Here is a 60,238-nt window from a genome sequence, read left to right as displayed (position 1 = left end):
ATTTTCCCTTTTTTTTTTTTCCCCTATTATTTTTTCCCAATTTTCCCCCATTTTCCCCCAGGTGCCGTCCCCCGTTCCCGGCCCGGCTGCTCCGGTGTCACCTGCGGCCCCAGTGGCACCTGCCAGGTGACAAACGAGGGACCCAGGTGTGTCCCCGATGTCCCCTCGTGTGACAACGTCCGGTGTGGGGAGGGCACACGGTGCCAGGTGACCGATGTGGGGCCCAGGTGTGTCCCCCGATGTCCCCTCGTGTGACAACGTCCGGTGCCACCAGGGCACACGGTGCCAGGTGACCGATGTGGGGCCCAGGTGTGTCCCCAACCCCTCGTGTGACAACGTCCGGTGTGGGGAGGGCACACGGTGCCAGGTGACCGATGTGGGGCCCAGGTGTGTCCCCGATGTCCCCTCGTGTGACAACGTCCGGTGCCACCAGGGCACACGGTGTGAGATGGCCCAGGGGTGGCCCAGGTGTGTCCCCGACGTCCCCTCGTGTGACAACGTCCGGTGTGGACAAGGGACACGGTGCCAGGTGACCGATGTGGGGCCCAGGTGTGTCCCCAACCCCTCGTGTGACAACGTCCGGTGCCACCAGGGCACACTGTGCGAGATGACCCAGGGGTGGCCCAGGTGTGTCCCCGATGTCCCCTCATGTGACAACGTCCGGTGTGGGGAGGGCACACTGTGCGAGATGACCCAGGGGTGGCCCAGGTGTGTCCCCGACGTCCCCTCGTGTCCCCTGCCCGGCTGTCCCCACTGCCGGATGGCCGACGGGCGGCCGCTGTGCGTCCGGCGTCGCGGCCGGAGCGTCGCGTGTCCCCGATGTCCCCGAGGAACCGCGTGTGACCTCACCCAGGGGTGGCCCCGCTGCGTCCCCGCCGAGGTGTCCCCGAGGCCGCCGGGCTGCGGTGACCTCCGGTGTCCCCGGGGCACCTCGTGCCGGGCGCTGGACGGCGACCCCAGGTGCGTCCACGAGCCACCGGCGTGTGACGATGGCCGGTGCCACAAGGACACCACGTGTCAGATGATCGACGGGCGGCCGCGCTGCGTCCAGAACAAGGTGGCACCAAGGCCACCGTCCTGCCAGGATGTCCACTGTCCCCAAGGAACCCAATGCCACATGGCCAGTGGTCACCCCAGGTGTGTCCAGACCAAGACGTCCATCAGGAGACCTTCCTGCCATGACGTCCGCTGTCCACAAGGAACCCAGTGCCAGATGACCGATGGGTGGCCGCAGTGTGTCCATCAGCTGCCATCTTGTCACGATGTCCAGTGTCCCAAGGACTCCACGTGTCACATGGTCGGGGGGTGGCCAAGGTGCGTCCCCAGCAAGATGACCCCGAGGAGACCTTCCTGCAGCGACCTCCACTGTCCCAAGGACACCTCGTGCCAGATGGTCAGTGGTCAACCCAGGTGTGTCCACACCAAGATGTCCATCAGGAGACCTTCCTGCAGTGACCTCCAGTGTCCCCATGGAACCTCGTGCCAGATGGTCAATGGTCATCCCCAGTGTGTCCACACCAAGGAGGCACCAAGGCCACCGTCCTGCCGTGATGTCCAGTGTCCCAAGGACACCTCGTGCCACATGGTCAGTGGTCATCCCCAGTGTGTCCTCACCAAAGTGTCCATCAAGAGTCCATCTTGTGCTGACCTCCAGTGTCCCAAGGACACCTCATGCCAGATGACCAATGGTCAACCCCGCTGTGTCCATCACTCACCCACCTGCCGTGATCTCCAGTGTCCCAAGGACACCTCATGTCACATGGTCAGTGGTCACCCTCAGTGTGTCCACACCAAGACGTCCATCAAGAGTCCATCCTGCAGTGACCTTCACTGTCCCCATGGAACCTCGTGCCAGATGACCAACGGTCACCCTCGGTGTGTCCACACGCGGCCATCGTGTGACAATGTCCAGTGCCAGAAGGACACCACGTGTCAGATGGTCAATGGGTGGCCACGGTGTGTCCAGAACAAGGTGGCACCAAGGCCACCGTCCTGCAGTGACCTTCACTGTCCCCATGGAACCTCGTGCCAGATGACCAACGGTCACCCTCAGTGTGTCCACACCAAGACGTTCATCAGGAGACCTTCCTGCCATGATGTCCACTGTCGCAAGGACACCTCATGCCAGATAATCGATGGATGGCCACGCTGTGTCCACACCAAGGTGTCCATCAGGAGACCTTCCTGCAGTGACCTCCAGTGTCCCAAGGACACCTCATGTCGCATGGTCAGTGGTCATCCCCAGTGTGTCCTCACCAAGGTGTCCATCAAGAGTTCATCTTGTGCTGACCTCCAGTGTCCCAAGGACACCTCGTGCCACATGGTCAGTGGTCAACCCAGATGTGTCCAGACCAAGGTGGCACCAAGGCCACCGTCCTGCAGTGACCTCCAGTGTCCCCATGGAACCTCGTGCCAGATGACCGATGGTCACCCTCGGTGTGTCCATCAGCCACCATCGTGTGACGATGTCCAGTGCCACAAGGACACCACGTGTCAGATGATCGATGGGTGGCCACGGTGTGTCCAGAACAAGGTGTCCATCAAGAGACCTTCCTGCAGTGACCTCCAGTGTCCCAAGGACACCTCGTGCCACATGGTCAGTGGTCATCCCCAGTGTGTCCACACCAAGGTGGCACCAAGGCCACCGTCCTGCAGTGACCTCCACTGTCCAAAGGACACCTCATGTCACATGGTCAGTGGTCACCCTCAGTGCGTCCACACCAAGGTGGCACCAAGGCCACCGTCCTGCCAGGATGTCCAGTGTCCCCAAGGAACCTCGTGCCAGATGACCAATGGTCACCCTCGGTGTGTCCAGACCAAGGTGGCACCAAGGCCACCGTCCTGCAGTGACCTCCAGTGTCCCAAGGACTTCTCTTGCCACATGGTCAGTGGTCATCCAAAATGCGTCCATCAGCGTCCATCCTGCCATGATGTCCAGTGCCAGAAGGACAGCACGTGCCAGATGGTCAGCGGTCATCCCCAGTGTGTCCAGACCAAGATGTCCATCAGGAGACCTTCCTGCAGTGGCCTCCAGTGTCCACAAGGAACCCAATGCCAGATGACCAATGGTCAGCCCAGGTGTGTCCACAGCCGGCCATCCTGTCATGATGTCCACTGCCAGAAGGACACCACGTGTCAGATGATCGATGGGTGGCCACGGTGTGTCCAGAACAAGGTGGCACCAAGGCCACCGTCCTGCCGTGATGTTCACTGTCCCAAGGACACCTCGTGCCAGATGGCCAATGGTCACCCTCGGTGTGTCCACAAGCGGCCATCATGTGACAACGTCCAGTGCCAGAAGGACACCACGTGTCAGATGATCGATGGGTGGCCAAGGTGTGTCCACACCAAGGTGTCCATCAAGAGTCCATCCTGCAGTGACCTCCAGTGTCCCAAGGACACCTCGTGCCACATGGTCAGTGGTCATCCCCAGTGTGTCCAGACCAGGACGTCCATCAGGAGACCTTCCTGCCAGGATGTCCAGTGTCCACAAGGAGCCCAGTGCCAGATGACCGATGGGTGGCCGCAGTGTGTCCACACCAAGATGTCCATCAGGAGACCTTCATGCAGTGACCTCCAGTGTCCCCATGGAACCTCGTGCCAGATGGCCAATGGTCACCCTCAGTGTGTCCACAGCCGGCCATCCTGTCATGATGTCCACTGCCAGAAGGACACCACGTGCCAGATGGTCAGTGGATGGCCGCGGTGTGTCCAGACCAAGACGTCCATCAGGAGACCTTCATGCCACAATGTCCAGTGTCCACAAGGAACGCAATGCCAGATGACCGATGGGTGGCCGCAGTGTGTCCATCACCGCCCATCGTGTCAGGATGTCCAGTGCCAAAAAGGGTCCATGTGCCAGATGGTCAGTGGGTGGCCACAGTGTGTCCCCACCAAGGTGAGCCCAAGGAGACCTTCCTGCCGTGATGTCCACTGCCCCAAGGACACGTCCTGCAAGATGGTCAGTGGTTGGCCTCAGTGTGTCCATGACCAACCATCCTGTAGTGGTGTCCAGTGCTCCAAGGACACGTCCTGTAAGATGGTCAGTGGGTGGCCGCAGTGTGTCCCCACCAAGGTGACCCCAAGGAGACCTTCCTGTGCTGACCTCCAGTGTCCCCAAGGAACCAAATGTAAAATGACCGATGGGTGGCCGCAGTGTGTCCATCACCGACCATCTTGTAGTGATGTCGAGTGCCAGAAGGACACCACGTGTCACATGGTCAGTGGGTGGCCGCGGTGTGTCCCCACCGAGACGTCCATCAGGAGACCTTCCTGCAGTGATGTCCAGTGCCAGAAGGGGACAATGTGCCAGATGGTCAGTGGGTGGCCAAAGTGTGTCCCCACCAAGGTGACCCCAAGGAGACCTTCCTGCAGTGACCTCCAGTGTCCCCAAGGAACCAAATGTAAAATGACCGATGGGTGGCCGCAGTGTGTCCATCACCGACCATCCTGCAGTGATGTCCAGTGCCAAAAGGACTCCACGTGCCAGATGGTCAGTGGATGGCCGCGGTGTGTCCAGACCAAGACGTCCATCAGGAGACCTTCCTGCAGTGACCTCCACTGTCCCCAGGGCACCCAGTGTAAGATGACCGCAGGGTGGCCGCAGTGTGTCCATCAGCGACCATCCTGCCATGATGTCCAGTGCCAGAAGGGGACAATGTGCCAGATGGTCAGTGGGTGGCCGCAGTGTGTCCCCACCATGACAGCCATCAGGAGACCTTCCTGCAGTGACCTCCATTGTCCAAAGGACACCACGTGTAAGATGACCGATGGGTGGCCACAGTGTGTCCATCAACGACCATCTTGTAGTGATGTCCAGTGCCAGAAGGGGACAATGTGCCAGATGGTCAGTGGGTGGCCGCAGTGTGTCCAGACCAAGACGTCCATCAGGAGACCTTCCTGCCGTGATGTCCACTGCCCCAAGGACACCTTGTGCCAGATGGTCAATGGGTGGCCGCAGTGCGTCCATCAGCAACCGTCCTGCCAGGATGTCCAGTGCCAAAAAGGGTCCACGTGTCACATGGTCAGTGGGTGGCCACAGTGTGTCCCCACCAAGATGTCCATCAGGAGACCTTCCTGTCGTGATGTCCAGTGCTCCAAGGACACCTCCTGCAGGATGACCGATGGGTGGCCGCAGTGTGTCCATCAGCCGCCGTCCTGCTGGGATGTCCACTGTCCCCTGGGCACCGTGTGCCACATGGACAGTGGTCATCCCCAGTGTGTCCAGACCAAGACGTCCATCAGGAGACCTTCATGCCATGACCTGCAGTGTCCACAAGGAACCCAATGCCAGATGACCGATGGGTGGCCGCAGTGTGTCCATCAGCTGCCATCTTGTCACAATGTCCAGTGTCCCAAGGACACCACGTGTCACATGGTCAAGGGGTGGCCAAAGTGTGTCCCTATCAAGCTGACCCCAAGGAGACCTTCCTGTGCTGACCTCCAGTGTCCCAAGGACACCACCTGTAAGATGACCGATGGGTGGCCGCAGTGTGTCCATCACCGGCCATCCTGCCTGGATGTCCACTGCTCCAAAGGCTCCATGTGCCACATGGTCAGTGGGTGGCCAAGGTGTGTCCCCACCGAGACGTCCATCAGGAGACCTTCCTGCAGCGATGTCCACTGTCCCAAGGACACCACATGTCAGATGACCGATGGGTGGCCGCAGTGTGTCCATCAACGACCATCATGCCAGGATGTCCAGTGCTCCAAGGACACCACGTGCCAGATGGTCAGTGGTCATCCCCAGTGTGTCCCAACCAAGCTGACCCCAAGGAGACCTTCCTGCAGTGACCTCCAGTGTCCCCAAGGAACCAAATGTAAAATGACCGATGGGTGGCCGCAGTGTGTCCATCACCGACCATCCTGCCTGGATGTCCAGTGTCCCAAGAATACCATGTGCCACATGGTCAGTGGTCATCCCCAGTGTGTCCAGTCCAAGACGTCCATCGGGAGACCTTCCTGCCGTGATGTCCAGTGCTCCAAGGACACCACATGTCAGATGACCGATGGGTGGCCGCAGTGTGTCCATCAACGACCATCATGTCAGGATGTGCAGTGCTCCAAGGACACCACGTGTCACATGGTCAAGGGATGGCCGCAATGTGTCCCCACCAAGCTGACCCCAAGGAGACCTTCCTGCAGTGACCTCCAGTGTCCCAAGGACACCTCTTGTCACATGGTCAGTGGTCATCCCCAGTGTGTCCACACCAAGACGTCCATCCGGAGACCTTCCTGCCGTGACCTCCACTGTCCCCAGGACACCTCCTGCAGGATGGTCAATGGGTGGCCACGGTGTGTCCAGACCAAGCTGACCCCAAGGAGACCTTCCTGTGCTGACCTCCAGTGTCCCAAGGACACCAGCTGTAAGATGACCGATGGGTGGCCACAGTGTGTCCACCACTCTCCATCCTGCCAGGATGTCCACTGCTCCAAAGGCTCCACGTGCAAGATGACCAATGGGTGGCCACGGTGTGTCCAGACCAAGGTGTCCCCAAGGAGACCTTCCTGCCATGATCTCCAGTGTCCCCAGGGCACCACGTGCCACATGGCCAGTGGTCATCCCCAGTGTGTCCAAACCAAGACGTCCATCAGGAGACCTTCCTGCCGTGATGTCCAGTGCCCCAAGGACACCTCCTGCAAAATGACCGATGGGTGGCCGCAGTGTGTCCATCGTGCTCCGTCATGTGTGGATGTCCAGTGTCCCAAGGACACCGCGTGCCAGATGGTCAGTGGTCATCCCCAGTGTGTCCCAACCAAGCTGACCCCAAGGAGACCTTCCTGCAGTGACCTCCAGTGTCCACAAGGAACCCAATGCCGGATGACCGATGGGTGGCCGCTGTGCGTCCATCACCGACCATCCTGCCTGGATGTCCAGTGTCCCCAGGGCACCACGTGTCGCATGGTCAGTGGTCATCCCCAGTGTGTCCAGACCAAGACGTCCATCAGGAGACCTTCCTGCCGTGATGTCCAGTGCTCCAAGGACACCTTGTGCCAGATGGTCAATGGGTGGCCGCAGTGCGTCCCCACAAAGATGTCTCTAAGGAGACCTTCCTGCAGTGACCTCCACTGTCCGCAGGGCACCAGGTGCCAGGTGACCGATGGGTGGCCGCAGTGTGTCCGTCATCAACCATCATGTCATGGTGTCCAGTGCTCCAAAGGGACAATGTGCCAGATGGTCAGTGGGTGGCCGCAGTGTGTCCAGACCAAGGTGTCCCCAAGGAGACCTTCCTGCAGTGACCTCCAGTGTCCCCAGGGCACCGTGTGCCACATGGTCAGTGGTCATCCCCAGTGTGTCCAGACCAAGACGTCCATCAGGAGAGCTTCCTGCGGTGATGTCCAGTGCTCCAAGGACACCTTGTGCCAGATGGTCAGTGGGTGGCCGCAGTGCGTCCCAACCAAGCTGACCCCAAGGAGACCTTCCTGCAGTGACCTCCAGTGTCCACAAGGAACCCAATGCCGGATGACCGATGGGTGGCCGCAGTGTGTCCATCACCGACCATCCTGCCGTGATGTCCAGTGCTCCAAGGACACCACATGCCAGATGGTCAGTGGTCATCCCCAGTGTGTCCCCACCAAGACGTCCATCAGGAGACCTTCCTGCCGTGATGTCCACTGTCCCCAGGCCACCAGGTGCCAGCTGGCCGCAGGGTGGCCGCAGTGTGTCCCTGTCCGGCGCCGTGTCCGAGCCGTCCCCGCCCTGACCTGCTCTGACGTCACCTGCGAGCCAGGTGCCACCTGCCAGGTGCTGCAGGGCTGGCCCAGGTGCGTCCCTAAGGTGGCACCGACCTGCCAGGACCTCACCTGCCCACCCGGCTCCACCTGTCACATGGACGGAACCACGCCCAGGTGTGTCCCCAAAGCTCCAACCTGCCAGGACCTCACCTGCCCACCTGGATCCACCTGTCACATGGATGGAACCACGCCCAGATGTGTCCCCAAGGTGTCACTCACCTGCCAGGACCTCACCTGCCCACCTGGATCCACCTGTAGAATGGAGAAGATGACACCCAGGTGTGTCCCTGCCAAACTCACCTGCCAGGACCTCACCTGCCCACCCGGCTCCACCTGTCACATGGATGGAACCACGCCCAGGTGTGTCCCCAAAGCTCCAACCTGCCAGGACCTCACCTGCGCACCTGGATCCACCTGTCACATGGATGGAACCACGCCCAGGTGTGTCCCCAAGGTGTCACTCACCTGCCAGGACCTCACCTGCCCGCCTGGATCCACCTGTTGGATGGAGAAATCAATGCCCAGGTGCGTCCCCAAGGTGCCATTGACCTGCCAGGACCTCACCTGCCCACCTGGATCCACCTGTCACATGGATGGAACCACGCCCAGGTGTGTCCCCAAGGTGTCACTCACCTGCCAGGACCTCACCTGCCCACCTGGCTCCACCTGTAGAATGGAGAAGATGACACCCAGGTGTGTCCCTGCCAAACTCACCTGCCAGGACCTCACCTGCCCACCCGGCTCCACCTGTCACATGGATGGAACCACGCCCAGGTGTGTCCCCAAAGCTCCAACCTGCCAGGACCTCACCTGCCCACCTGGATCCACCTGTTGGATGGATGGAACCACGCCCAGGTGTGTCCCTGTCACTGTGACCTGCCAGGACCTCACCTGTGCACCTGGCTCCACCTGTCACATGGATGGAACCACGCCCAGGTGTGTCCCCAAGGTGTCACCGACCTGCCAGGACCTCACCTGTGCACCTGGATCCACCTGTCAGATGGACAGAACCACACCCAGGTGCGTTCCTGTCAAACTCACCTGCCAGGACCTCACCTGCCCACCTGGTTCCACCTGTCGGATGGAGAAGATGACACCCAGGTGTGTCCCCAAGGCACCATTGACCTGCCAGGACCTCACCTGTGCACCTGGCTCCACCTGTCAGATGGACAGAACCACGCCCAGGTGTGTCCCCAAGGTGGCACTCACCTGCCAGGACCTCACCTGCCCACCTGGCCTCACCTGTCGGATGGACAGAACCACGCCCAGGTGTGTCCCCAAGGTGGCACTCACCTGCCAGGACCTCACCTGCGCACCTGGATCCACCTGTCGGATGGATGGAACCACGCCCAGGTGTGTCCCTGTCACTGGGACCTGCCAGGACCTCACCTGCCCACCTGGATCCACCTGTCACATGGATGGAACCACGCCCAGGTGTGTCCCCAAGGTGGCACTCACCTGCCAGGACCTCACCTGCCCACCTGGATCCACCTGTAGAATGGAGAAGATGACACCCAGGTGTGTCCCCAAGGTGGCACTCACCTGCCAGGACCTCACCTGCCCACCTGGCTCCACCTGTCGGATGGAGAAGATGACACCCATGTGTGTCCCCATCATCTCAACCTGCCAGGACCTCACCTGCCCACCTGGCTCCACCTGTCACATGGACAGAACCACGCCCAGGTGTGTCCCTGTCACTGGGACCTGCCAGGACCTCACCTGCCCACCCGGCTCCACCTGTACAATGGACAAGATGACACCCAGGTGCGTCCCCAAGGCGCCATTGACCTGCCAGGACCTCACCTGCCCACCTGGCTCCACCTGTACAATGGAGAAGATGACACCCAGGTGTGTCCCCAAGGCGCCATCGACCTGCCAGGACCTCACCTGCCCGCCCGGCTCTGCCTGCCAGGCCCCGCCCTGCCCACCCGGCCTCACCTGCGCGCCCACCTGCGCGCCGGCCCCGCCCCTCGTGTGCCACGTGCCGAGCCGGCGCCGCTTCCGCGCCTTCGACGGCCGCACCTGGCGGCTGCCGCTCACCTGCCCGCTGGTGGCCGCCTGCGGGGGCGCACCTGGGCTCCAGGTGTGGCTCTGGCGCCGGGCGGGCCCCGCGCAGGTGAGCGTGGCCGCAGCCGGGCTGCAGGTGGAGCTGAGGCACGGAGAGGGGAGAACGGCCTGGGTGAGTGACGCACCTGCACAGGTGTGCCGTGTCCCCAGGTGTGTTCCTGTCCCAGGTGTGTCCTTGTCCCTGTCCCAGGTGTGTTTCACCTGTCCCAGGTGTGTTTCACCTGTCCCAGGTGTGCCCCAGGTGTGTCCTTGTCCCTGTCCCAGGTGTGTTTCACCTGTCCCAGGTGTGTCCCACCTGTCCCAGGTGTGTCCCTATCCCAGGTGTGTCCTTGTCTCTGTCCCAGGTGTGTCCCAGCTGTGTCGCTGTCCCAGGTGTGTCCCTATCCCAGGTGTGTTCCACCTGTCCCAGGTGTGCCCCAGGTGTGTCCTTGTTCCTGTCCCAGGTGTGTCCTTGTCTCTGTCCCAGGTGTGTCCCACCTGTCCCAGGTGTGCCCCTATCCCAGGTGTGTTCCACCTGTCCCAGGTGTGTTCTGGTCTAGGTGTGTTCCTGTTCCTGTCCCAGGTGTGTCCCAGCTGTGTCCCTGTCCCAGGTGTGTCTCTGTCCCAGGTGTGTCCTTGTTCCTGTCCCAGGTGTGTCCCACCTGTCCCAGGTGTGTCCCAGGTGTCTCCTTGTCTCTGTCCCAGGTGTGTCCCTATCCCAGGTGTGTTCCACCTGTCCCGGGTGTGTCCCAGGTATGTTCCACCTGTCCCAGGTGTGTCCTTGTCCCCATCCCAGGTGTGTCCTTGTCTGTCCCAGGTGTGTCCCTATCCCAGGTGTGTCCCACCTGTCCCAGGTGTGTCCCAACTGTCCCAAATGTGTGTCTCAGCTGTCCCAGGTGTGTCCTTGTCCCAGGTGTGCTCTGTCCCAGGTGTATCCCTGTTCCGGTCCCAGGTGTGTTCCTATCCCAGGTGTGTCCCACCTGTCCCAGGTGTGTCCCAATTGTCCCAAATGTGTGTCTCAGCTGTCCCAGGTGTGTCCTTGTCCCAGGTGTGCTCTGTCCCAGGTGTATCCCTGTTCCGGTCCCAGGTGTGTTCCTATCCCAGGTGTGTCCCTGTCTCTGTCCCAGGTGTGACACCTGGCCACAGGTGTGTCCCAGGTGTGTTCCTGTCCCAGGTGTGTCCCAAGTTTGTCCCGTGTGTGTCCCAGGTGCGTCTCACCTGTCCCAGGTGTGCCTCACCTGTCTCATCAGGTGTGTCTCACCAGTCCCTGGTGTGTGTCCCACCTGTCCCATGTGTATCTCAGGTGTGTCTCACCTGTCCCAGGTGTGTGTCCCTCACCCTGTCTGTCTCACCTGTCCCAGGTGTACCCCAGGTGTGTCCCACCTGTCTCACCTGTCCCAAGTATATCTCACCTGTCTCACCCTGTGTGTCTCACCTGTCCCAGGTGTGTCCCCACCTCTCTCACCCTGTCTCACCTGTCCCAAATGTGTCTCACCTCTCTCACCTCTCTCACCTGTCCCAGGTGTGTCTCACGTGTCTCACCTGTCCCAGGTGTGTCCCATCTCTCTCACCTGTCTCACCCTGTGTGTCTCACCTGTCGCAGGTGCGCGGCCGCCCGGTGTCGCTGCCGGTGTCCCTGGCCGGGGGGCGTGTCCAGGTGCGGCGCCGGGCGGGGCAGCGCCAGGTGCTGCTCCCCTGGGCGGGGCTGCAGGTGAGCCTGGCAGGCGACGGCGCCGTCACCGTCACGGCGACAGCGACGGCCAATGGGGGGCTCTGCGGGGCCTGCGCCCAACCGCGCACCTGCCGGACAGGTGAGGGCACACCTGGGACAGGTGAGGGGGTGGGGGACAGGTGAGGGGCTGGGGGGCAGCTGGGGGACAGGTGAAGGGATGGGGGACAGGTGAGGGCACACCTGGGACAGGTGAGGGAGTGGGGGGCAGCTGGGGGACAGGTGAGGGGATGGGGGACAGGTGAGGGGCTCTGTGGGGCCTGTGCCGAACCGCGCACCTGCCGGACAGGTGAGGGCACACCTGGGACAGGTGAGGGGGTGGGGCACACCTGTGCCACAGGTGAGGGGCTGGAGGGAATTTGGGGGGCAGGTGAGGGACAGGTGAGGAGCCGGGGGGTACCTGTGGGGACAGGTGAGGGCACCTGGGGGGTCACCTGGGGGGCAGGTGAGGGGCTGGGGGGTACCTGGGTGGGGGGACAGGTGAGGGGCTGCAGGGAATTTGGGGGACAGGTGAGGGGCTGGGGGGCACCTGGGGGGCACCTGGGGGGCAGGTGAGAGGGGGGAGGGGCACCTGGGAGGGCTCAGGTGTGCCCCAGGTGTGGGTGGGAAGTCCCAGGTGTGCCCAGGTGTGTCCCTAGATGTCCCCAGCTGTCCCCAGGTACATCCCAGTTGTATCCTAGGTGTGCCCAGGTGTCCCCAGGTATGCCCACATCCATCTAGGTGTATCTCAGGTGTCCCCAGATCGCCCCCAGGTGTCCCCAGGTGTATCTCAGGTGTGCCCAGGTGAGGTCTCATGTGTCCCAGATGTCCCCGGGTCCCCCCACGTGTGTCCCCAGGTAGCCCCAGGTGCCCCCAGGTGTATCTCAGGTGTGTCCCAGATGTCCCCAGCTGTCCCCAGGTACCCTCAGGGTTCCCCAGGTGTGCCCCAGGTGTGTCCCCAAGTTTCCCCAAATGTCCCCAGGTGCATCCCAGGTGCATCCCAGGTGTATCCCAGGTGTATCTCAGGTGTATCCCAGGTGTATCCCAGGCGTATCTCACCTGTCCCAGGTGTATCCCAGGTGTATCCCAGGTGTATCTCAGGTGCCCCCAGGTGTCCCCAGGTGTATCCCAGGTCCCCCCAGGTGTATCTCACCTGTCCCAGGTGTATCCCAGGTGTATCCCAGGTGTATCTCACCTGTCCCAGGTGTATCTCAGGTGTATCCCAGGTGTATCTCACCTGTCCCAGGTGTATCCCAGGTGTATCTCAGGTGTGCCCCCCCCTCACCTGTCGGGGGAGGTTCCCGGACATTCCCCTCCCCCCCATCCATGTCCGGGCCCCTCCCCCCTCTAACCCCTCCCCCCTCTTTTCTCTCTCTCCAGCCCCTCCCCCACCCCAAGCCGCTCCCCCTCCCAGCCCCTCCCCCCGCAGCCCCTCCCCCCCCACCTGCCAGGTGAGCTCGCGGCACTTCCGGAAGGGGCGTGGCCGCCGCCCCTCCCCCCCCTCCCCGGTGGTTCTGCTGCGCACCTGCGCCCCTCCCCCACCCCGGGGAGGCCACGCCCCTCCCCTGGCCCCGCCCCCCGCGCTGGAGGTGGCGCTGGAGGGGGGAGGGGCCAAGGGGGCGGGGCCGGCGACGGTGACGGTGACGGACAAGGAGAGGAGGTGGAGCCTCAGCGGGGGCGGGGCTCAGGTGAGACAGAAAAGGGGGCGGGGCCAAGGGGGAAGGAGCAAAGGGGGGCCCAATGGGGGAGGGGCAATTGGGAACGGGCGGGGCCGGTGACAGTGACGGACAGGGAGAGGAGGTGGAGCCTGAGCAGGGGCGGGGCTCAGGTGAGAGAAAAAAGGGGGCGGGGCCAAGGGGGGAGGGGCAATGGGGAAGGGGCGGGGCCGGTGACGGTGACGGACAAGGAGAGGAGGTGGAGCCTCAGCGGGGGCGGGGCTCAGGTGAGACAGAAAAGGGGCGGGGCCAAGGGGGAGGGGCAATGGAGGAGGGGCAATGGGGAGGGGCAAAGGGGGGAGGGGCAAAGGGAGGAAGAAGATGATGGATGAAAGGCGGATGGAGAAGGATGAAGGATGAAGGATGATGATGAAGATGATGAAGATGATGATGATGATGAATGAATGGAGATGAAGAACATTGGATGATGGATGATGATGATGATGATGATGATGAATGGAGATGAAGAACATTGGATGATGGATGATGATGAATGAATGGAGACGATGATGATGAAGATGATGATGAATGAATGGAGATGAAGAACATTGGATGGAGGATGATGGGTGATGGTGAGGATGATGATGATGATGACGATGATGGAGGATGGAGATGAAGAAGGTTGGATGAAGGACAATGATGGATGATGGAGTGGATGATGATGCTGATGAAGATGATGATGATGGATGAAGGTAGATTACAGAAGGCTGGATGATGATGATGATGGAATGGATGAAGATGATGATGATGATGAATGATGGAGATGAAGAAGGTTGGATGAAGGACAATGATGGATGATGGAGTGGATGATGATGCTGATGAAGATGATGATGATGGATGAAGGATGAATACAGAAGGCTGGATGAAGGATGATGGTGATGATGGAATGGATGAAGATGATGACGATGACAATGATGACAGTGATGAATGATGGAGATGAAGAAGGTTGGATGAAGCGTGACGATGACGATGGAGTTGATGACGACAATGATGATGATGGATGAAGGATGGATGGAGCAGGTTGACTGAAGGATGATGACGATGATGATGAAGGAGTTGATGATGATGAATGATGGAGATGAAGAAGGTTGGATGAAGCGTGATGATGACGATGATGGAGTTCATGGTGATGATGATGACGATGATGACAAAATGATGACGATGACGATGACGATGATGATGATGACAATGATGTATGATGGAGATGAAGAAGGTTGGATGAAGGATGATGACAAAATGATGCAATGATGATGATGATGATGATGACGATGATGAATGATGGAGATGAAGAAGGTTGGATGAAGCGTGATGATGACGATGATGGAGTTCATGATGATGATGATGATGACGATGATGACAATATGATGACGATGATGATGATGATGATGACGATGATGACAAAATGATGATGATGATGATGATGATGACGACAATGATGTATGATGGAGATGAAGAAGGTTGGATGAAGGATGATGATGACGATGGCACTGATGGTGATGATGGAGTGGATGATGATGATGATGGCAATGACAATGACGATGATGACGACGATGATGAGGATGATGTTGGAGTTGATTATGATGATGATGATGAATGAATGATGATGATGACGGAGTGGATGATGATGATGATGATGATGGAGTTGATGACCATTATGATCATAATGATGATGATGATGATGACAACGATGACCATGATGACGATGATGCTGATGGATGAAGGTTGAATGGAGAAGGTTGGATGAAGGATGACGATGATGACGATGATGATGATGATGATGGAGTTGATGATGATGACGATGATGATGGTGATGACGATGATGATGACCATGATGATGATGATGATGATGATGATAATGATGATGGTGATGATAATGATGATGATGATGGTGATGACGATGATGATGACCATGATGATGACCATGATGATGACCATGATGATGATGACAATGACGATGATGATGATGATGAATTAATGATCATGATGATCATGATGATCACGATGACCATGATGACCATGATGACCATGATGATGACCATGATGACAATGACGATGATGATGACGATGACAATGATGACGATGATCACGATGACAATGACGATGATGACGATGATGATGATGAAGCCCCTCCCTCCCTCCCCAGCTGGACGGATCCCCCCTCCCGCTGCCCTTCTGCCTCCCGGACGGCTCCGCCTGCGTTGGCCCCGCCCCCGGCCCCGCCCCCGGCCACGCCCTGCTGCTGGTGACCCCTGACCTGCGCGTGGCCACCGGCCCCGGGGACGGCGTGGAGGTGACCGTGTCCCCAAGGCTGCGCCACGCCACCTGCGGCCCCTGCGGACGCTTCCGGAGTGACCGCTGGAGTGACCGCGGGAGTGACCACGGGAGTGACCACGGGAGTGACCGCGGGGACAGCAGGAGTGACCGCAGTGACCACAGGGACAGCAGGGACACCAGGAGTGACCACGGGAGTGACCACGGGGACAGCAGGAGTGACCACAGGGACAGCAGGGACACCAGGAGTGACCACGGGAGTGACCACGGGGACAGCAGGGACACCAGGAGAGACTACGGGGACAGCAGGGACAGCAAGGACAGCAGGAGTGACCACGGGAGTGACCACGGGGACAGCAGGAGTGACCACAGGGACAGCAGGGACACCAAGGACAGCAGGAGTGACCGCAGGGACATCAGGAGTGACCACAGTGACCGCAGGGACATGGGGAGTGACCATGGGAGTGACCGCAGGGACACCAGCAACGACCTCGGCACTGACCACAGGAGTGACCACAGTGACCGCACGGACACCAGGGACACCGGGAGTGACCACAGTGACCGCGAGGACACTGAGAGTGACCATGGGGACATGAAGAGTGACCATGGGGACACCAGGAGTGACCATAGAGAGACAAAGAGTGACCGCAGGGACACCAGGAGTGACCGCAGGAGTGACCATGGGAGTGACCGCAGGGACATCAGGAGCGACCACGGGGAGACCAGGAGTGACCGCGGGGACAATGGGAATGACCGTGGCAGTGACCGTGGGGACAACGGCAGTGACCACAGGGACACCAGGGACACCGGGAGTGACCACAGGGACATCAAGAGTGACCATGGCAACACTGGGAGTGACCACAGCGACCACGGGGAGACCAGGAGTGACCACAGGGGCACCAAGAGTGACCGCAGTGACCACAGGGACACTGAGAGTGACCACAGGGACACCGGGAGTGACCGTGGGGACAATGGGAGTGACCACAGGGACACCGGGGACACCGGGAGTGACCATGGCAACACTGGGAGTGACCACAGGGACATCAAGAGTGACCATGGGGACACCAGGAGTGACCGCAGCGACACCAGAAGTGACCATGGGGACACCAAGAGTGACCACGAGAACACCAGGAGTGACCCCAGGAGTGACCACGAGGAGCCCGGGCCGTGTCCCCGGGGTCGCTGCCGTGAGTGGACACGGGACAGGGACAGGGACACGGGGGGGGGGGGGTGGTGGGGACCTCACGGGTCTTCGCGACCTTCTCGTGTCCGTCCATGACCTCTGTGTCCATTTGTGACCTTCTCATGTCCACCCATCACCTTTGTGTCCATCCTTGACCTCTGTGTCCATCCCTGACCTCTGTGTCCACCCCAGTGTCCATCCATGACCTCCCTGTGTCCATTTGTGACCTTCTCATGTCCACCCATCACCTTTGTGTCCATCCTTGACCTCTGTGTCCATCCTTGACCTCTGTGTCCACCCCAGTGTCCATCCATGACCTCTGTGTCCATTTGTGACCTTCTCATGTCCACCCATCACCTTTGTGTCCATCCTTGACCTCTGTGTCCATCCATGACCTCTGTGTCCATCCCAGTGTCCATCCATGACCTCTGTGTCCATTTGTGACCTTCTCATGTCCACCCATCACCTTTGTGTCCATCCTTGACCTCTGTGTCCGTCCATGACCTCTGTGTCCACCCCCGTGTCCATCCATGACCTCTGTGTCCATTTGTGACCTTCTCATGTCCACCCATCACCTTTGTGTCCATCCTTGACCTCTGTGTCCATCCTTGACCTCTGTGTCCACCCCAGTGTCCATCCATGACCTCTGTGTCCATTTGTGACCTTCTCATGTCCACCCATCACCTTTGTGTCCATCCTTGACCTCTGTGTCCATCCTTGACCTCTGTGTCCACCCCAGTGTCCATCCATGACCTCTGTGTCCATTTGTGACCTTCTCATGTCCACCCATCACCTTTGTGTCCATCCTTGACCTCTGTGTCCATCCATGACCTCTGTGTCCATCCCAGTGTCCATCCATGACCTCCCCGTGTCCATCCCTGACCTCTGTGTCCATTTGTGACCTTCTCATGTCCATGATCTTTGTGTCCATCCCAGTGTCCATCCACGACCTTTTGGTTCCATCCTTGACCTCTGTGTCCATCCCCATGTCCATCCCTGTGTCCATCCCTGTCCTCCCCATGTCCATCCTTGCCCTTTGTGTTTGTGACCTTCTCGTGTCCATCCTTGACTTCTCATGTCCATCCATGACCTCTGTGTCCATCCCCGTGTCCACTCTTGACCTTCTCATGTCCACCCCTGACCTCCAAGTGTCCACCCATGACCTCTGTGTCCATCCCAGTGTCCATCCCTGACCTCCCCATGTCCACCCATGACCTCCAAGTGTCCATCCATGATCTCCTGGTGACCCCGTGGTGACCCTGGTGGTGACCCTGGTGGTGACCCCACGGTGACCCCGCGGTGACCCCTTTGTGTCCCCCCCCCCGCAGCCCCCCGGCCCCCCCGGGACCTGAACACAGGTGAGGAGGAGGAGGAGGAGGAGGAGGAGGAAGGTGACGATGAGGATGGTGGTGGTGGTGGTGGTGGTGGGATGAAGATGATGATGGTGGTGGTGGGATGGTGATGATGGTGATGGTGATGGTGGTGGTGGTGGTGGGATGATGATTGTGGGATGAAGATGACGATGGTGATGATGGGATGATGGTGGGATGATGATTGTGGGATGAAGATGACGATGGTGATGATGGGATGATGGTGGGATGATGATGGTGGTGCTGGGATGAAGATGAGGGTGGCGGTGGGATGATGGTGGTGGTGGGATGGTGATGGTGATGATGATGATGGTAGTGGCGGTGGTGGGATGATGATGGTGCTGGGATGAAGATGAGGGTGGTGGTGGGATAAAGATGATGATGATGATGGTAGTGGTGGTGGTGGGATGATGATTGTGGGATGAAGATGACGATGGTGATGATGATGGGATGATGGTGGGATGATGATGGTGGTGCTGGGATGAAGATGAGGGTGGCGGTGGGATGATGGTGGTGGTGGGATGGTGATGGTGATGATGATGATGGTAGTGGTGGTGGTGGGATGATGATGGTGCTGGGATGAAGATGAGGGTGGTGGTAGGATAAAGATGATGATGATGATGGTAGTGGTGGTGGTGGGATGATGATTGTGGGATGAAGATGACGATGGTGATGATGGGATGATGGTGGGATGATGATGGTGGTGCTGGGATGAAGATGAGGGTGGCGGTGGGATGATGGTGGTGGTGGGATGGTGATGGTGATGATGATGATGGTAGTGGTGGTGGTGGGATGATGGTGGTGGTGGTGGGATGAAGATGAGGGTGGCGGTGGGATGAAGGTGGTGGTGGTGAGATGAAGACGATGATGGTGGTGGTGAGATGATGATGGTGGTGATGATGATGATGGTGGTGGTGGGATAAAGATGATGATGGTAGTGGTGGTGGTGGGATGATGATGATGGTGATGGTGATGGTGGTGGTGGTGGTGGGATGATGATTGTGGGATGAAGATGACGATGGTGATGATGGGATGATGGTGGGATGATGATTGTGGGATGAAGATGACGATGGTGGTGATGGGATGATGGTGGGATGATGATTGTGGGATGAAGATGACGATGGTGGTGATGGGATGATGGTGGGATGATGATGGTGGTGCTGGGATGAAGATGAGGGTGGCGGTGGGATGATGGTGGTGGTGGGATGGTGATGGTGATGATGATGATGGTAGTGGTGGTGGTGGGATGATGATGGTGCTGGGATGAAGATGAGGGTGGTGGTAGGATAAAGATGATGATGATGATGGTAGTGGTGGTGGTGGGATGATGATGGTGGGATGAAGATGACGATGGTGATGATGATGGGATGATGGTGGGATGATGATGGTGGTGGTGGTGGGATGAAGATGAGGGTGGCGGTGGGATGATGGTGGTGGTGGGATGGTGATGGTGATGATGATGATGGTAGTGGTGGTGGTGGGATGATGATGGTGGTGGTGGGATGAAGATGAGGGTGGCGGTGGTGGGATGATGATGGTGCTGGGATGAAGATGAGGGTGGTGGTGGGATAAAGATGATGATGATGATGGTAGTGGTGGTGGTGGGATGATGATGGTGGGATGAAGATGACGATGGTGATGATGATGGGATGATGGTGGGATGATGGTGGTGGTGGTGGGATGAAGATGAGGGTGGCGGTGGGATGAAGGTGGTGGTGGTGAGATGAAGATGATGATGGTGGTGGTGAGATGATGATGGTGGTGATGATGATGATGGTGGTGGTGGGATAAAGATGATGATGGTAGTGGTGGTGGTGGGATGATGATGATGGTGGGATGAAGATGATGGTGGTGGTGGGATGATGATGGTGGTGATGATGATGGGGTGGTGGGACGAAGATGGTGAAGATGGTGATGTGGGATGAAGATGATGATGACAATGATGGTGTTGGTGGTGGGATGATGGTGGGGTGGTGGGATGAAGATGACGATGATGATGGTGCTGGTGCAATGGTGGTGGGATGATAACGGTGGTGTTGGTGGGATGATGGGGTGGTGGGATGAAGATGATGGTGGTGGTGGGATGAAGATGGTGGGATGAAGATGACGATGGTGGTGGTGGGATTATGATGTTGGGATAATGGAGATGACAACGACGATGGTGGTGGTGGTAGTGGGATGATGATGGTGGTGGTGGGATGGTGACGATGATAATGGTGGTGAGATGATGATGATGGGGTGATGAAGACGACGATGATGATGGTGTGGTGGGATGAAGATGATGATCATGATGATGGTGGTGGTGGGATGAAGATGACAATGATGACAGTGGTGTGATGATGATGATGATGAGGTGGTGGGATGAAATTTATTCAGATGGTAATGGCGGTGGTGGGATGATGATGGCGGGATGATGATGATGATGACAATGATGATGATGGGGTGGTGGGATGAAGATGACAATGATGACAGTGGTGTGATGATGATGATGATGGGGTGGTGGGATGAAATTGATTCAGATGGTAATGGCGGTGGTGGGATGATGATGGCGGGATGACGATGATGATGGGATGAAGATGGTGGGATGATGATGATGATGACAATGATGATGATGGGGTGGTGGGATGAAGATGACAATGATGACAGTGGCGTGATGATGATGATGATGAGGTGGTGGGATGAAATTGATTCAGATGGTAATGGCGGTGGTGGGATGATGATGGCGGGATGATGATGGGATGATGATGGCGGGACGACGATGATGATGGGATGATGATGGCGGGATGATGATGATGATGACAATAATGATGATGGGGTGGTGGGATGAAGATGACGATGATGACGATGATGATGATGACGATGATGATGAGGTGGTGGGATGAAATTGATTCAGATGGTAATGGCGGTGGTGGGATGATGATGGCGGCATGGCGATGATGATGAGGTGAAGAAGATGATGGTGGTGGTGGGATGACAATTGCGGGATGAAGATGATGATGGGGTGATGAAGATGATGATGGGAGGCTGGGATTAAGATGATGGTGGTGGTGGGATGATGATGATGATGGGGTTAGGATGGTGATGGGGTGATGAAGATGACAACGGTGGTAGTGATGGTGGGATGATGATGGTGGTGATGTGATGGTGACAATGATGACATGACAATGATGATGATGATGATAATGGGATGAAGATGATGATGATGATGATGATGATGATGATGATGGGATTAGGATGACGATGGGGTGATGAAGATGACAACGGTGGTGGTGATGGTGGGAGGATGATGATGATGATGATGATGATGATGGGGTTAGGATGGTGATGGGGTGATGAAGATGACAATGGTGGTGGTGGGATGACGATGGTGGTGATGTGATGGTGACAATGATGACATGACAATGACGATGACAATAATGGGATGAAGATGATGATGATGATGATGATGATGATGATGATGACGGGATTAGGATGACGATGGGGTGATGAAGATGACAACGGTGGTGGTGACGGTGGGAGGAGGACGGTGGTGACGTGATGGTGACAATGATGACAATGACGATGACAATAATGGGATGAAGACGATGACAATGACGATGATGACGATGATGATGGTGTGATGAAGACGACCACGAGGACCATAACGAGTGACCCCACCCCATGTCCCCCCCCCAGGTCGCCTGCTGGAACCACTGGGAGCCCCACTGGGAGCACTGGGAGCACTGGGAGCCCCACTGGGGGGACTGGGAGCCCCACTGGGAGCACTGGGAGCCCCACTGGGAGCACTGGGGGGACTGGGAGCCCCACTGGGGGGACTGGGAGCCCCACTGGGAGCACTGGGGGGACTGGGAGGATTGGGGGGACTGGGGGGACTGGGGGGACTGGGAGGGGCACTGGGAGCCCCACTGGGAGCACTGGGAGCACTGGGAGCCCCACTGGGAGCTCTGGGGCCGCTCCCGAGGGTCCCCCTGGGGCCGTGAACTGGGGGGGCACTGGGGACAATAAAGGCACTGGTGTGAACTGGGGGGCACTGGGAGGGACTGGGAGGGGATTGGGAGGGAACTGGGACAAACTGGGACAAACTGGGAGGGGATTGGGGGGCACTGGGAGGGACTGGGAGCCCCACTGGGAGCACTGGGAGCACTGGGAGCCCCACTGGGAGCTCTGGGGCCGCTCCCGGGGGTCCCCCTGGGGCCGTGAACTGGGGGGGCACTGGGGACAATAAAGGCACTGGTGTGAACTGGGGGGCACTGGTGTGAACTGGGGGGCACTGGGAGGGACTGGGATGTACTGGGATGGACTGGGATGAACTGGGAGCACTGGGAGGGACCGGGAGGGACTGGGAGGGAACTGGGATGCACTGCAAGGCAACTCGGAGGGACTGGGACAAACTGGGAGGGACTGGGAGGGACTGGGGGACTCTGGGGACGATAAAGGCACTGGTGTCACCTGGCGGTCACTGGTGTGAACTGGGGGGCACTGGGAGGGACTGGGAGGGAACTGGGAGGGACTGGGACAAACTGGGAGCACTGGGGCCGCTCCCGGGGGTCCCCCTGGGGCCGTGAACTGGGGGACACTGGGGACAATAAAGGCACTGGCGTGAACTGGGGGGCACTGGTGTGAACTGGGGGGCACTGGGAGGAACTGGGGGGCACTGGGAGGAACTGGGGGGCACTGGGAGGAACTGGGAGGGAACTGGGAGGGACTGGGATGAACTGGGAGGGACTGGGAGGGACCGGGAGGGACTGGGAGGGAACTGGGATGCACTGCAAGGCAACTCGGAGGGACTGGGACAAACTGGGAGGGACTGGGAGGGACTGGGGGACTCTGGGGACGATAAAGGCACTGGTGTCACCTGGCGGTCACTGGTGTGAACTGGGGGGCACTGGGAGGGACTGGGAGGCACTGGGAGGGACTGGGACAAACTGGGAGCACTGGGGCCGCTCCCGGGGGTCCCCCTGGGGCCGTGAACTGGGGGGGCACTGGGGACAATAAAGGCACTGGCGTGAACTGGGGGGCACTGGTGTGAACTGGGGGGCACTGGGAGGGACTGGGAGGGGATTGGGGGGCACTGGGAGGGAACTGGGAGGGACTGGGATGGACTGGGATAAACTGGGAGGGGACTGGGAAGGACTGGGATAAACTGGGAGGGGACTGGGAAGGACTGGGGTGAACTGGGATGGACTGGAAGGGAACTGGGAGGGGACTGGGATGGACTGGGAGAGACTGGGAGGGACTGGGATCAAACTGGGAGGGACTGGGAGGGACTGGGAGGGACTGGGAGGGACTGGGATAAACTGGGAGGGGACTGGGAGGGACTGGGGTGAACTGGGATGGACTGGAAGGGAACTGGGAGGGGACTGGGATGGACTGGGAGGGACTGGGATCAAACTGGGAGGGACTGGGAGGGACTGGGAGGGGACTGGAACTGGAACAAACTCCCCCCAAATATCCCAGAATGACCCTAAATTGTCCCCAACCCCCCCAAATTGTCCCCAAACGCCCCCAAATTGTCCCCAAACGCCCCTAATTGTCCCCAGACCCTCCCAAATGTCCCCGAATCGTCCCTAGACGACCCCAAAAGTCCCCAGATTGTCCCCAACCTCCCCACATGTCCCCAAAGTGTCCCCAAATGTCCCCGCAATGAAGGGCCCAACCCCAGTTTTTAACCCTTTATTGCCGGCGTCCTCTCCCCGGCGCGGGGGGGGGTGGCATTGTCACGGTTTGGGGACAATGTCACAACGTCACAACGCGGGGAGCCGCGTCCCCCCCCTCCCCCCGCGGTGTCACCTCCCCCCGGCCGTGTCCCCTCGGTGTCACCGGGGCTCGGGGACAGCTCAGATCTTGCCGGGGAAGGTCCCCTCCTCACGGGCCTCGTCCCACGCCGTCACCTGGGGACAGACAGGGGACATTTGGGGACACTGTGGGGGTTTGGGGACACTGGGGACATTTGGGGACATTGGGGATGTTTGGGACATTGGGGACATTTGGGGGTTGGGGACGGAGAAGAGATTGGGGACATTGAGGATGTTGGGAGGGTTGGGGATATTGGGGACAAAGAGGACATTGGGGACATTGGGGGGGTTGGGGACATTGGGGACATTTGGGACATTGGGGGTTGGGGACATTAATGGGGACATTGGGGACAGTGAGGGGACATTGGGAACATTAATGGGGACAGTGGGGACATTTGGGGGGGTTGGGGACATTGGGGGGGTGGGGACATGTTTGGGACATTGGGGACATTGGGGGGGTTGGGGACATTGGGGGTTGGGGACATTAATGGGGACATTGGGGACAGTGAGGGGACATTGGGGACATTAATGGGGACAGTGGGGACATTTGGGGGGGTTGGGGACATTGGGGGGGTGGGGACAGTAGGGAGGATTGGGGACATTTGAGGGGTTGGGGACATTGGGGACATTGGGGGGATTGGGGACATGTTTGGGACATTGGGGACATTGGGGGGGTTGGGGACATTGGGGGGCATTGGGGACATTGGGGGTTGGGGACATTAATGGGGACATTGGGAGGATTGGGGACATTGGGGACATTAATGGGGACAGTGGGGACATTTGGGGGGGTTGGGGACATTAGGGGGGGGCCAGTAGGGAGGATTGGGGACATCTGAGGGGTTGGGGACATTGGGGACATTGGGGGGTTGGGGACATTGGGGGGATTGGGGACATGTTTGGGACATTGGGGACATTGGGGGGGTTGAGGACATTGGGGACATTTGGGACATTGGGGGTTGGGGACATTAATGGGGACATTGGGGACAGTGAGGGGACATTGGGGACATTAATGGGGACAGTGGGGACATTTGGGGGGGTTGGGGACATTAGGAGGAGGGACAGTAGGGAGGATTGGGGACATTTGAGGGGTTGGGGACATTGGGGACATTGGGGGGTTGGGGACATTGGGGGGATTGGGGACATGTTTGGGACATTGGGGACATTGGGGGGGTTGGGGACATTGGGGACATTTGGGACATTGGGGGTTGGGGACATTAATGGGGACAGTGGGGACAGTGAGGGGACATTGGGGACATTAATGGGGACAGTGGGGACATTTGGGGGGGTTGGGGACATTAGGGGGGGGACAGTAGGGAGGATTGGGGACATCTGAGGGGTTGGGGACATTGGGGACATTGGGGGGTTGGGGACATTGGGGGGATTGGGGACATGTTTGGGACATTGGGGACATTGGGGGGGTTGGGGACATTGGGGACATTTGGGACATTGGGGGTTGGGGACATTAATGGGGACAGTGGGGACAGTGAGGGGACATTGGGGACATTAATGGGGACAGTGGGGACATTTGGGGGGGTTGGGGACATTAGGGGGGGGACAGTAGGGAGGATTGGGGACATCTGAGGGGTTGGGGACATTGGGGACATTGGGGGGTTGGGGACATTGGGGGGATTGGGGACATGTTTGGGACATTGGGGACATTGGGGGGGTTGGGGACATTGGGGGGCATTGGGGACAGTGAGGGGACATTGGGGGTTGGGGACATTAATGGGGACATTGGGGACAGTGAGGGGACATTGGGGACATTAATGGGGACAGTGGGGACATTGGGGGGGTTGGGGACATTGGGGGGGTGGGGACAGTAGGGAGGATTGGGGACATTTGAGGGGTTGGGGACATTGGGGACATTGAGGGGATTGGGGACATGTTTGGGACGTTGGGGACATTGGGAGGTTGGGACATTGGGGACATTGGGGGGACATTTGGGGACATTGGGGATTGGGGACATTAATGGGGACAGCGGCAGGTTGGGGACATTGGGGGTTTGGGGACATTGGGGGGATTGGGGACATTGGGGACATTAACGGGGGCATTGGGGACATTGGGGACATTGGGGGGTTGGGGACAGTAGGCAGGACTGGGGACATTTGAGGGGTTGGGGACATCGGGGACATTGGGGGGATTGGGGACATTAATGGGGACAGTGGGAGGTTGGGGACATTGGGGACACTGGCAACAGTGAGGGGACATTGGGGACATTTGGGGATTGGGGACTTTGGGGACATGGGAGGGACTGGAGACATTTGGGGACAGAGAAGAAATTGGGGACACCTGGGGACATTTGGGGACATCAGAGGGGTTGGGGACATTGGGGACATTAATGGGGACATTGGGGACAGCGGGGACATTGGGGACCTTGGGGACACTTTGGGGACATTTGGGGATGGGGCTTGGAGAGATTGGGGGACATTTGGGGACAGCACTCACCCAGGAGGCGGGACACCCTTGGGGACACTCTGGGGACATTAAGGCCCCTTGGGGACATTTGGGGACACTGGGGGTTGGGGACATTGGAGCCATTGGTGACATTTGGTGACATTGGTGACATCTGGGGACATCGCTCACCCACGAGGTGGGGCACAGGGGACATTGGTGACATTTGGTGCCATCACTCACCCCTGAGCTGGGGCACCCTTGGAGACCCTTGGGGACATTTGGGGACACCTTGGGGACATTGGAGGGAATGGGGACTATTGGGGCCCTTTGAGGACACTTTGGGGACATTTGGGGACATTGGGGGTTGGTGACATTGGGGACATTGGAGGGACTGGGGACATTGGTGACCCTTGGGGACATTTGGGGACATTGGTGACGTTTGGGGGCATCACTCACCCACGAGGTGGGGCACAGGGGGACATTTGGGGACATTGGTGACACTTGGGGACATTTGGGGACATTTGGTGACACTCACCCACGAGGTCGGGCACAGGGACTTGTAGACGCGGAAGTACCACTGGCACGGGGTGGCATCGGCGCCGCGGGCGTCCATGGCGCGCTGGCACCGCTGGAAATCTGGGGACAAACGGGGACATTGGGGACATTGGGGACATTGGGGACATTGGGGACATTGGGGACACTGAGGGGACAATGGTGGCATCGGCGCCGCGGGCGTCCATGGCGCGCTGGCACCGCTGGAAATCTGAGGACACAATGGGGACAGTGGGGACATTGGGGACAATGGGGACATTGGGGACAATGGGGGATCAGGGACATTGGGGACATTGGGGACAATGAGGGATCAGGGACATTGGGGACACTGAGAGGACATTGGGGACACTGAGGGGACACTGGGGACACTGAGGGGACATTGGGGACATTGGGGACATTGGGGACACTGAAGGGACATTGGGGACATTGAGGACACTGAGGGGACAATGGTGGCATCGGCGCCGCGGGCGTCCATGGCGCGCTGGCACCGCTGGAAATCTGGGGACAACAATGGGGACATTGGGGACATTGGGGACATTGGGGACAATGGGGACATTGGGGGATCAGAGACATTGGGGACATTGGGGACAATGAGGGATCAGGGACATTGGGGACACTGAGAGGACATTGGGGACACTGGGGGGACACTGGGGACACTGAGGGGACATTGGGGACATTGGGGACATTGGGGACAATGGGGACACTGAGGGGACATTGGAGACATTGGGGACACTGAGGTGACAATGGTGGCATCAGCGCCGCGGGCGTCCATGGCGCGCTGGCACCGCTGGAAATCTGGGGACAAACGGGGACATTGGGGACATTGGGGACACTGGGGACATTGGGGACATTGGGGACACTGAGGTGACAATGGTGGCATCGGCGCCGCGGGCGTCCATGGCGCGCTGGCACCGCTGGAAATCTGGGGACAAACGGGGACATTGGGGACACTGAGGGGACATTGGGGACAATGGGGGATCAGGGACATTGGGGACATTGGGGACACTGAGGGGACATTGGGGACAATGGGGACACTGAGGTGACAATGGTGGCATCGGCGCCGCGGGCGTCCATGGCGCGCTGGCACCGCTGGAAATCTGGGGACAACAATGGGGACACATTGGGGACATTGGGGACAATGGAGACATTGGGGACATGGGGGACAATGGGGACATTGGGGACATTGGGGACACTGAGGAGACAATGGGAACATTGGAGACATTGAGGGGATTGGGGACATTGGGGACAGTGAGAGGACATTGAGGACACTGGGGACATTGGGGACATTTTGGGGACATTGGGGACAGTGAGGGGACATTGGGGGATTGGGGACATTGAGGACATTGGGGACATTGGGGGACATTTTACGGACATCGGGGACATTGGAGACAATGGGGACATTTTGGGGACACTGAGGGGACATTGGGGACAATGGCGACATTGAGGTGACACTGGGGACATGGAGGACATTGAGAGAACAATGGGGACAGCGAGAGGATTGAGAACATGGGGGACATTGGGGACAATAAGGGGACATTGGGGACAATAAGGGGACATTTGGGGACATTGGGGACATTTGGGGACAATAAGGGGACATTTGGGGACATTTGGGGACATCGAGTGGCTGGAGCAGGGAGGAAAAACCCCAAATTTGGGCATTTTTGGGGCATTTTTTGTGGGATTTTTGTGGGAATTTTTGCATTTTGGGGATTTTGGGGTTCCCCAGGAGGATTTTGGGGTGAATTTGGGGCATTTTGGGAGTTTTGGGGGAAGATTTTGGGGATAAAACCCACAAATTTGGGCATTTTTGGGGCATCTTTGGGAGCATTTTTGAGGCAATTTTGGGGCATTTTTGGGGCATTTTTTGGGGTTTTTGGGGCGTTTTTAGTGGGATATTTGTGGGAATTTTTGAATTTTTGGGATTTTGGGGTTCCCCAGGAGGATTTTGGGGTGAATTTGGGACATTTTGGGAGTTTTGGGGGAAGATTTTGGGGATAAAACCCACAAATTTGGGCATTTTTGGGGCATCTTTGGGAGCATTTTTGAGGCAATTTTGGGGCATTTTTTGGGGTTTTTGGGGCGTTTTTAGTGGGATATTTGTGGGAATTTTTGAATTTTTGGGATTTTGGGGTTCCCCAGGAGGATTTTGGGGTGAATTTGGGACATTTTGGGAGTTTTGGGGGAAGATTTTGGGGATAAAACCCCCAAATTAGGGCATTTTTGGGGCATCTTTGGAGCATTTTTTGGGGCATTTTTATGGGAATTTTTGTGGGATTTTTGTGGGGATTTTTGCATTTTCGATATTTTGGGGTTCCCCAGGAGGATTTTGGGGTGAGTTGGGGAATTTTGAGAGTTTTTGGGGAAGATTTTGGGGATAAAAACCCCAAATTTGATCACTTTGGGGGCATTTTTGGGCCATTTTTTGTAGGACTTTTATGGAACTTTTTAGATTTATGGGATTTTGGGGTTCCCCAGGAGGATTTTGGGCTGAATTTTGGGGTGAATTTGGGGGATTTTGGGAGTTTATGGCAAACATTTTGGGGATGAAAAACCCCAAATTTGGGCATTTTTGGGGCATTTTTATGGCACTTTTTGTGGGATTTTTGTGGGATTTTTTGCGTTTTTTGGATTTTGGGGTTCCCCGTGTGGATTTTGGGGTGAATTTGAGGCATTTGGGGAGTTTTTGGGGAAGATTTTGGGGATAAAAATGCCCCAAATTTGAGCATTTTGGGGCAATTTCGGGGCAATTTTTGAGGTTTTTGGGGTTTTTTGGGGCATTTTCATGGGAATTTTTGTGGGATTTTTGCGGGAATTTTTGCGTTTTTGGGATTTTGGGGTTCCCCGTGTGGATTTTGGGGTGAATTTGGGGCATTTTGGGGTTTGTACCCAGGTAGTTCTGCCAGCAGTTCCTGGTCTGGTTCTGATTGGGGAAGCGGCAACAAAAACCCAAATTTGGGCATTTTTGGGGCATTTTTGGAGCATCTTTTGGGGCATTTTTATGGGAATTTTGGTGGGATTTTTGTGGGAATTCTTGTATTTTCCATATTTTGGGGTTCCCCAGGAGGATTTTGGGGTGAATTTGGAGGATTTTGGGAGTTTTGGGGGAAGATTTTGGGGATAAAACCCACAAACTTGGGCATTTTTGAGGCATCTTTGGGAGCATTTTTGGGGCAATTTTGGACCTTTTTTTGTGGTTTTTGGGGCCATTTTTTGTGGGATTTTTGCGGGAATTTTTGCGGTTTTGGGATTTTGGGGTTCCCCGTGTGGATTTTGGGGTGAATTTGGGGCATTTTGGGCTTCGTCCCCAGGTAGTTCTGCCAGCAGTTGCGGGTCTGGTTCTGGTTGGGGAAGCGGCAACAAAAACCCCAAATTTGGGCATTTTTGGGGCAATTTTTGTAGAATTTTTGTGGGAATTTTTGCATTTTTTGGATTTTGGGGCTCCCCAGGAGGATTTTGGGGTGAATTTGAGGCATTTGGGGAGTTTTTGGGGAAGATTTTGGGGATAAAAATGCCCCAAATTTGAGCATTTTGGGGCAATTTTGGACCTTTTTTTGTGGTTTTTGGGGCCATTTTTTGTGGGATTTTTGCGGGAATTTTTGCGATTTTGGATTTTGGGGTTCCCCGTGTGGATTTTGGGGTGAATTTGGGGCATTTTGGGGTTCGTACCCAGGTAGTTCTGCCAGCAGTTGCGGGTCTGGTTCTGGTTGGGGAAGCGGCTGTCGAACGGCGCCGTCTTGTAGCGGCAAAGCTTCAGCTTCATGTCCTCGGCCATGGCTAATCTGCATAATTAAAGGCGTTAATTAACACCTTCGTTCATTAATCACCCTCTAGAGAGCGTTAATTAGCAGCCTCAGAGGGTTAATTGCTGAAAAAGTTGGGAAAAAAGTTCATTTTCCCATCTTTTAATGAGAGTTTAAAAGACGAAAATGTCGCTTCGGCTCAGTCTAGGCTGTTAATTAGTTCGTTAGCTGTTAATTAGTTCGTTAATTATTAATTAATGTCAACTAATTATGGAAAATAAAGGAATTAAGTAGAAGTAGGAGCACATTGTGAAAACGTTCACTATTTCAATTAACAGCTGATTAATGTTCTAAACAAGAGATTAGAACCTAACTAATTAATTAATGATTATGTTACCCTGTTAATTAGCTCATTAATTATTAAACAATAGATTAAAGCCTAATTAATTAATTAATGGCTAAGCTCCCCTGGTAATTAGCTCTTTAATTATTAATTAATATCGCTCACTAATTAAAAATAAACAAATTAAGTAAGAATAGAATCACATTAAGAAATCATTAACTATTGTAATTAACAGATAATTAATTGGCTAAACAACTGGTTAGACCCTAATTAATTAATTACTAGGCCAGCCTGTTAACTAGCTCATTAGTTATTAATTAATGTCACCTAACAATGCAAATAAAAGAATTACGTAAAAACAGAAACACATTACATCTTCATTAGTGATTCTAATTAGCAGCTAGTTAATTAGTTAAATCGCTGGTTAGTTAGTTATCTGCCTAGCTTGTTAATTAGCTCATTAAACTGTTAATTAACCCACCCTGCAATGACAAAACGAAATAAAACAGAAGCAGAAATAGCAAAGACCGAAACATCATTAATTATGCTAATTAGCAGCTAATTATTTAGTTAGCAAGCTGATCAGTACAGAGTTAATGAAAGACCAATCTAGTCTATTAATTATTCATTAATTATGCATTAATCCTGCCCCGCAATACCAAACAAGGGAATAAGGCCGATATGAAATTAGTGGAGAGACTGAAACCTCATTAGTGATGCTAATTAGCAGCAATTAATTAGTTGGAAAATTGATTAACTCCTAACTAATGAGCTAAAAAATCCAACTACTTAATTAGCTCATTAATTAATATTAATTAACCCCACCCAGCATTACCAAGTAAGGGAATAAACTGCGAGCGGAAGCAGCAAAGCTCATTAATTATGCAAATGAGCAATATGCAAATTACTGCCCTCCCAGTTCAAACCAGTTCATCCCAGTCACCCCCCAGTTCACCCCAGTGCCCTCCCAGTTCAAACCAGTTCAAACCAGTTCAAACCAGTAACCCCTCCTGATGCTCCCAGTAACCCCCAGTGCCCTCCCAGTTCAAACCAGTAACCCCCAGACCTGTCCCAGTTCATCCTGATTCCCTCCCAGTTCAAACCAGCATCCCCCCAGACCCCTCCCAGTACATCCCAGTTCAAACCAGTAACCTCTGCCAGTGCTCCCAGTTCATCCCAGTAACCCCCAGACCTGTCCCAGTTCATCCTAGCTCCCTCCCAGTTCAAACCAGTAACCTCATAGACCCCTCCCAGTTCAAACCAGTAACCCCCACAGACCCCTCCCAGTGCTCCCAGTTCGCCCCAGACCCCTCCCAGTTCACCCCAGTTCATCCCAGTAACCCCCCAGACCCCTCCCAATTCCCCTCAGACCCCTCCCAGTTCATCCAGTAACCCCCCAGACCCCTCCCAGTTCCCCTCAGACCCCTCCCAGTTCATCCCAGTAACCCCCAGTCCGGCCCTCACCGCCCTCAGCGCTCCCCTCACGACCCTCGCACCCCCCCCAGTCCCTCCCAGTTTGTCCCAGTTTATCCCAGTCCATCCCAGTACCCCCCCCAGCGCTCCCAGTAGCCCCCAGTCCCCCCCAGTCCCTCCCAGTCCGTCCCAGTCCGTCCCAGTACGTCCCAGCTCTCAAAGTCACTTTCACCCCCGCTCTCCGCTCGCCGGAACCAACGAGACGCGACGGAAGCGACGGAGAGCCGCCGGAAATGACGTCACTAAAGACCACAGAGCGCCGGCTTCGGGCCGGAGCGTCTCCTCCGGGAGGAAAAATGGCGGCAGCCCCCGCCCGCGAGGTCCGCCGAACTGCCCAGAAACGGCGCCAAAACGCCGCGAGCGGCCAAAAAACCCCATTAGAGCCCCAAAATCCCCATTTTTTACCCAAAAATTTCCATTTTTGACCTAAAATCCCCATTTTTTACCCCAAAATCGCCTTTTCCACCCCTAATCTCCCATTTTTTGTCCCAAAATCGCCATTTTTTTACCTCAAAATCCCCTCAGAAGCCTCCTTGAGGCGCTCTGAGGGCACTTCCGCCAAAAGGTGGGCGGGGTCAGAGCGTCGGGAGCAGGGAGTGCGCATGCGCGGAGCTGGGAAGGGAGACTGATTGTGGCGTCATTTCGGTTCCGGCACAGACGCGCGGGCCACGCGTGGAGAGAGCGGCGCGATGAGGCCGGGTGGGAACTGGGACAAACTGGGACAAACTGGGATAAACTGGGAGGGACTGGGGGGGACTGGGATGGACTGGGAGGGACTGGGACGGGATTGGGAGAGCATTCAGGGGCAACTGGGATGGACTGGGGCAAACTGGGAGAGACTGGGAGAGGATTTGGGGGAACTGGGGATAAACTGGGAGGGAACTTGGGGAGGATTTGGGGGTAACTGGGACGGACTGGGGGGACTGGGAGCGACTGGGAGGGGACTGGAAGGGACTGGGATAAACTGGGATGGACTGGGAGGGGATTTGGGGGTATTTGGGATAAACTGGGAGGGACTGGGAGCGACTGGGATGGGAATGGGGGGAACTGGGAGAGAATTTGGGGGTAACTGGGATAAACTGGGATGGACTGGGGGGAAACTGGGATAGATTGGGACAAACTGGGATGAACTGGGAGGGACTGGGAGAGGATTTGGCGGGAACTGGGACAGACTGGGAGGGAACTGGGGGAACTGGGATAAACTGGGGGGAAGTGAGCGGGGGAGAGTCGACGAACTGGTTTGAACTGGGAGGGAACTGGGAGAGGGAACACTGGGGTTACTGGGATATACTGGGAGAGGACTGGGATGGGATTGGGAGGGACTGGGATGGACTGGGAGAGGATCAGAGGGTAACTGGGATGGACTGGGAGGGGAACTGGGCCTTACTGGGATGGAGGCAGGGCTGAACTGGGGACACTGGGAGAGGATTTGGGGGTAACTGGGATATACTGGGAGGCACTGGGAGGAACTGGAAGGGACTGGGAACAAACTGGGATGGACTGGGAGGGGATTGGGATGGACTGGGAACAAACTGGGATGGACTGGGAGCAACTGGGAAGGGGCTTGGGGGCTTGGAAGTGAACTGGGAGCACTGGGAGGGAACTGGGTTATACTGGGAGGGAACTGGGATGAACTGGGATGAACTGGAAAGGAACTGGGTTATACTGGGATATAATGGGAGGGACTGGGGGGAACTGGGAGAGGATTTGGGGGTAACTGGGATATACTGGGAGGACTGGGACAGGATTTGGGGTAACTGGGACAGACTGGGAGGGAACTGGGATAAACTGGGATGGACTGGGAGAGGATTTGGGGGTAACTGGGATAAACTGGGGGACTGGGATAAACTGGGAGGGAACTGGGAAGGGATTTGGGGGTAACTGGAATAAACTGGGAGGGACTGGAAGAGGATTTGGTGGGAACTGGAACAGACTGGGATGGACTGGGAGGGACTGGGATGGACTGGGAGAGGATTTGGGGGGACTGGGTTATACTGGGAGGGACTGGGATAAACTGGGAGGAACTGGGGGGGACTGGGAAGGGATTTGGGGGGAACTGGGATAAACTGGGCCAAACTGGGAGAGACTGGAGGGGACTGGCAGGGACTGGGAGAGGATTTGGGGGGAACTGGGATGGACTGGATAAACTGGGATGGACTGGGAGAGGATTTGGGGGGAACTGGGATGGACTGGGATAAACTGGGATGGACTGGGAGAGGATTTGGGGGAACTGGGACAAACTGGGGGGGACTGGGACAAACAGGGAGGGGTCTGGGATGGACTGGGAGGGAACTGGGTTACTGGGATGGACTGGGAGGGAACTGGGCCATACTGGGATGGACTGGGAGGGAACTGGGCCATACTGGGATGGAGCCAGAGGTGAACTGGGGACACTGGGAGGGAACTGGGGTGAACTGGGGACACTGGGAGGGAACTGGGATGGACTGGGAGGGAACTGGGAGCGTTTTGGGGGTAACTGGTTTGTACTGGGTTATACTGGGAAGGACTGGGGGGGGGGGGGGGGGCGTTGGAGCCAAACTGGAGCACTGGGAGGCTCCAGAGCCGCTCCCAGTATAACCCAGTACATCCAGTATAACCCAGTCCATCCCAGTTCCCTCCCAGTCCATCCCAGTTTGTCCCAGTCCCCTCCCAGTCCTTCCCAGTTTGATCCCAGTATATCCCAGTCCCTCCCAGTATATCCAGTCCATCCCAGTCTGACCAGTTTCCCCACAGGTTTCAGCCCCGGGGTGGACGCGGTGGATTCCGAGGCAGAGGTGAGTCCCAGTATAAACCAGTATGGACCAGTAACGCTCCCAGTATAGCCCAGTATCCCCAGTTCCTCTCCCAGTATATCCCAGTATAACCCAGTTCCCTTCCCGGTCCCTCCCAGTATAAACCAGTACAACCCAGTTCCCTTCCTAGTATATCCCAGTCCCTCCCAGTACAATCCCAGTATCCCCAGTTCCCCTCCCAGTACATCCCAGTATCCCCAGTTTCCTCCCAGTACAAACCAGTATGTCCCAGTATAACCCAGTTCCTCTCCCAGTTCCTCCCAGTATAAACCAGTATACCCCAGTTCCTCTTCCAGTACCCCCAGTTCCTCTCCCAGTCCCTCCCAGTATATCCCAGTTCTCCTCCCAGTATATCCCAGTATAACCCAGTCCCCTCCCAGTCTCTCCCAGTATAACCCAGTTTCCCCCCGCAGGTTCCGGTTTCACGCCCGCGGAGGGGGGCGGAGCCAGAGGAGGGGGCGTGGCCCGCGGAGGGGGCGGAGCCAGAGGCGGCCCCCGGGGGGCGTGGCCGAGGCCGAGGGGGCGGGGCCAGGGGCGGGGCCCGCGGCGGCTTCAAAGGCGGCAAAAAAGTGACGGTGGAGCCGCACAGGCATGAGGGTAACTGGGGATACTGGGTTATACTGGTTTATACTGGGAGGGACTGGAGGGACTGGGAGGGTGGAGCCGCACAGGCATGAGGGTAACTGGGATACTGGGTTATACTGGTTTATACTGGGAGGGACTGGGAGGGACTGGGAGGGTGGAGCCGCACCGGCATGAGGGTAACTGGGGATACTGGGTTATACTGGTTTATACTGGGAGGGACTGGGAGGGACTGGGAGGGTGGAGCCGCACCGGCATGAGGGTAACTGGGGATGCTGGGTTATACTGGTTTATACTGGGAGGGACTGGGAGGGTGGAGCCGCACCGGCATGAGGGTAACTGGGGATACTGGGTTATACTGGTTTATACTGGGAGGGACTGGGAGGGTGGAGCCACACCGGCATGAGGGTAACTGGGGATACTGGGTTATACTGGTTTATACTGGGAGGGACTGGGAGGGACTGGGAGGGACTGGGAGGGTGGAGCCGCACCGGCATGAGGGTAACTGGGGATACTGGGTTATACTGGTTTATACTGGGAGGGACTGGGAGGGTGGAGCCGCACCGGCATGAGGGTAACTGGGGATACTGGGTTATACTGGTTTATACTGGGAGGGACTGGGAGGGTGGAGCCGCACCGGCATGAGGGTAACTGGGGATACTGGGTTATACTGGTTTATACTGGGAGGGACTGGGAGGGTGGAGCCGCACCGGCATGAGGGTAACTGGGGATGCTGGGTTATACTGGTTTATACTGGGAGGGACTGGGAGGGACTGGGAGGGTGGAGCCGCACCGGCATGAGGGTAACTGGGGATACTGGGTTATACTGGTTTATACTGGGAGGGACTGGGAGGGTGGAGCCACACCGGCATGAGGGTAACTGGGGATACTGGGTTATACTGGTTTATACTGGGAGGGACTGGGAGGGACTGGGAGGGTGGAGCCGCACCGGCATGAGGGTAACTGGGGATACTGGTTTGTACTGGGAGGGACTGGGAGAGAGTGTAAGGGTAACTGGGATGGACTGGTTTATACTGGGAGGGACTGGGGATGGGGCTGTGGAGCAGCTGAGGGTCCCAGGTGTATCCCAGGAGTAACCCAGGAGTAACCCAGGTGTATCCCAGGTGTATCCCAGGAGTAACCCAGGTGTATCTCAGGTGTATCCCAGGAGTAACCCAGGTGTATCTCACCCATATCTCACCTGTCCCAGGTGTATCCCAGGTGTAACCCAGGTGTATCCCAGGTGTATCTCAGGTGTATCCCAGGTGTAACCCAGATGTATCCCAGATGTATCCCAGGTGTAACCCAGGTGTATCTCAGGTGTATCCCAGGTGTAACCCAGATGTATCCCAGGTGTAACCCAGGTGTATCCCAGATGTATCCCAGGTGTATCCCAGGTGTATCCCAGGTGTAACCCAGATGTATCTCACCCATATCTCACCTGTCCCAGGTGTGTTCATCTGCCAGGGCCGTGAGGTGTAGTTGCCTGTCCCAGGTGTAACTGAGGTGTAACTCACCTGTCCCTCACCTGTCCCAGGTGTATCCCAGGTGTATTTACCTGTCCCAGGTGTACAATAGGGATATCAGGGTGTATCCCAGGTGTAACCCAGGTGTATCCCAGGTGTATCCCAGGTGTAACTCACCTGTCCCTCACCTGTCCCAGGTGTATCCCAGATGTATCCCAGGTGTAACCCAGGTGTAACCCAGGTGTAACTCACCTGTCCCAGGTGTAACCCAGGTGTAACTCACCTGTCCCTCACCTGTCCAGGTGTATCCCAGATGTAACCCAGGTGTAACTCACCTGTCCCTCACCCTGTCCCAGGTGTATCCCAGGTGTATCCCAGGTGTAACCCAGGTGTAACCCAGGTGTAACTCACCTGTCCCTCACCTGTCCCAGGTGTATCCCAGGTGTATCCCAGGTGTAACCCAGGTGTATCCAGGTGTATCCCAGGTGTAACCCAGGTGTATCCCAGGTGTATCTCACCTGTCCCTCACCTGTCCCAGGTGTATCCCAGATGTATTTACCTGTCCCAGGTGTACAATAGGGATATCAGGTGTATCCCAGGTGTATCCCAGGTGTATCCCAGGTGTATCTCACCTGTCCCTCACCTGTCCCAGGTGTATCCCAGGTGTATCCCAGGTGTAACTCACCTGTCCCAGGTGTATCCAGGTGTATTTACCTGTCCCAGGTGTATCCCAGGTGTAACCCAGGTGTATCCCAGGTGTATCCAGGTGTAACTCACCTGTCCCTCACCTGTCCCAGGTGTATCCCAGGTGTATCCCAGGTGTATTTACCTGTCCCAGGTGTATCCCAGGTGTATCCCAGGTGTATCCAGGTGTATCCCAGGTGTATCCCAGGTGTATTTACCTGTCCCAGGTGTATCCCAGGTGTATCCCAGGTGTATCCCAGGTGTATTTACCTGTCCCAGGTGTATCCCAGTGTAACCCAGGTGTATCCCAGGTGTAACCCAGGTGTATCCAGGTGTATCCCAGGTGTATTTACCTGTCCCAGGTGTATCCCAGTGTATTCCAGGTGTATTTACCTGTCCCAGGTGTAACCCAGGTGTATCCAGGTGTATCCCAGGTGTATCCAGGTGTATCCCAGGTGTATCCCAGGTGTATCCCAGGTGTATTTACCTGTCCCAGGTGTATCCCAGGTGTATCCCAGGTGTATCCCAGGTGTAACCCAGGTGTATCCAGGTGTATCCAGGTGTATCCCAGGTGTATCCCAGGTGTATTTACCTGTCCCAGGTGTATCCCAGGTGTAACTCACCTGTCCCTCACCTGTCCCAGGTGTATCCCAGGTGTATCCCAGCTGTATCCCAGGTGTATTTACCTGTCCCAGGTGTATCCCAGATGTATCCCAGGTGTAACTCACCTGTCCCTCACCTGTCCCAGGTGTATCCCAGGTGTATCCCAGGTGTATTTACCTGTCCCAGGTGTATCCCAGGTGTATCCCAGGTGTATCCCAGGTGTAACCCAGGTGTAACTCACCTGTCCCTCCCCTGTCCAGGTGTGTTCATCTGCCGGGGCCGGCGAGGACGCGCTGGTGACGGCGGAACCTGGTGCCGGGGGAGTCGGTGTACGGGGAGAAACGCATCAGCGTCGAGGTACGGACTGGGGGGGACTGGTTTATACTGGGATGGACTGGGAGGGACTGGAGGGGACTGGGAGGGACTGGGATGGACTGGGATATACTGGGATGGGACTGGGGGAGACTGGGATGGAATTGGGAGGGACTGGGATGGGACTGGGTTATACTGGGAGGGACTGGGATGGGACTGGAACAAACTGGGAGGGACTGGATATACTGGGGGATACTGGTTTATACTGGGATGGACTGGGATGGGACTGGGTTATACTGGGAGGGACTGGAGGGACTGGAGCACTGGAGTGGGACTGGGAGGGACTGGGACAAACCGGGAGGGAACTGGGAGGGACTGGTTTGTACTGGGAGGGACTGGATAGACTGGGATGGAACTGGGAGTCGAACTAGGGGGTACTGGGAGGGACTGGGATATACTGGGTTATACTGGGAGTGGGACTGGGATGGACTGGGAGCACTGGTTTGTACTGGGAATGAGACTGGAGGGGGACTGGGACAGACTGGGAGTGGGACTGGTTTATACTGGGAGTACTGGGAGTAAGACTGGGGGGAACTGGGATGGACCTGGAGCAAACTGGGACAAACTGGGAGTACTGGGAGGGACTGGGGGATACTGGTTTATACTGGGAATGGGACGGACTGGGAGCACTGGTTTGTACTGGGATGGACTGGGGGGAACTGGGATGGACTGGGGGGACTGGGAGGGACTGGTTTATACTGGGATGGGACTGGGGGATACTGGGAGGGAACTGGGATGGGACTGGGAGAGACTGGGGATACTGGTTTATACTGGGAATGGGACTGGGAGGGACTGGGAGCACTGGTTTATACTGGGATGGGACTGGGGAGGACTGGTTTGTAATGGTCTGTACTGGATCATACTGGTCTGTACTGGTTCATACTGGTCCATACTGGTTTATTCTGGTTCGTACTACTTTATACTGGTCCATACTGGTTTATACTGGTTCATACCGCTCCATACTGGTCCTTACTGGTTCGTACTGGCCTGTACTGGTTTGTACCAGTTTGTACCACCCATACTGGTTTATACTGGTCCATACTGGTTTATAGGGATGTATAGGCATTTATAGGGGTTCATACCAGTCTATACTGGTTTATACTGGTTTAAACCATTCCAAACTGGTTTATACTGGTCCGTACTGGTTGGCAGGAGGGCGAGGCCTCGGTGCGGTACCGCGCCTGGAACCCGTTCCGCTCCGAACTGGGCTATACTGGTCCATACTGGTTTATAGGGATGTATAGGGATTTGTACCAGTCTGTACCAGTCTATACTGGTTTATACTGGTTTAAACCATTCCAAACTGGTTTATACTGGTCCGTACTGGTTGGCAGGAGGGCGAGGCCTCGGTGCAGTACCGCGCCTGGAACCCGTTCCGCTCCAAACTGGGCTATACTGGTCCATACTGGTTTGTAGGGACATATAGGGATTTGTACCAGTTTGTACCAGTCTATACTGGTTTATACTGGTTTAAACCATTCCAAACTGGTTTATACTGGTTGGCAGGAGGGCGAGGCCTCGGTGGAGTACCGCGCCTGGAACCCGTTCCGCTCCGAACTGGGCTATACTGGTCCATACTGGTTTATAGGGATATATAGGGATTTGTACCAGTTTATACCAGTCTATACTGGTTTATACTGGTTTAAACCATTCCAAACTGGTTTATACTGGTCCGTACTGGTGCGCAGGAGGGCGAGGCCTCGGTGCAGTACCGCGCCTGGAACCCGTTCCGCTCCGAACTGGGCTATACTGGTCCATACTAGTTTATAGGGATATATAGGGATTTGTACCAGTTTGTACCAGTCTATACTGGTTTATACTGGTTTAAACCATTCCAAACTGGTTTATACTGGTCCGTACTGGTGCGCAGGAGGGCGAGGCCTCGGTGGAGTACCGCGCCTGGAACCCGTTCCGCTCCAAACTGGGCTATACTGGTCCATACTGGTTTATAGGGATATATAGGGATTTGTACCAGTTTGTACCAGTCTATACTGGTTTATACTGGTTTAAACCATTCCAAACTGGTTTATACTGGTTTATACTGGTTGGCAGGAGGGCGAGGCCTCGGTGGAGTACCGCGCCTGGAACCCGTTCCGCTCCGAACTGGGTTATACTGGTCCATACTGGTTTATAGGGATATATAGGGATTTGTACCAGTTTGTACCAGTCTATACTGGTTTATACTGGTTTAAACCATTCCAAACTGGTTTATACTGGTCCGTACTGGTGCGCAGGAGGGCGAGGCCTCGGTGCGGTACCGCGCCTGGAACCCGTTCCGCTCCGAACTGGGCTATACTGGTCCATACTGGTTTATAGGGATATATAGGGATTTGTACCAGTTTATACCAGTCTATACTGGTTTATACTGGTTTAAACCATTCCAAACTGGTTTATACTGGTCCGTACTGGTGCGCAGGAGGGCGAGGCCTCGGTGCAGTACCGCGCCTGGAACCCGTTCCGCTCCAAACTGGGCTATACTGGTCCATACTGGTTTGTAGGGACATATAGGGATTTGTACCAGTTTGTACCAGTCTATACTGGTTTATACTGGTTTAAACCATTCCAAACTGGTTTATACTGGTCCGTACTGGTGCGCAGGAGGGCGAGGCCTCGGTGCAGTACCGCGCCTGGAACCCGTTCCGCTCCGAACTGGGCTATACTGGTCCATACTGGTTTATAGGGATATATAGGGATTTGTACCAGTTTGTACCAGTCTATACTGGTTTATACTGGTTTAAACCATTCCAAACTGGTTTATACTGCTTTATACTGGTTGGCAGGAGGGCGAGGCCTCGGTGGAGTACCGCGCCTGGAACCCGTTCCGCTCCGAACTGGGTTATACTGGTCCATACTGGTTTATAGGGATATATAGGGATTTGTACCAGTTTGTACCAGTCTATACTGGTTTATACTGGTTTAAACCATTCCAAACTGGTTTATACTGGTCCGTACTGGTGCGCAGGAGGGCGAGGCCTCGGTGCGGTACCGCGCCTGGAACCCGTTCCGCTCCGAACTGGGCTATACTGGTCCATACTGGTTTATAGGGATATATAGGGATTTGTACCAGTTTATACCAGTCTATACTGGTTTATACTGGTTTAAACCATTCCAAACTGGTTTATACTGGTCCGTACTGGTGCGCAGGAGGGCGAGGCCTCGGTGCAGTACCGCGCCTGGAACCCGTTCCGCTCCAAACTGGGCTATACTGGTCCATACTGGTTTGTAGGGACATATAGGGATTTGTACCAGTTTGTACCAGTCTATACTGGTTTATACTGGTTTAAACCATTCCAAACTGGTTTATACTGGTTGGCAGGAGGGCGAGGCCTCGGTGGAGTACCGCGCCTGGAACCCGTTCCGCTCCGAACTGGGCTATACTGGTCCATACTGGTTTATAGGGATATATAGGGATTTGTACCAGTTTGTACCAGTCTATACTGGTTTATACTGGTTTAAACCATTCCAAACTGGTTTATACTGGTCCGTACTGGTGCGCAGGAGGGCGAGGCCTCGGTGCAGTACCGCGCCTGGAACCCGTTCCGCTCCGAACTGGGCTATACTGGTCCATACTGGTTTATAGGGATATATAGGGATTTGTACCAGTTTGTACCAGTCTATACTGGTTTATACTGGTTTAAACCATTCCAAACTGGTTTATACTGGTCCGTACTGGTGCGCAGGAGGGCGAGGCCTCGGTGCGGTACCGCGCCTGGAACCCGTTCCGCTCCAAACTGGGCTATACTGGTCCATACTGGTTTATAGGGATATATAGGGATTTGTACCAGTTTATACCAGTCTATACTGGTTTATACTGGTTTAAACCATTCCAAACTGGTTTATACTGGTCCGTACTGGTTGGCAGGAGGGCGAGGCCTCGGTGGAGTACCGCGCCTGGAACCCGTTCCGCTCCGAACTGGGTTATACTGGTCCATACTGGTTTATAGGGATATATAGGGATTTGTACCAGTTTGTACCAGTCTATACTGGTTTATACTGGTTTAAACCATTCCAAACTGGTTTATACTGGTCCGTACTGGTGCGCAGGAGGGCGAGGCCTCGGTGGAGTACCGCGCCTGGAACCCGTTCCGCTCCAAGCTCGCCGCCGCCATCTTGGGCGGCATCGACCGCATCCACATCCGGCCGGGTGCCAAGGTGCTGTACCTGGGCGCGGCCTCGGGCACCACCGTGAGCCACGTGTCAGACATCGTGGGGCAGGTATGGCACACCTGGGCACACCTGGGCACACCTGGGCACACCTGGGGATGGGTACAGACACACCTGGGTACAGGTGCCAAGGTGCTGTACCTGGGCGCGGCCTCGGGCACCACCGTCAGCCACGTGTCAGACATCGTGGGGCAGGTATGGCACACCTGGGCACACCTGGGCACACCTGGGCACACCTGGGCACACGTGGGGATGGGTACACACACACACCTGGGTGCAGGTGCCAAGGTGCTGTACCTGGGCGCGGCCTCGGGCACCACCGTCAGCCACGTGTCAGACATCGTGGGGCAGGTATGGCACACCTGGGCACACCTGGGCACACCTGGGCACACCTGGGCACACGTGGGGATGGGTACACACACACACCTGGGTGCAGGTGCCAAGGTGCTGTACCTGGGCGCGGCCTCGGGCACCACCGTCAGCCACGTGTCAGACATCGTGGGGCAGGTATGGCACACCTGGGCACACCTGGGCACACCTGGGCACACCTGGGGATGGGTACACACACACACCTGGGTGCAGGTGCCAAGGTGCTGTACCTGGGCGCGGCCTCGGGCACCACCGTCAGCCACGTGTCAGACATCGTGGGGCAGGTATGGCACACCTGGGCACACCTGGGCACACCTGGGCACACCTGGGCACACGTGGGGATGGGTACACACACACACCTGGGTGCAGGTGCCAAGGTGCTGTACCTGGGCGCGGCCTCGGGCACCGCCGTCAGCCACGTGTCAGACATCGTGGGGCAGGTATGGCACACCTGGGCACACCTGGGCACACCTGGGCACACCTGGGTATGGCACACACACACCTGGGCACACCTGGGCATGGCACACACACACCTGGGTATGGCACACACACACACCTGGGGATGGGTACAGACACACCTGGGCACACCTGGGCATGGGTACAGACACACCTGGGTACAGGGGCCAAGGTGCTGTACCTGGGCACGGCATCGGGCACCACCGTCAGCCACGTGTTGGATATCGTGGGGCAGGTGAGATACACCTGGGCACACCTGGGCACACCTGGGCACCTGTACCAACACACCTGGATATGGCACAGACACACCTGAGTATGCCAAACACACACCTGGAGATGGCGCACACACACCTGGGGATGGCACACACACACCTGGGGATGGCACACACACACCTGGGCGCCCCTGGGGATGGCACACACACACCTGGGCACACCTGGGGATGGCGCACACACACCTGGGCGCCCCTGGGGATGGCACACACACACCTGGGCACACCTGGGGATGGCGCACACACACCTGGGCGCCCCTGGGGATGGCACAGACACACCTGGGCACACCTGGGGATGGCACACACACACCTGGGCACACCTGGGGATGGCACACACACACCTGGCCACACCTGGGGATTGCACACACACACCTGGGCGCACCTGGAGATGGCACAGACACACCTGGGCACACCTGGGGATGGCACACACACACCTGGGCGCACCTGGGGATGGCACACACACACCTGGGGATGGCACACACACACCTGGGCACACCTGGGGATTGCACACACACACCTGGGCACACCTGGGGATGGCACAGACACACCTGGGCACACCTGGGGATGGCACACACACACCTGGGCGCACCTGGGGATGGCACACACACACCTGGGGATGGCACACACACACCTGGGCACACCTGGGGATGGCACACACACACCTGGGCACACCTGGGGATGGCACAGACACACCTGGGCACACCTGGGGATGGCACACACACACCTGGGCACACCTGGGGATGGCACAGACACACCTGGGCACACCTGGGGATGGCACAGACACACCTGGGCACACCTGGGGATGGCACACACACACCTGGGGATGGCACACACACCCCTGGGCACACCTGGGGATGGCACAGACGCACCTGGGGATGGCACACACACACCTGGGCACACCTGGGGATGGCACAGACACACCTGGGGATGGCACACACACCTGGGCACACCTGGGGATGGCACAGACACACCTGGGGATGGCACAGACACACCTGGGGATGGCACACACACACCTGGGCACGCCTGGGGATGGCACAGACACACCTGGGGATGGCACAGACACACCTGGGGATTGCACACCCACACCTGGGCACACCTGGGGATGGCACAGACACACCTGGGGATGGCACACACACACCTGGGCACACCTGGGGATGGCGCACACACACCTGGGGATGGCACACACACACCTGGGGATGGCGCACACACACCTGGGCGCACCTGGGGATGGCACAGACACACCTGGGCACACCTGGGGATGGCGCACACACACCTGGGGATGGCACACACACACCTGGGCACACCTGGGGATGGCACACACACACCTGGCCACACCTGGGGATTGCACACACACACCTGGGCACACCTGGGGATGGCACAGACACACCTGGGCACACCTGGGGATGGCACACACACACCTGGGCACACCTGGGGATGGCACACACACACCTGGGCGCACCTGGGGATGGCGCACACACACCTGGGCACACCTGGGGATTGCACACACACACCTGGGCGCACCTGGGGATGGCACACACACACCTGGGCACACCTGGGGATGGCACACACCCACCTGGGCACACCTGGGGATGGCACAGACACGCCTGGGGATGGCACACACACACCTGGGGATGGCACACACACCTGGGCACACCTGGGGATGGCACAGACACACCTGGGGATGGCACAGACACACCTGGGGATGGCACACACACACCTGGGCACGCCTGGGGATGGCACAGACACACCTGGGGATGGCACAGACACACCTGGGGATTGCACACCCACACCTGGGCACACCTGGGGATGGCACAGACACACCTGGGGATGGCACACACACACCTGGGCACACCTGGGGATGGCGCACACACACCTGGGGATGGCACACACACACCTGGGGATGGCGCACACACACCTGGGCGCACCTGGGGATGGCACAGACACACCTGGGCACACCTGGGGATGGCGCACACACACCTGGGGATGGCACACACACACCTGGGCACACCTGGGGATGGCACACACACACCTGGCCACACCTGGGGATTGCACACACACACCTGGGCACACCTGGGGATGGCACAGACACACCTGGGCACACCTGGGGATGGCACACACACACCTGGGCGCACCTGGGGATGGCGCACACACACCTGGGCGCCCCTGGGGATGGCACAGACACACCTGGGCACACCTGGGGATGGCACACACACACCTGGGCGCACCTGAGGTGCCACCAAGGCCTCACCTGGCCCAGCTGGCACCGATGTGGTGCCCCCACGGTGCTGGGAGCAGCTGGTGGTGGCACCTGCAGGAGACCTCGGGTGGCCTTTGGTGACCTTTGGTGACTTTCGGTGACACCTGGTGACCTCTGGTGGCACCTGGTGACCTTAGGTGGACATTGATGACCTTTGGTGACCTTTGGTGACCATTGATGACCTATGGTGACCACTGCTGACCTTTGGTGGCCATTGCTGACCTTTGGTGACCTTTGGTGACCATTGATGACCTATGGTGACCATTGCTGACCTTTGGTGGCCATTGATGACCTATGGTGACCATTGCTGACCTTTGGTGGCCATTGCTGACCTTTGGTGGCCATTGATGACCTATGGTGACCATTGATGACCTTTGGTGGCCATTGATGACCTTTGGTGGCCATTGGTGACCACTGCTGACCTTTGGTGGCCATTGCTGACCTTTGGTGACCATTGATGACCTTTGGTGGCCATTGATGACCTATGGTGACCATTGATGACCTTTGGTGGCCTTTGGTGGCCATTGCTGACCTTTGGTGACCATCGCTGACCACTGGTGATCTTTGGTGACCACTGCTGACCTTTGGTGACCACTGCTGACCTTTGGTGGCCATTGCTGACCTTTGGTGACCCTTGCTGACCATTGATGACCTTTGGTGACCATTGATGACCTTTGGTGTCCATTGCTGACCTTTGGTGGCCATTGATGACCTTTGGTGGCCATTGGTGACCTTTGGTGGCCATTGCTGACCTTTGGTGACCATTGATGACCTTTGGTGGCCCTGCTGACCTTTGGTGGCCATTGATGACCTTTGGTGGCCATTGGTGACCTTTGGTGGCCATTGCTGACCTTTGGTGACCATTGATGACCTTTGGTGGCCCTGCTGACCTTTGGTGGCCATTGATGACCTATGGTGACCATTGATGACCTTTGGTGGCCATTGCTGACCTTTGGTGACCATCGCTGACCACTGGTGATCTTTGGTGACCACTGCTGACCTTTGGTGACCACTGCTGACCTTTGGTGGCCATTGCTGACCTTTGGTGACCCTTGCTGACCATTGATGACCTTTGGTGACCATTGATGACCTTTGGTGTCCATTGCTGACCTTTGGTGTCCATTGCTGACCTTTGGTGGCCATTGCTGACCTTTGGTGGCCATTGCTGACCTTTGGTGACCTTTGGTGTCCATTGCTGACCTTTGGTGACCATTGCTGACCTTTGGTGACCATTGCTGACCTTTGGTGACCCTTGCTGACCTTTGGGGACCCTTGATGACCTTTGGTGGCCATTGCTGACCTTTGGTGACCACTGCTGACCTTTGGTGACCTTTGGTGGCCATTGCTGACCTTTGGTGACCACTGCTGACCTTTGGTGGCCTTTGGTGGCCATTGATGACCTTTGGTGGCCTTTGGTGGCCCTGCTGACCTTTGGTGGCCATTGATGACCTTTAGTGACAATGGCTGACTTTTGGTGACCCTGCTGACCTTTGGGGGCCATTGCTGAACTTTGGTGACCCTTGATGACCTTTGGTGACCTTTGGTGTCCATTGATGACCTTTGGTGGCCATTGCTGACCTTTAGTGGCCATTGATGACCTTTGGTGGCCATTGCTGACCTTTGGTGGCCATTGATGACCTTTGGTGACAATGGCTGACCTTTGGTGACATCTCATGACCTTTGGTGACCCCGGTGACCTCTGCTGACCCCAGGAGGGCGTGGTCTACGCCGTGGAGTTCTCGCACCGCTCGGGCCGGGACCTGCTCAACGTGGCCAAGAAGAGAACGAACGTGGTGCCGGTCATCGAGGACGCGCGGCACCCGCACAAGTACCGCATGCTGATTGGTCAGTGAGCCACGGGGGGGGCGGGGCTTCATCCTGAGGGGGCGGGGCTTACGGCTGAGGGGGTGGGGCTTCATCCTGAGGGGGCGTGGCTTCATTCTGGGTCACGCCCACGGGAACGAACGTGGTGCCGGCCATCGAGGACGCGCAGCACCCGCACAAGTACCGCATGCTGATTGGTCAGTCACTGAAAGGGGGCGGGGCTTAGACATTGAACACACCCACAGGGGCGGGTCTTGATCCTGGGGGCGGGGCTTCATCCTGGGTCACGCCCATGGGAACGAACGTGGTGCCGGCCATCGAGGACGCGCAGCACCCGCACAAGTACCGCATGCTGATTGGTCAGTCACTGAAAGGGGGCGGGGCTTAGACATTGAACACACCCACAGGGGCGGGTCTTGATCCTGGGGGCGGGGCTTCATCCTGGGTCACGCCCATGGGAACGAACGTGGTGCCGGTCATTGAGGATGCACGGCACCCACACAAATACCGCATGCTGATTGGTCAGTCTGGGAAAGGGGGCGGGGCTTCATCCTGAGGGGGCGGGGCTTACACCTGGGTCACACCCGTGGGAACGAACGTGGTGCCGGTCATCGAGGACGCGCAGCACCCACACAAGTACCGCGTGCTGATTGGTCAGTGACACCCGGGGGGCGGGCTTACTGCTGGGACACACCCACAGGGGTAGGGCTTACAGCTGAGGGGGTGGGGCTTCATCCAGAGGGGCGGGGCTTCATGCTGGGGTCACAGCCATGGGAACGAGTGTGGTGCCGGTCATGGAGGACGCGCGACACCCCCGCAAATACCACATGCTGATTGGTCAGTCTGGGAAAGGGGGCGGGGCTTCATCCTGGGTCACACCTGAAATTTTGGTATAAATTTGTGCCAATTTGGGATTTCCCAGGCTTGGTGGGCACCAAGTTTTGGGGTCATTTTGGGTTCCTGGCTGGAATTTTGGGGGAAATTTTGAGAAATTTTGTGGAAATTCCGAGGAATTTTATGGAAATTTTGGGATTTTTTTCTGGAATTTTGGGGGTTTTTCTAAAATTTTGGGATAAATTTTGGATGATTTGGGATTTCCCAGGCATGGTGGACGTGACCTTGGTGGGCACCAAATTTTGGGGTCGTTTTGGGTTCCTGGCTGGAATTTCATAGAAATTTTGAGGAATTTTTGTGAATTTTGTGGGGATTTCATGAAAATTTTGGGATTTTTTTCTGGAATTTTGGGATTTTTTCTGGAATTTTGGGACAAATTTGGGCCAATTTGGGATTTCCCCGGCATGGTGGACGTGATCTTGGTGGGCACCAAATTTTGAGTTCCTGGCTGGAATTTTGGGGGAATTTTGAAGAATTTCATGAAAATTTTGGGATTTTTCTGGAATTTTTGGATTTTTTCTAGAATTTTGGGATTTTTTTCTGGAATTTTGGGATAAATTTGGGCCAATTTGGGATTTCCCAGGCATGGTGGACCTGATCTTCACAGATGTTGAATTTTGGGTTCCTGGCTGGAATTTTTTGTGAATTTCATGAAAATTTTGGGATTTTTTTCTGGAATTTTGGGATAAATTTGGGATGATTTGGGATTTTTCCCCATTCCAGGTATGGGGGACATGATCTTGATGGGCACCAAATTTTGGGGCCATTTTGGGTTCCTGGCTGGAATTTCATAGAAATTTTGAGGAATTTTTGTGAATTTTGTGGGGATTTCATGAAAATTTTGGGATTTTTTTCTGGAATATTGGGATTTTTTTTCTGGAATTTTGGGATTTTGCAGATGTTGAATTTTGGGTTCCCGGCTGGAATTTTTTGTGAAGTTCATAAAAACTTTGGATTTTTTTCTGGAATTTTGGGATTTTTTTTCTAGAATTTTGGGATTTTTCTGGAATTTTGGGATTTTTTCTGGAATTTTGGGACAAATTTGTGCCAGTTTGGGATTCCCAGGCATGGTGGACGTGACCTTGGTGGGCACCAGATTTTGGGTTCCTGGCTGGAATTTTGGGGGAATTTTGAAGAATTTAATGGAAATTTGGGGATTTTTTTTCTGGAATTTTGGGGGTTTTTTTCTGGAATATTGGGATTTTTTTTCTGGAATTTTGGGATTTTTTTCTGGAATTTTGGGATATTTCTGGAATTCCTGGATTTTTTGGGATAAATTTGTGCCAATTTGGGACTCCCAGGCATGGTGGACGTGATCTTCGCCGACGTGGCGCAGCCGGACCAGACGCGCATCGTGGCGCTGAACGCGCATCACTTCCTGCGCTCCGGCGGGCACTTCCTCATCTCCATCAAGGTAAAACACCAGTACAGACCAGTATAAACCAGTACAGACCAGTATAAACCAGTACAGACCAGTATGGGCTGGTATAAACCAGTACAGACCAGTATAAACCAGTACAGACCAGTATGGGCTGGTATAAACCAGTACAGACCAGTATAAACCAGTACAGACCAGTACCATCTATCACTTCCTGCGCTCGGGGGGCATTTCCTTATCTCCATCAAGGTATGGAACCAGTATGGACCAGTACAGACCAGTATGGGCTGCTATAAACCGGTACAGACCAGTATAAACCAGTACAGACCAGTACAGACCAGTATAAACCAGTACAGACCAGTATGGGCTGGTATAAACCAGTACAGACCAGTATAAACCAGTACAGACCAGTACAGACCAGTACCATCCATCACTTCCTGCACTTGGGCGGGCACTTCCTCATCTCCATCAAGGTATGGAACCAGTATGGACCAGTATAAACCAGTACAGACCAGTATGGGCTGGTATAAACCAGTATAAACCAGTACAGACTAGTATGGGCCGGTTAAACACCAGTATAAACCAGTACAGACCAGTATGGGCCGGTTAAACACCAGTATAAACCAGTACAGACCAGTATGGGCCGGTTAAACACCAGTATAAACCAGTACAGACCAGTACAGACCAGTGTGGGCTGGTATAAACCAGTACAGACCAGTATAAACCAGTACAGACCAGTATAAACCAGTACAGACCAGTATGGGCCGGTTAAACACCAGTATAAACCAGTACAGACCAGTACAGACCAGTACCATCCATCCCTTCCTGCGCTCCAGCGGCCACTTCCTCATCTCCATCAAGGTATGGAACCAGTACAAACCAGTACAAACCAGTGTAGACCAGTCCAAACCAGTATAAACCAGTTAGAGACCCGTATAAACCAGGTAAGCACCAGTATAGACCGGTATAAACCAGTATGGACCAGTATAAACCAGTTAGAAACCAGTTAGAAACCAGTACAGACCAGTACAGATCAGTATGGGCCAGTTAGAAACCAGTATAAACCAGTACAAACCAGTACCATCCATCCCTTCCTGCGCTCGGGGGGGCACTTCCTCATCTCCATCAAGGTACAAACCAGTATAAACCAGTATGGACCAGTTAGAGACCAGTCCAAACCAGTATAAACCAGCTAGAGACCAGTATAAACCAGGTAAGCACCAGTATAGACCGGTATAAACCAGTATGGACCAGTATAAACCAGTAGGAGCAGTACAGGGCACTGGGTGGCTGGAACCAGTCTGGAACTGGGGTTGAACTGGTTTGAACTGGTTCTAACTGGGATTGAACTGGTTTGAGCTGGTTCTAACTGGGATTGAACTGGTTTGAGCTGGTTCGGACTGGTTTGAGTCGGGTTTGAACTGGTTTGAGTTGGTTTTTAACTGCAGTTGATCTGGTCTGAACTGGTTCTGACTGGTTTTTAACTGAAGTTGAACTGGTTCGAACTGGGACGGACTGGTTTGAACTGGTTCTGCTGGTTTGAACCGGTTCGAACTGGTTTGAGTTAGTTTGTAACTGGAGTTACGCTGGGTTGAACTGGTTCTGACTGGCGTGGAACTGGTTTTTACTGGTTCTAACCGGTTCTAACTGGGTTCTAGCTGGTTCTTACTGGTTCTAACTGGTTCTGATTGGGATTGAACTGGTTCAAACCAATTCTAACTGGTTCTAACTGGGATCTAACCGGTTCTAACTGGGATTTAACCACTTCTAACTGGGATTTCAGTGGTTCTAAGTGGCTCAAACCAGTTGTAACTGGATCTGACTGGTTTTGACTTGGATCTGACTGGGATTTAACTGGTTCTGTGTGCTTCAAACTGGTTTTAACTGGGATCTGACTGGTTTTCACTGGGATCTGACTGGTTTTAACTGGGATCTGACTGGTTCTAACTGGGATCAAACTGGCTCAAACCGATTCTAACTGGTTCTGAGCAGTTCCAACTGGAATTTAACTGCTTCTAACTGGGATCAGACTGGTTCTAACTGGCTCAAGCCGGTTCTAACTAGTCCTAACTGGGTTCTAACCAGTCCTGACTGGTTCTAATCGGTTCTAACTGGTTCTGACCTGTCCTAACTGGTTCTAACTGGCTCAAACTGGCATCTGACTGATTCTGCCTGGATCTAACTGAGATCAAACTGGTTTTAACTGGGATTTAACCAGTTCTAGCCAGTTCTAACTGGGATCTAACTCGACTCAAACCAGTTCTAACAAGTATTTCACTGGTTCTAACTGGCTCAAACCAGATCAAACCAGTTCTAGCTGGGATCTACCTGGTTCTAACCGGCCCAAACCGATTCTAACTGGGCTCAAACTGGTTTTAAGTGGGCTCAAACTGGTTCTAACCGGTTCTGACTGGTTCTAACTGGGTTCAGACCAGCTCTAACTGGTTCTAACTGGCTCAAACCAGTTCAAACCAGTTCTAACTAGGTTCTAACCAGTTCTAACTGGGTTCAAACTGGGCTCGATCCAGTTCCAACCAGTTCTAACTGGGATCTAACTGGTTCTGACTGGGATCAAACTGGTTCTGACTGGCTCTAACTGGTTCAAACCAGTTCAAACCGGCTCTAACTGGTTCTAACTGGACTCTAACTGGTTCTAACTGGGCTCAAACCAGTTCCAAACCAATTCCTACCAGTCCCAAACCACTCCAAACCAGTTCAAACCACTCCAAACCAGTTCAAACCACTCCAAACCGGTTCTAATTGCTTCTAACTGGGCTCAAACCGGTTCAAACCAGTTCAGACCAATTCTAAACTGGTTCTAACCAGGCTCAGGCAGGCCCAAACCAGTTCTAAGTGGCTCAGACTGGTTCTAACCAGCTCATACCGGTTCTAACTGGGCTCAAACCGGATCGAATTGGTTCTAACTGGTTCGAACTGGGATCTAGCCAGTTCAAACCAGCTCTGACTGGTTCAAACTGGGCCCAAACCAGTCCCAAACCAGTCCAAACCAGTCGGAACCGGTTCCCCCCGTTTAGGCGAACTGCATCGACTCGACGGCGCCGGCCGAGGCCGTGTTCGCGGGCGAGGTGAGGAAGATGACGGCCGAGAGGATGAAGCCGCAGGAGCAGCTGACGCTGGAGCCCTACGAGAGGGACCACGCCGTGGTGGTCGGCGTCTACCGGTGACTGGGGCGGACTGGGTTATACTGGTTTATACTGGGAGGGGTTGGGAGGGGCCGGGGGGAAAAAATCCGGGAGATTTTGGCGCAAAAATGGCGATTTTGGGGTGGAAAATGGGGATTTTATGGGGAAAAATGGGACTGGGAGGGACTGGGTTATATTGGGAGGGAACTGGGACGTACTGGTTTATACTGGTTTATACTGGGAGGGGCTGGGAGGAAAAAATGCAGGAGATTTAGGTGCAAAAATGGCGATTTTGGGGTGGAAAATGGGGATTTTATGGGGAAAAATGGGGATTTGGGGATAAAAGGGGACTGGGTTATACTGGGAGGGACTGGGTTATACTGGTTTATACTGGGAGGGGCCGGGAGGAAAAAATGCAGGCGATTTAGGTGCAAAAATGGCGATTTTGGGGTGGAAAATGGGGATTTTGTGGGGAAAAATGAGGATTTGGGGGATAAAAGGGGACTGGGTTATACTGGGAGGGACTGGGTTATACTGGTTTATACTGGTTTATACTGGTAGGGGCTGGGAGGAAAAATGCAGGAGATTTAGGTGCAAAAATGGCGATTTTGGGGTGGAAAACGGGGATTTTATGGGGAAAAATGGGGATTTGGGGGATAAAAGGGGACTGGGTTATACTGGGAGGGAACTGGTTTATACTGGTTTATACTGGTTTATACTGGTTTATACTGGTAGGGGCTGGGAGGAAAAATGCAGGAGATTTAGGTGCAAAAATGGCGATTTTGGGGTGAAAAATGGGGATTTTATGGGGAAAAAACGGAATTTTGGGGGATAAAAGAGGACTGGGTTATACTGGGAGGGAACTGGGTTATACTGGTTTATACTGGGAGGGGCTGGGGGAAAAAATGCAGGAGATTTAGGTGCAAAAATGGCGATTTTGGGGTGGAAAATGGGGATTTTATGGGGAAAAATGGGACTGGGAGGGACTGGGTTATATTGGGAGGGAACTGGGACGTACTGGTTTATACTGGTTTATACTGGGAGGGGCTGGAGGGGCTGGGGGGAAAAATCCGGGAGATTTTGGTGCAAAAATGGCGATTTTGGGGTGAAAAATGGGGATTTTATGGGGAAAAAACGGAATTTTGGGGATAAAAGAGGACTGGGTTATACAACTGGGTTATACTGGTTTATACTGGTTTATACTGGGAGGGGCTGGGAGGAAAAAATGCAGGAGATTTAGGTGCAAAAATGGCGATTTTGGGGTGGAAAATGGGGATTTTATGGGGAAAAATGGGAATGGGAGGGACTGGGTTATATTGGGAGGGAACTGGGACGTACTGGTTTATACTGGTTTATACTGGGAGGGGCTGGGGGGAAAAAATCCGGGAGATTTTGGTGCAAAAATGGCGATTTTGGGGTGAAAAATGGGGATTTTATGGGGAAAAAACGGAATTTTGGGGGATAAAAGGGGACTGGGTTATACTGGGAGGGAACTGGGTTATACTGGTTTATACTGGGAGGGGCTGGGAGGAAAAAATGCAGGAGATTTAGGTGCAAAAATGGCGATTTTGGGGTGAAAAATGGGGATTTTGTGGGGAAAAATGAGGATTTGGGGGATAAAAGGGGACTGGGTTATACTGGGAGGGAACTGGTTTATACTGGTTTATACTGGTTTATACTGGGAGGGGCTGGGGGGAAAAAATCGGGAGATTTTGGCGCAAAAATGGCGATTTTGGGGTGGAAAATGGTGATTTTATGGGGAAAAATGGGGATTTGGGGGATAAAAGGGGACTGGGTTATACTGGGAGGGAACTGGTTTATACTGGTTTATACTGGTTTATACTGGGAGGGGCCGGGAGGAAAAAATGCAGGCGATTTAGGTGCAAAAATGGCGATTTTGGGGTGGAAAATGGGGATTTTATGGGGAAAAATGAGGATTTGGGGGATAAAAGAGGACTGGGTTATACTGGGAGGGAACTGGGTTATACTGGTTTATACTGGTTTATACTGGGAGGGGCCGGGAGGAAAAAATGCAGGAGATTTAGGTGCAAAAATGGCGATTTTGGGGTGGAAAATGGGGATTTTATGGGGAAAAATGGGACTGGGAGGGACTGGGTTATATTGGAGGGAACTGGGACGTTCTGGTTTATACTGGTTTATACTGGGAGGGGCTGGGAGGGGCCGGGGGGAAAAAATCCGGGAGATTTTGGCGCAAAAATGGCGATTTTGGGGTGGAAAATGGGGATTTTATGGGGAAAAAAACGGAATTTTGGGGGATAAAAGAGGACTGGGTTATACTGGGAAGGAACTGGGTTATACTGGTTTATACTGGGAGGGGCTGGGAGGAAAAATGCAGGAGATTTAGGTGCAAAAATGGCGATTTTGGGGTGGAAAATGGGGATTTGGGGGTGAAAAATGGGGATTTTGGGGATACAAAGCGGACTGGGAGGGGCTGGTTTATACTGGGAGGGGACTGGGTTATACTGGTTTATACTGGGAGGGGCTGGGAGGGGACTGGGTTATACTGGTTTATACTGGGAGGGAAAAGTCCGGGAGTTTTAGGTGCAAAAATGGGGATTTTGGGGTGAAAAATGGGGATTTTTGGGGTACAAATGGGAATTTTGTGGGTAAAAAGGGGACTGGGTTATACTGGTTCATACTGGGAGGGCACTGGGTTATACTGGGAGGGGCCGGGGGGAAAAAATCCGCGAGATTTAGGTGTAAAAATGGAGATTTTGGGGTGGAAAATTGGGATTTTGGGGATCAATAGGGAACTGGTCCGTACTGGTCCATACTGGTCCATACTGGTCCGTACTGGTCCATACTGGTCCATACTGGTCCGTACTGGTCCATACTGGTTTATACTGGTCCGTACTGGTCCATACCGGTCCATACTGGTCCGTACTGGTCCATACTGGTCCGTACTGGTCCATACTGGTCCGTACTGGTCCATACTGGTCCATACTGGTTTATACTGGTCCGTACTGGTCCATACTGGTCCATACTGGTCCGTACTGGTCCGTACTGGTCCGTACTGGTCCATACTGGTCCATACTGGTCCATACTGGTCCGTACTGGTCCATACTGGTCCATACTGGTCCGTACTGGTCCATACTGGTCCATACTGGTCCATACTGGTCCGTACTGGTCCATACTGGTCCATACTGGTCCGTACTGGTCCATACTGGTCCATACTGGTCCATACCGGTCTATACTGGTTTATACTGGTCCATACTGGTCCATACTGGTCCATACTGGTCCATACTGGTCCGTACTGGTCCATACTGGTCCATACCGGTCTATACTGGTCCATACTGGTCCATACTGGTCCATACCGGTCTATACTGGTCCATACTGGTCCATACTGGTCCATACTGGTTTCTCACTGGTTTCTCACCGGTTTCTCACTGCTTCTCCCCCCCCCCCAGGCCCCCTCCCAAGGAGAAATGACGTCATCGCTCATCCGGTGGGGGCGTGGCCTATCCGGAAGTCGTTTGCACCATTCAGGAGTGGGCGTGGCCTATCCCGGAAGCCGCCGACGCTATTCAAGAGTGGGCGTGGTCGAACACGGAAGTGGGCGTGGCCTAAACCTGAAGTGACCGCGGAGTTTGGGGTGTGGGCGGGGCCTGGGGGGGTTTGTTTAATAAAGGAAATTTGGTAATTAATGTTGTTAATTAATTAATTAGGGGCTAATTAATGGCTTGTTGGGTGGTTAATGGGGTGATGAACGCGGCTCGGGGTGATTAATGGAGTTAATAATTAATTAAAGATTATTAAGGCCTAGCAATTAATTAGATTTAATCAATTAATTGCTGTAGTAAGGGGTTAATTAATTCCTTGGCATGCTAATGACCACAATAGATAATTAGCAGGAGTTATTAATTAGTTCAATTGGTTTGTGCAATTAGTGGGGGTGGCTAATTAAGGTCGTTAATTTGGGCTAATTGGTTTGGTTAATTAACTGGGGTTTAATTAATTATCAACGTAATTGGCTGTTTAGTTAATTACTGGGGTTTGGGTATTGAGTGGGAGCTGTTAATTGGGGCCATTAATTAATGGACATGGATTAATTGGCACTTTAATTAATGGGATTAATTAGTGGTGGAGTTACTTAATGGAATTAATTAATGGAGGTTAATTGATGCTGGGTTAATTAAAGGGAATTAATGGAAATTAATGATGGGGGTAATGGGGTTAATTATTGGAAGTTCATTAATAGAGGTTAAATAATGGGGGTTAATTAATGAGGTTAATGGGGGCTAATTAATGAGTGTTAATTAATGGAGTTAATTTATGGGGTTCATTTATGGGGCTAATTAATGACAGGGCTAATTAGTGCTGGGGGTTAATTAATTGGGACTGATTAATGGGTGTTAATAAGGGTTAAATAATTTGGGTTAATTAATGGAATTAATTAGTGAGGTTCATGAATGGGGCTAATTGGTTAATTAGTGGGGCTTAATTAAGGGGGGTTATTAATTAATGGAGTTCATTAATGAGGGATAATGGGATTAATTAACAGATTAATTAATGCCAGGCTTAATTAATGGAGATTAATATTGGGGGATATTGGTGATGTTAATTAGTGCTGGGTTAATTAAGGGGGTTAATTAATGGGATTACTTAATGGGGGTTAATGTGGGTAATTAATGCAGGTTAATTAATGATGTTTAACTAATGGGGTTTAATTGATGGAGGCTAATGAAGTTTTATTAATGAGGGTTAATTATTTGGGGTTAGTGATGATGTTAATTAACGAGGTTCATTAATACAGGGTAATTATTGGGAGTTAATGGGGTTAATTAATGGGTTAATTAACCCCATTACAATTGTAATTAATTAATGGTGGTTAACAATGAGGGTTAATGGGGTTAATTAATGAGGTGAATTAACAATGCAGTTACTTTAAGGGGGTTAATTATTGGGGGTTAATTAATGGGTATTAATGAGGTTTAATTGATGAGGTTAATTAATGGGGCTTAATAATGGGGTCTAATGGGGTTAATTAACAGGGGTTGATTAATGGGGATTCATAATGAGGTTTAATTAATGAAGTTTAATTAATGGGGTTAATTATCAGGGGTTAATTAATAGAAGTTAATTAATGAGGTTTGACTAATGTGGTTAATTAATGGGGTTAATTTAGGGGAGTTGATGGGGTTAATTAACGAGTTAATTAATAGAAGTTAATGAGGTTAATTAATAATGCAGTTAATGGGGTGTAATGAGATTATTTAATAACGCTGTTAATTAATGAGGGTTAATAAATGAGGTTAATAATGCAGTTACTTAATGGGGCTTAATTAATGGGGTATAATGAGATTATTTAATAATGCTGTTAATTAACGAGGGTTAATTAATGAGGTTAATTAATAATGCAGTTACTTAATGGGGTATAATGAGATTATTTAATAATGCTGTTAATTAACGAGGGTTAATTAATGAGGTTAACTAATAATGCAGTTACTTAATGGGGTATAATGAGATTATTTAATAATGCTGTTAATTAACGAGGGTTAATTAATGAGGTTAACTAATAATGCAGTTACTTAATGGGGCTTAGTTAACGAGGTTAATTACTGGGGTTCGTTAGCAGCCGTCAATCAGGGCTGGGTTGATTTCCTGTTAATGAATTAACTGCCACTAATTAATGGGAGCTGCAATTAACGAGTGGGGGAGGGGAGAGACTGGGGGGAACTGGGATGGACTGGGACGGACTGGGAGGGTCTGGGGGTTACTGGGATAAACTGGTTTGAACTGGGAGCACTGGGAGGGGTTACTGGGATGAACTGGGAGGGGCGTGGGGGGTTACTGGTTTGAACTGGGATGGACTGGGAGGGGTTACTGGATGAACTGGGAGGGAACTGGGGGTTACTGGTTTGAACTGGGATGGACTGGGAGCACTGGGAAGGGTTACTGGATGAACTGGGAGGGGCGTGGGGGGTTACTGGTTTGAACTGGGATGGACTGGGAGCACTGGGAAGGGTTACTGGGATGAACTGGGATGGACTGGGAGGGGTGTGGGGGGTTACTGGTTTGAACTGGGAGCACTGGGAGTTACTGGGATGAACTGGGAGGGGTTACTGGTGCTGGACTGGGATGGACTGGTTGAACTGGGAGTTACTGGGAGGAACTGGGATGGACTGGGAGGGGTGTGGGGGTTTACTGGTTTGAACTGGGATGGACTGGGAGCACTGGGTGGGATACTGGGATGAACTGGGATGGACTGGGAGGGAACTGGGGTGAACTGGGAGTTACTGGGAGGAGTTACTGGTGCTTACTGGGATGAACTGGGAGGGGTCTGTGGGTTACTGGTTTGAACTGGGATGGACTGGGAGCACTGGGAGGGAACTGGGGTGAACTGGGATGGACTGGGAGCTACTGGGAAGGCACTGGGGGCTTACTGGTTTGAACTGGGAGGGACTGGGAGCACTGGGAGGGATACTGGGATGAACTGGGAGTTACTGGGAGGGGTTACTGGTGGTTACTGGGATGAACTGGGAGGGGTCTGGGGTTACTGGTTTGAACTGGTTTGAACTGGGAGCACTGGGAAGGGTTACTGGGATGAACTGGGAGGGACTGGGAGGGGTCTGGGGTTTACTGGTTTGAACTGGGACGGCCCTGGGGTGAACTGGGAGTTACTGGGAGGGGTTACTGGTGC

At 54.8% G+C, this 60,238-nt stretch overlaps 3 protein-coding genes across 4 annotated transcripts; 2 read left to right on the top strand and 1 right to left on the bottom strand.

The window, feature by feature from the left end:
- Positions 1-14,635: 14,635 nt before the first annotated feature.
- LOC128948748 (clumping factor A-like) lies at positions 14,636-17,914 on the top strand. The gene is made up of 4 exons (XM_054293511.1): positions 14,636-14,767; positions 15,347-15,992; positions 16,107-16,661; positions 17,838-17,914. Exons 1-4 carry the CDS (start codon positions 14,636-14,638, stop codon positions 17,912-17,914), a joined length of 1,410 nt encoding a protein of 469 aa, XP_054149486.1.
- A 5,891-nt stretch (positions 17,915-23,805) lies between these two features.
- Positions 23,806-32,884, bottom strand: LOC128948750 (cytochrome c oxidase subunit 6B1). 2 transcript variants are annotated; one of them, XM_054293513.1, is made up of 4 exons: positions 32,834-32,884; positions 30,435-30,542; positions 26,752-26,852; positions 23,806-23,918 (listed from the first exon to the last, which is right to left on the bottom strand). In XM_054293513.1, exons 2-4 carry the CDS (start codon positions 30,538-30,540, stop codon positions 23,865-23,867), a joined length of 261 nt encoding a protein of 86 aa, XP_054149488.1. In that variant the 5' UTR covers positions 30,541-30,542; positions 32,834-32,884; the 3' UTR covers positions 23,806-23,864. The 2 variants fall into 2 exon arrangements, with proteins under 2 accessions (XP_054149488.1, XP_054149489.1); XM_054293514.1 differs by lacking the exon at positions 32,834-32,884 and adding an exon at positions 32,497-32,514.
- Positions 32,885-33,651: 767 nt separating this feature from the next.
- Positions 33,652-57,062, top strand: LOC128948749 (rRNA 2'-O-methyltransferase fibrillarin-like). Its single transcript, XM_054293512.1, is given in 12 exon segments — positions 33,652-33,674; positions 35,058-35,098; positions 35,530-35,617; positions 35,619-35,713; positions 37,149-37,174; positions 38,739-38,753; positions 38,755-38,808; positions 42,868-43,038; positions 48,051-48,183; positions 50,358-50,470; positions 53,470-53,615; positions 57,006-57,062. Coding segments are annotated over 12 exon segments (927 nt in total). The 3' UTR covers positions 57,028-57,062.
- Positions 57,063-60,238: the final 3,176 nt, after the last annotated feature.

Source organism: Melozone crissalis, unplaced genomic scaffold (assembly GCF_028551555.1).
Source record: "Melozone crissalis strain CALT ecotype California unplaced genomic scaffold, PUWL_Pcris_2 ptg000154l_1, whole genome shotgun sequence".
Taxonomy (NCBI): domain Eukaryota; kingdom Metazoa; phylum Chordata; class Aves; order Passeriformes; family Passerellidae; genus Melozone; species Melozone crissalis.
Note: the sequence above shows the minus strand (reverse complement) of the source record. Positions and strands in the feature narration are given on the sequence as shown.

What these genes read in the sequence shown, in the direction of transcription:
- LOC128948748 (XM_054293511.1), top strand. Translation starts at nt 14,636, where the DNA reads ATGATGTATGATGGAGATGAAGAAGGTTGGATGAAGGATGATGATGAC. An exon ending in TGACCACAGGAGTGACCACA is followed by an intron (nt 15,993 to 16,106) that starts GTGACCGCACGG and finishes GTGACCATAGAG; the next exon opens with AGACAAAGAGTGACCGCAGG. An exon ending in GTGTCCCCGGGGTCGCTGCC is followed by an intron (nt 16,662 to 17,837) that starts GTGAGTGGACAC and finishes TGTCCATCCCAG; the next exon opens with TGTCCATCCCTGACCTCCCC.
- LOC128948750 (XM_054293513.1), bottom strand. Translation starts at nt 30,540, where the DNA reads ATGGCCGAGGACATGAAGCTGAAGCTTTGCCGCTACAAGACGGCGCCG. An exon ending in CTGCTGGCAGAACTACCTGG is followed by an intron (nt 26,853 to 30,434) that starts GTACGAACCCCA and finishes GTTTGTCCCCAG; the next exon opens with ATTTCCAGCGGTGCCAGCGC. An exon ending in CCCTGTGCCCGACCTCGTGG is followed by an intron (nt 23,919 to 26,751) that starts GTGAGTGTCACC and finishes GTCTGTCCCCAG; the next exon opens with GTGACGGCGTGGGACGAGGC.